This window comes from Cydia splendana, chromosome 6 (assembly GCF_910591565.1).
Source record: "Cydia splendana chromosome 6, ilCydSple1.2, whole genome shotgun sequence".
NCBI lineage: Eukaryota > Metazoa > Arthropoda > Insecta > Lepidoptera > Tortricidae > Cydia > Cydia splendana.
In genome coordinates this window covers 15,287,056-15,348,003 of record NC_085965.1, presented here as the reverse complement: position 1 = coordinate 15,348,003, position 60,948 = coordinate 15,287,056, and the positions used below count along the sequence as shown (strand labels likewise).

The 60,948-nt window shown below is 38.7% G+C and overlaps 3 protein-coding genes across 11 annotated transcripts in view; 2 read left to right on the top strand and 1 right to left on the bottom strand.

The window, feature by feature from the left end:
- Positions 1-710: 710 nt before the first annotated feature.
- Positions 711-34,249, top strand: LOC134791777 ((E3-independent) E2 ubiquitin-conjugating enzyme UBE2O). The gene is made up of 25 exons (XM_063762932.1): positions 711-1,073; positions 3,666-3,893; positions 6,303-6,545; positions 6,875-6,986; positions 7,354-7,485; positions 9,651-9,769; positions 10,148-10,320; positions 10,745-10,894; positions 12,660-12,861; positions 13,505-13,630; positions 13,953-14,053; positions 15,457-15,592; positions 16,151-16,237; positions 17,442-17,577; positions 18,105-18,283; positions 18,492-18,581; positions 18,985-19,155; positions 22,057-22,171; positions 22,976-23,081; positions 25,218-25,307; positions 27,729-27,835; positions 28,826-29,061; positions 31,173-31,370; positions 31,867-32,017; positions 32,505-34,249. Exons 1-25 carry the CDS (start codon positions 849-851, stop codon positions 32,819-32,821), a joined length of 3,930 nt encoding a protein of 1,309 aa, XP_063619002.1. The 5' UTR covers positions 711-848; the 3' UTR covers positions 32,822-34,249.
- Positions 34,250-36,608: 2,359 nt separating this feature from the next.
- Positions 36,609-45,230, bottom strand: LOC134791695 (transmembrane protein 104 homolog). Its single transcript, XM_063762799.1, has 5 exons — positions 45,002-45,230; positions 43,565-43,777; positions 41,517-41,761; positions 39,424-39,629; positions 36,609-38,944 (listed from the first exon to the last, which is right to left on the bottom strand). The coding sequence occupies exons 1-5, from the start codon at positions 45,077-45,079 to the stop codon at positions 38,184-38,186; spliced, it is 1,503 nt and encodes a 500-aa protein (XP_063618869.1). The 5' UTR covers positions 45,080-45,230; the 3' UTR covers positions 36,609-38,183.
- An 11,910-nt stretch (positions 45,231-57,140) lies between these two features.
- LOC134791478 (protein Gawky) overlaps positions 57,141-60,948 on the top strand; it is a 19,123-nt gene continuing 15,315 nt past the window's right edge. The window contains exons 1-3 of one of the 9 annotated variants that reach the window (XM_063762518.1): positions 57,141-57,447; positions 58,323-58,421; positions 58,690-59,708. In XM_063762518.1, the coding sequence (XP_063618588.1) occupies positions 58,922-59,708 (787 nt within the window). In that variant the 5' untranslated portion in view covers positions 57,141-57,447; positions 58,323-58,421; positions 58,690-58,921. Of the gene's footprint in view, positions 57,448-57,479; positions 57,635-57,925; positions 57,977-58,322; positions 58,422-58,689; positions 59,709-60,948 lie in introns of those variants that run through there. The other 8 variants (XM_063762517.1, XM_063762515.1, XM_063762519.1 and 5 more) reach the window with 8 other exon arrangements.

Genomic DNA, 60,948 nt, shown 5'->3' with positions numbered 1-60,948 from the left:
ATGACGCTTTTATATTCCTTTCCTAGTCAGACTTTACCTACTAAACTGCAAAATGTAATTCAAGACCAAAAAAAGTAAGAAAAATGTTTTCACTGCAATATTACGCTAAGGTAATTTATTTATTAGTAATTTTACTCCTACGATTTAAAAAAGTATTTTTACATAAATACAAGACGCGCTAGTAAAATATGGCAACATTGTCTTACTTTTTTTGGTCTTGAATTACGTTTTGCAGTTTAGAGTTAAAGCCGTAACACACTACCGCACCCATAAGTGAGAGCGAGGAAGATATATTATGGCAAATGTGATTCACAAACTGTGACAAAAAACTGAGCAAATTTTAAAATGTTTTTGGAACGTGTAGGTAATGTTCTCTGCTGATCTCATAAACGAAACCACATTTTCGGAATAATCTCATGCTACATAAAATTTGAAAAAGTAACTAAAGGTGGTATTCCACCTGTCCAATTTCTTTGTCTCACATTTTACTTAATGAGAGAGTGAGACACAATGACATTGGACAAAGATATTGGACAGATGGAATACCACCCTTACAGAGGGCCTACCGCGAACCACATTCGACGTGTTGCCTCTCTGTCGCACTTGTAAAGTCGTACGTAAGTGTGACAGGAAGGCAACACGTCGAACGTGGTTCGCGGTAGGCCCTCAGAATACAGAGAAGTAGAAACAAAATTAATCGATAGAGCTCTGTATTGTATCGACTCTTCACTCTTACGCGCATCACTAAATTGACGCATGCGCCACAATTCAATTGCAATCAGCTGTCAGAAAGAACATAATCACGTAAAAAACAAAATTATTTGTGTCTTTAGATAATTCCCGTCAATATGGCGGGGCAAAATCCGGGTTCGCCGACTGACTTTCAGTACTTTTACGAGGATGAAGTGTATAAAATCAACAATCACGGCCAAGTGGTCTTCGGTCTCGTACTCGAGAACTATGAAGCCAACTCCAGCGACCAAGAAAGCGATATGGAGACACCCATTCAAAAAGGCGAAATTCGTGTTGTGTGGCACCCGTCAGGCACCGAGCGTGTCATATCAGAGAAATCGGTGAGTTCTAGAAATCGCATTTGTATCTTCCAGGTCCCTACATGTGGTCTTTCATTCTTATTAAAAACATCGAATTGGGTCGAGAAAAGTGCATCAACCCCTAAGTGAGCGAGTAGGGGCTGAATTATGCATGCAATAATCTCATTATGCATGAATGTTAGTTGTGGGGGTAAGGACAACAATTATGAGGACTCTGTAGTATGTTGATCTACCCACAGTTTGAAGGAAATGAGCAATGGCAATCATGGTTAACTTTGAAAAAGTTGGCAACTTTTAAGTATTTAATAATATTGAAATTAATAAGGTTCCATTCAGACAATATTCTGACTTACAATTTAGTATTATTTCTGACAATTTGACACCTGTGCACAATATTAACTAATGTTAAAGATAATGTGACATTATAAGGCCCAGTTGCACCAACCTCATTTAACAGGCCGATTAACTTCAAACAACAGAAAGGTATAAAATCTCCCATGCAATAAAATTTTGCAAACGCTTTAACGGTGACAGACGGTTTGTTGCAACTGGCCCTAACTAATTATGGCTGAACAACTGTAACCTATAATTGTCACTTCTACCATACAGAATTTTATTGCAGTTTATTGCAAGATAAGTTGCGAGTGTGAGGCGGCCAGTAATGCCAGAATGAGGTTTATTAAGGCAATCAATTTAAAATTCAATTATAAACTTGGATTTCAAGTTAAACACTAGACTGTATATGTATAAATGTATTATTGTTGTGCTTACCAAAGCTGATGTGATGTGCTAGATTTTTGATTGATACTTTGATTCAATTTGTGTGCTGATTGACCTAGCTAATAAATAAGGAAAAAATCTCACTTTATTAAAACTGTGCATATGGATGTTTTCAGGAAAAAGTGTATCATTTACTTTATCAATTTTATTTGGGGTTTTCTACTCAGAATCACAAGCACTTCTTTTTAAATCAAAAAAAGAAAAAGGGTCTGAGTAAATTTCACTTTTGTCACACAGTTTCACATACATTTTGTATAGAGACATTAGAGACAAAAGTGACATTTAAATTTTGTATAAAGACTGGCGACATTTTTTTTCTTCATTTTAATCAATAGTCCTCATGATCCTGAAACAAAATAACCTTAAAGTTCTTAGTTTTTCGAAAATAAGAATATAATAAGCTGTGGTAGCCGAGTGGATCTGACATACAACTTTCAATCTGGATGCAAATCCGGCTTGTACAAATAAGTTTTTTGGAACTTATGTATGAAATATCATTTGGTATTTACCACTAGCTTTTTGGTGAAGGAAAATATTGCAAGGAAACCTACATGTACATCTCAACCCTCTTGCGCAAGATAGGAGGCCTGCCAAGCAGTGGGACATGTATAGGCTGAATTATAAGTACAAAAAAAAAATGATGACTCAGCACTCACCTCCTAAGGGAAATTTTTGTAAGAACCTGCGGTTCAAAATTTTTGTTTTGACCTCTAGTATGCGTGTGCGGTTTTTTTTGTGTACCTACACCTACCAGTCCTACATTTTTGGCCAACTTCCGTAACATGCAAGGGATGATACAAAAATCGTGCCTAGTGGAATTAAATGTGGCTTTTTTCAGGATATATATTATAATATATTAGTTACATATATTATAACTTATGTTATCATCTATAGCCTGTACTGTATGTACTCTAATTCACTGTTCATACCAAGGACTGGCTTGCCTATTTGTTTGGTTTATAGATCTTTAAGCCTTATTTAGCAGTTATTATAGCAAAATGGGCAATACATAAACCTAATAGGTATTTCACGTAAGGTTCCTTTTGGTAGCTAATAAACCTTATTTCAAATAAGCTTATAACATGGCTTCACAAATTCCTAAAAACAAGGTTACAAGACATAGGTATATGGGGTTGGCGTGTCAGACTGATTATGAATTCAAAATGACGTTGAAGAGAGATTAATGTTTTCATTTGTAGTTGACATGAGAATAACGGTATTTAGCTGGGGGCGAGGTCGCCAGTTTCGCCCTGTAGCAGGGTATTAACCTTTATGAATGATTCGGCGCCTAAATGTCTAGCTATTCTAGCGCCCTATGAGATATTTATACTTTTTTTATGAACTGCAAGGTCTGTCATTGATTCAGCCTCTTGCGAACGCGTTTACGGCAAGACATTCGATACCTACCTACGAATAAAATCATAGGCACTTTTATTATTTTATTACAGCGTTCTAATGTCTTAATTTATTTCATTTAGTTCCGTTAAAACAACGGAAATCTGAAACGCGATGCATTCAACGCATGATTGCGTATTCTCTGCGTTACCTTTGGTGATGATGACGTGAAGATCAACCATTTATAGCTCGAATATTTTGGACAGTGGATAGAATTGAAAAAAAAAAAGGTTTGGAAGTTTTGTAACCCTTCCTTCGGCTTTAGTTGAAGTTTGCATTGTGGAGACAATACATTTTAATACTGCGAATGCTCCGTTTGTGAAAGGCCCGTTAAAAACTGCTAAATAGCTTGCAATTTGAATGGCCCGCAAGTGGTGTGCATTCGCCAGATCTCACGGCAAAAGTATAATTTTTGACAGTCACATTAATATTCGTCAGGTTGGTCTGGCCGATCGTTCCCTGATGCCGGGCGACGTGGTCCGCCGCCTCATCGCCGGCAAGGACACGCAGCGCGGCTACTGTCGCGACATCGTGATGACCGCGGCGCTGCAAGTCGTAGGAACCAAACACGTCATCCCCAGTGTGGCTAGTGAGCGTCTACAGCCGCTCGAGGAGTTCACCCCCGACCTGGCTGTGTGTCTCGAATCGTGGGTCGGCACATCTAAGGTGAGTGACATACTAAACACCAAACACGTTATCCCGAGTGTGGGAGGTGAGTCTCCAATTCAAGAAAAGGCGTAAGGTAAGACTATTTTCTCACCATCTTATCTACTTAGTGATCTTAGATCAAGGCGGAACTCTCTAATTTAGAACATAAACTGTAAAGTTGGCTTTTGGGGAACTGTGACTGTATAAGCGTACTTATGGAAACTGAAGAGTGTATCTGCAAGTTAAATAAAACTACTATTTATAACACGTTAATTTTTCACTGATGACTTGATGAGCTTACCATTCCTGTTGTCCTATAATAACTAGAGTTTATATCGTGTTAAATTTTGGCGAGAGAGTTTATTAGAGCAGAAAACGTTTGACATGGCTGCGTATCTTAAACTTACTATTCTCGCGTGTCTCCTAATCCGATATATTAATGTTTAGTGTAGTAAATGAAGCAAGTTGTTGTATGGAGACCCATGCATTAATTTCTCAGTCGATGAAATTTAGCTTGGTTATTGTATAGTATGAGCCGAGACTAACATTATAAATATCCAAAAAAAAAACACTCCTAAGTTAGGTAAAAACACAAATCTGATTATTGTATATTGAACCGAGTAATTCCTCAGTCCAAAATTATTTTACAAAATAAGTTATTTGTATCAGTATGTGATACTAGAAAAAAATCTAAAAGTTTTGTCAAACATGAGAATATTTTTTTATGATACTTCCTTTTTTTGACGCTCAATTTCATCGGAAAATTGCTCTGTAATTTTTTTCTTCTTATATGATCTTGATCTTAGAATATAATTTGGCGCAGTGGGTAAAAAAATCCAAAAAAATGCGTATCGAAATGTATGTATTATAGAACTATTAAAAGCTGAGAGTGGAAAATTTTTAGATTTTAATTTTGTAGGTATAAAACGGCAATAAAATGGCATTCCAGTGAAAAAATTAGACTGAGCAATTTTCCGGTCCAAGACACGCTAAAAAAAATTATTTTATTAATACTGGTATTTCTGCTGGGATATTTTTTTGATATTTCATATATTGTTGCAATAAGTTACATGAATATGTCTGGTGAAGAAAGTTTGAACAGAGCATTTTTCCGTAAAAAGATATTAACGATTTAAGACTTTAGGTATTTACTTTAATTCTACTATTATTATTCTTTGGAAATTAATACCATGGACCTAGAATACTACGGACGTAGTTTTGCTAAGACAAAAACTGTGATTCCATCATCCACCAATTTCCTAGTATTTACGCGTGACACACACACATTGACAGTTATCTCAATGCCCTCATCCACCAATTTGCCGTCAGACGGATCGAAACGTCAGTGAAGTAAATTTGTCCAAGAAAAATGTAAAATATGCCGGCATGCGTAGTTAAATCCTTCAAGAATTGTACCGATCGAAAGAAAAAAAAATACGGAATATCTTTTCATAGGTAATTTTATCAATTATCACGGTATAGTACATAAAATCTCCATATTTCATTGTTTATAAATGCGAAACAGGAGTGTGACCAGTAAGTTGAATAGGGTAATTTCCCGAAAGTAGGGTAATTGTTGCCCTTCTTATTAAATCATTATGTATATAAGATGTAATTTAGGATATTTAGGTAAATAGCTAAATTATTGATTTTGCATTTCAAACTAGGGCGGTATGGTAATTTCCCGATAATAAGGAGATTAAAGACGTTTACATGAATAATGTTGGATAGTTAACGTTTATTTGTTATGTAAGGTAAACATACTCATGGTGCTCGACGCGGTCCCAGTCCAGTACATGTCATCTTGAAACTGAAGTCATTGTCAATAGAGGTGACAGCAAGGTGTCATCTATTGGGCATTAACATGTCGAGCACTAGTACATTTACCTTATATTTATTTTTTGTTTAAAACCAGATATGTTACAAGTTAAATATCATTAGGTATTGAAAATTATATTTGCACAAAGTAATTGTGCAACAATGCGCATTTATTTTCAAGACCTATAAAATCAGTCAGGTACACACTTTTTTATTGTCTAACGTAAAACTGTCCTATTTTAATATTTGAAAACAAGGACGATATTGAAAATAATTGTTTCACCATTAGGGGAGAATTTGTGTTACATGGTATCACTCGTCTACACGCACACTTTCAAACCGTCCGCCATTGCAGTGTCACAGTTTGTCTTAAGTGACATTCCCTCTGTCAAATATATAACTCTATGATTAATACAATACTTTTTATTTATTGATACTTTATCATACTGTAAAGTTTTTTCTGGCTGAGGAATTACTGCGGGGTCCACTACCTTTATTTACTACACTAGTTCCCGTACCTACAGTATTGTTTTTTTTTCAATTACTTTACCTATATAAAGGTAACATTATCCATAATCAGTACCAAATTAACGAAAACCCTTATTACAGTCAGTGAACAGCAAACTCCGTCTGGTATCAGCGGACGGGTCCCGGCTCGAATACCCAGACTTAGAGAACTGTCCCCTGGAAGACTACTCCTTGCGTCGTCGACGCTCCACGCCTTACTCGTCGTCTGAGTTCTACCCCGGGCAGGTGGTCTACGGGCCGCTGGGAGCGCTCGACAGCGCCAACTGGCTCCACATGACGAAGGAGATGAAGGCTGCGAGGAAACATAAGATGCATGATCACAAGGTGAGTGCTCCATACTTTTATCCATAGAGTTCTAGGGCAAGGATCGTTTAGAGCGCTCACCAGCGCAATTTGGCTCTAAATGATCGACAAGGCAAGATTCAGACCTAAAAACTCCTCTGCAAGATTGTACTTGGCTCCGTCGGCACTCTACCCTCTATCCACACTTCTCCAGATCTCTAATAATAAGTTGTGTATGGGTCGCTAACATCGCTCAGCACCTTTACCGTCATGCTTGTTTTTTGATATGTTTATGAAAGTCATTGCGCGTGACACGTCGATTATGTAAAAGTGGCATGAACTGATTGATTTATAATATATGTATTTGACAGTTCACTGTGGAAGCCGTGGTCACGGAGAGCGTCGGTGTCCATTGGCAATGCCGCGCGCTGTCCAAGGAAACCAAAGAGGCGGCGCCGCAACAACCAAAGTATCTTGTGGAAGGTAAGATTTATAACTTAATGGCTGACATTCACATGTATAATTTTATTTAAACTCAGATGCGGAATAAATCTATAAGTAGGGTGATACAGAGCGGATTACGGAACAGACTGAATAGGAGTTGTACTAATTTGTAGGGATCTGTTCAGCGAACATGCAAGCACAACTCTACAACAACTAACTTCTCACACAAATGTTCACATTTATAATTCTAGTGGGTACTTGGGTAGGATTTATAAAAGACTATGTTCCATGATCTTAAGAATATGATATTGATAACAGACCAGAAGCTTCTACAAATATAATAATTTGAGTCATTACAGCCACACTAGTTAAATTTCTTGAACCCAAAGTAAATATTCCTTCGCAGGCGATGACCTGAAGAACTTAAAACTGCTGAATGTGTTCGAGCCGTGCACGCTGCAGGTCGGCGACCGGAACTTCCTCACTATTGGTGCCGAAGACACTTTCGTCAGCAAGCAACAGTGGCGGAAACAGCAGAGTAAGTAAAACCACATGTCTGTGAAGTTGGCATATCAAAGTCTAGCAGATTAAGTTTTTATTGGAGTTCTATTCGCATGCACCATAGTTCTAGAGTTCGTGATACTTTTTAGCAATAGTTCTGGCGTTTTTATCTTAATAACGAATACTATGGAATTTCACTGGCAAGTTTTTTCAATGGGTCGATTGAACTCTGTACAAGATTACCTGGATTAGATTGATATGCTACCCAAAAAAAGTTTTAATTCTAAGACCAGGTTAAATTAATGACACTATCTGAATGCAAATGAACGATGGACTACTTATACAATCTGAACCGTAACTGTAACGTCACGCCAAAAACGTCACTCTAGCGGGATTTGCCTACATTACGAAATTAGTGTCATGCATGTTGAAATCAGTGTCACGAAAGTAGTTTCGATATATGCGAAAGTAATTTCGTGTCGTGAAATTCACAGTATCGCAGTGACCATGGCCCCATTAGCATCGAAGCTACACATCCGCACAGCGCAGACATTTTCGGTTAGTTCCCGATTCAACGGATTCTTGTTTTGTCGGATTCTCTTATATTACTCGGATTGTGAATTGTGACGCCCTAAAGAAAATCCGGCGAAAGAGTAATCCGGCGAATCGGGAACTAACCACATTTTCGTGACACTGAGTTTTCACGACGCATTTACACTACGAAATTAGTTGCATGACACTAACTTCACCAAAAAATCGCGCAGGGCACGAAATTGATTTGCTTTCATGAAATAGGCCTGATGACAAATTTTGAAATCCCTTTATTATTGTCGGTACACTTGTATTGGTTCCGAAAAACACAATATTTCAGCTATACTCATAATAAGATTTAACATAAATAATTGCATTTTATTATAGCTAGTTTAAAACTCGCGCGAAAACGCCTCGCACGACATTTGTGACGTCACCATTTAGTTGGTGGTAGGGTGGTAGACATTGTTTACATACTTACAGTTACGAATTTCCCTTGAACCCGAATGATATTGTTAATTCAGCACCATATATTACGATTAGGGATGATAAATACATTACAAAAATGTATCACAATAACTCATTTTACACAAAAACTCTCAAACGCCGGTTTTACTTTTTAATTTTTTCTAGTTACGACAGCCAACATGGCAATGATAGTTCCATTCAGCCAAATAATTAAAAAAGTTTGTTGGTGAAATATCGTATTATTTAGCATTTTATTTAGATAATAACAAATAGGTATATCCTTTATATCGTGTAATAATATTTTTTGGACGAAATTAATGTTAGTGGCGAAATAACATTTTTTTTGCACCTTCGAACTCTTTGGTGAGAACGTATGGATTTCGGTCAATGAGGTTGTCTATGTTGCTCTAAGAAATATGTTATGGATGTCATCAATCACTGTTTAGAACGCTTCTGATTGGCGTTTCAGTAATAATGGCCGATTGGAGAATTTTGCAGTTTTATTTTATTGAATATATTATTAATCCTGAGTTTATACTAAGATTGGGTCATTTTTAGGGTTCCGTACCCAAAGGGTAAAACGGGACCCTATTACTAAGACTTCGCTGTCCGTCCGTCCGTCCGTCTGCCACCAGGCTGTATCTCACGAACCGTGATAGCTAGACAGTTGAAATTTTCACAGATGATGTATTTCTGTTGCCGCTATAACAACAAATACTAAAAACAGAATAAAATAAAGATTTAAATGGGGCTCCCATACAACAAACGTGATTTTTGACCAAAGTTAAGCAACGTCGGGAGTGGTCAGTACTTGGATGGGTGACCGTTTTTTTTTTTGCTTTCTTTTTTGTTTTTTTTTTTTGTATTATGGTACGGAACCCTTCGTGCGCAAGTCCGACTCGCACTTGCCCGGTTTTTTATTTAGAATCATATTAACATATATGTTTCTTTGAAACCATTATTTCCGTGATTCTTTGTTACTTGCAACAGGCCTATTAATGCATGGATTACTAATGTCACGAAATTAATTTCACGCCACTAATTTCGTAATGCCGCTGAAATCCCGCTTCTCCAAGATTATGGGCGCAAGCGACACTTGAAATGTGACGTATACTACATTGACACTCTTACTTGAGTTGACACTTTATAAAACTAATACACGTTCTTGAGGTCCAAAGGATTTAATCAAGTGTTTTGCCTCAGGTAAATTCTACAGGAGCATCCGCAAGCAAACCCGGCCTAGCAAGAAGCAGAACTCGGAGCATGTTCCCTCGCGGCCAAAGAAGCGCGCCTCTGCACATCGCAAACTCAAGTCCGTCGATGTAAGTGCATTGCCAAGCCAATTTCTACTGATACGTCTTCAAGTCACTACTAGAAGATACTAAGTGCAATATGGCCGATACAGGCATATAAAATGACCGATAAAAGTGGTCAGGAACATCTTAGACGAAAACTTTAACCCTTTACCAGGCTAAGGGATATATATTTCCCACATACGGCATTTCAAACTTATGTTCTATTTTCTATGATATGAGTAAGACTGACAGTCGCTTGTCATTTTTGAATTGTCAGCCTGGTAAAATGTTAAAGGGTTCCATTTCCTTTTAAATCGTTTACTAGTTTTTCAATCGTCCCTGACCCGTATTTTTGCTCGTCCCTTCCTTTCATCGTATTAGTTATGTTATGTTATAAATCCTCAGAACGAAATGGAAGTGGACCCCTCAGAGAACACTCTAGAATCTCTAGACGAGGCGCTGAAGGTGGACTCCAACTGTCCCAGCATCAAGATCGAGCCGAGCGCGGACGTGTCTCTGCCCATCGTCAGCAGTCAAGAAGATACTGTTACTGAGGAGAAAAACGACTCTGGGATCAGGTGAGCTGTTCGAATGTTGACCTTATGTGTTGAGGATTAGGTTGAAACTGCACTGTTGCATTACGTGAATGCTATAGAATAGCATGCGGGGTTCCAGCGTCAATGTCCTTCTTCGGTTACCAATCGGCTAAGAAATTACTCAGATTCTATTCTTTTGTGTTTAAAGTGAAAATAGGAGCTTCTTCGGGGACTCAAAATTTGTCTTCTTATTCTTGTTGAATGTGGGTTTTGCACCCTTGCATTTAGGTATTCCCTTAGCTTTAACACTTCCAAAGTACTTAACTAGAAATACAAAATACACATCATGTTAATGTTAATACGATAACTCTGTTAAACTGTGATATGATGGCGCAATATATTTTGGTTGTCTATTACATTTTATTAGTTAAACAATAAGTGCTAAGCGAATGTATTTTGTCCGCAGCGGGCTAAGTAAATCGCACATCCATAGTCCGGAGCCGAACAAGGAAAACAGCGAGCTGCTCAACGGCGACAGCAAGTCGGAGCTCGGGCTCAACGACGACGACTCGGACAACTGGGAGAATACTAGCAGCGATGGCAGTGACACCGACAGGTATGGACATGTCAGTTACAGACACAGTATGGTCACAAGGAGGGCGAGCTGCTCAACAGCGACAGCAAGTCGGAGCTCGGGCTCAACGACGACGACTCTGACAACTGGGAGAATACTAGCAGCGATGGCAGTGACACCGACAGGTATGGACATGTCAGTTACAGACACAGTATGGTCACAAGGAGGGCGAGCTGCTCAACAGCGACAGCAAGTCGGAGCTCGGGCTCAACGACGACGACTCTGACAACTGGGAGAATACTAGCAGCGATGGCAGTGACACCGATAGGTAAGGTCATATGCCTATTGCCTATATCGTGTTTTGGAGACATGTCCGAGCGTCCAATGAATTTCATTGCCACGAGCTGGCCAAACTCTCAGTCAGTTGTTTGGATTTTCATTGAAGCAGTACAAGTCGGTTTGCGTGTGCGTGCGTGACGTACGGACCTCGCTTCCACTGGTCGGACACGCCATATTACGGAAGTCGTTTGAGTATATATCTGCGCACGTTATATTTGTATACGTTACGCGTCAACGTGTGCGTAAGCTCTTTAGGGCAGTCAGTTGAAAATGCGCAACTATAGAAATGTGGTAGAAGCAAAAGTTGTTATTTACTTGAAATTGACAAGCAATAGTGGACAAAAATACACAGGCATTTTGAACTTTCCGCCACCGCGTTGCTAACCGAAATGAGATCCTCTCAAAATTTCACGTCTGTCATACATACAGGATTTTCCTAGTTCAGGTAGAAGTCATTGAAAAAACGTACTTTATAAGTTATTCTTAACCTAATGTTAAATGTATGACTATGTTTTCTAAATAAAGATATATATACTTATTGCTGTCGAGAGGTGAGGTAGACGGGGTAGAACTTTGTCATTCCTTTCTGTATGAGAATACTACTACTTATTTTGTGACGCTACGCAGCAGTACTAAGCACTATACATACCTCAGCGTGAAAAAGGATCGCCGGACTCGTAACTCTTCTTCTTCCTCGTTCCCTCAATGCCGAGGATCGCGACCACATGCAACATGTCTCCACTGATTGCGGTCATAAGCCAAGTGGACTGCACGGTGCAGGCTGCCGCCACTCGCCTTCTTCATGGCGTCAGACCATCTCTTACGAGCCCCACCCTGAGCGCGTTTACCATTCATTCGCCCCAAGATGATACACTTCTCCATATCATGCATTGATGATCTCATAATGTGTCCGAAAAATCTAAGGGTTCGTTCATGGCATGCTTCGGAGAGCCGTGTGGTAATACTGAGTTCTTCCAAAATAGAGATGTTAGTTCTTCTAGCTGTCCAAGGTATACGCACCAATCTTCGCCAACACCACATTTCAAAAGCGTCAATCTTAGCCACATCACAGCTTTTCAGGCTCCAAGTTTCGGCACCGTACATAAATATCGAGAAGACAAGAGCTCGAACCAATCGCACCTTAGTCGTATGTCGAATACCTCTGTTCCTCCAGATCTTGTCCAGGTTAGCCATAGCACTCTTAGCCATACCAGCTCTACGGCGTATTTCGTCAGTGCTGCCACCGTCGCAGGTTATTAACGACCCAAGATACACAAACTCGCTGACTTTTTCGTACTGGCGGAGTACGTCGGTAACTGGAAGTATATTTGCCCTATCCACTACCATTATTTTAGTTTTAGAATGGTTTATCTTAAGGCCCAGCTTAGCGCTCGTAACTACTCGGTCGGCAATCTCTTATCTCCCAGCCTCTATAGTAATAGTGATGTAATATTGTGTGACGTTGCAGCGGCGCGACATGGTCGTCCCGCTGCTCGTCGGCGGCGTCGACGCGCGGCAAGCGGTCGCCGCAGCTGGCCGTGCGGCTGCTGCGCGGCAAGCGGCTCAAGCGCACCGTGCGCCGCGCGCCGCCCGCGCCGCCGCCGAGACACGGCGACCGCGTCGTCGTCGAGACGCTGCACACCACCAGCCGCGCCAACGTCGTGTGGCAGGTACTCTATCGTACACACAAGTTTATAAACATGTTAACGCTCTTTCAACTTAAGACGCATTCTTAAGGTGGCGACTGACTTGTAACATTTCAGTGTAATGTAACACGATATAACCCGAGCATTACAGCAGTTAAGGTTCCGTCACACAGGCGCGTTTTACGGGCGGGGCGCGAACGCGGCGTGAGCGTTTTATATGTAAAATCAGCGCGCCCCGCTCACGCGCCGCCCGCAATACGCACCCGTGTGACGGAGCCTTTAGTGCAGTGAACCGAGCCGCTCGGCGCCTGCGCCGCGCCGCGTACTCCACTGGGCTATCGGTTTTTTCGCGAATCCCTTTGAATGTCACATTACAATTCAGTACAGGTTCGCGAGCGCTCGGGTATTTTGTTTGCAAACCGAATGATCTGAAAATGGAGCACAAGTGAACAGAGCGTTCGAGACGAGCGTTCGCCGCATATCTGTAATGTAACACGTTCGCCGTGAACCTTAAATTATACCGATATGTTACAAGTCAGTCGCCACCCATACGTGCAACAAAACTGTAGCCAAGTAGATTAGACGATGAAAATCTCTAATACCAACGGGTACTATCAAGTTAAGCTTATACCTATTTGTAATTTTCATTCCTGTTACCTCTGAACAGGATGGCACCATAGAAATGGGGATCCCATCGACCCAGTTGTACCCGATCCACCATCTGGACGGGCAGGAGTGCTTCCCAGGAGACTTTGTAGTCAGCGGCGCGGCCAACACTGAAGAGAATCAGCATGTATGTATTTTAAGTTTTTTTTTTTGTTATTTTTATTTTATGATTGAGCAATTTTTTGCTTCATATTTTTTTAGAAAAATAACCTTACGACGTCTTCCCGACTAACCGTCATTTGTTTACTAGTTTATTAACTGATTTGACCCCCGAATACTCCCATAGAATTTGGTTACCATAAATTCCGTGATTTAAGTACCATTGCGTTTGATTTTGTTTATAAGCATTTCAGCTATATTAAACGACGGACTCATAAGGATAGTTTTGATTTATTTTAATTGCATGTCTTAAATAATAAAGTTAAAATATTTTTCATTTGACCGTACAGCTGAAACACAGAGAATATGGCGTAGTGCAGCGAGTCGACCACCACGGACGCACCGCCATCGTGCACTGGTACCGCACCTACACCAGCGCCGACGAGCCTGTGTGAGTATTACATGAAGCTCATAACTTTTCTACTAAGTTTTCGTTTCTCCTCTGCCTTGCACGTTCCTGGGCATCCACTTTAGTAGGTTGTTATTCATGAACGTCTAATAACATAACGCCTAAATGGTTGCACAGATGCGCATGGTACGGTTTTGTAGGATTTTCATACACGCACGCTTTCATTCTCGAACATGATTTAATTCTCCGATAGTGTGTATACTACGAGTGTCCAGTTCCCTGTCTCGCTCTTCTCCACCTTGCTAGATCCTAATCGTCTACTTTCGTAAGTCCATTTTCGCTCATCTTCATCATATCATCATAGCATCTTAATTTTTGCACATGGTACAGTTCTAGAGGAATTTCATTTATAAACACCTCCATGTAAGATTGAAAAGTGGCAATAGAGTTGAATTCTTATTTATTGTGACGTTGTCAATTTTTTTCAAAACTGCCTCCTGCTTCAAATGATAACTTGTCATTCGTGTCATTACTTATTTGATCAGCCAAATACATTTAACCGATACACAATCATATTCAAGTCGAAGTTATATGTCTTTAAAAACATTACGACGAGATCTCTTTAGTTGAAATCTATTTGGCCTAATCACAAGCATGGTTCTTATTTTACTGTATTCTTATCGTTAATAATGGTTTGAGAATCTCAAAGAACTCTTATCGCCCAAGCTAGTGGAGGCAGTGACACAAGTGACACGACCGTAGTTGAAGAAATCAAGACGCTCTCGACCACTATACTGGTCGGTGCAATCGTGGTGTTCATGTTGGTTGCGAGCTGTTTCGGCCTTGTGAGCTTGGACGAAATCTGTGTGTAAGTCGATTGTGGTGAAAAATTGCTGTTTCTAAAATGGTTTTCAGTAGTTGGCCGAACACTAAGGAGTGGAAGGATTTTTAAGTGGTTGATCGTTTTTAAGTGGCGCATGTGACCGCGGGAGTTGCAAAAGTGTCTTTTGAGACTTTATAGTTGATAGATTGTATGCTTGTTCTTGTTTTTCATTAAGTATCGTGACATAAAAGCATCGACCAGAATTCGTTCTTCACATCCACAATATAATATGGACTATTGCATAACTGTGCAGTCAGCGGGTGATCTAATCTAGACCATAAGCACTTTTCATAAGGTCGGTTATCCCTTAATTTTCTGTACTGTTAAGTTTATGTGTTGCGGCTAAACGCTCAATAAAGGGCTAGTGCGTACAGGCCTGTGCTTGAAAATGAGTGACTTCAGTGTTTCTTGGTTTGAAATTTGTCAGAGCGTGAGTTTTCTTTCATATTTCGCTGCCAATCGTGTAGACTACTTGTTTTAGACTCATCATTCTTTCTTTCCTGACAGTTTGCTTCGAACATCAATCCGTGTCCATAACAATATGTTTGTTTACTTGTTGCAGTCCTCAAATGCTGCACGAGAGCGAGATGAGCGTGTACGACCTGAAGGACCACCCCGACTTCCAGTACAGACCGGGGACGGTGGTCATCCGAGTGGCCAACTTTACCGGCGAGGACTCAACTTGCACCGCGGGACAGGTATGGGACACATATCTGCATTTTCAGGAAAAAGTGCACCAATATTTGCCGGCAGAAAAAAAAGTCTGTAAAGTCGGTTTACGGACAATAATTTTGCGTGATAACGTCATAACTAAGAAAACATTACAATTACATTACGTAACGTTACCATGGAGATCTATCCACAACGTTACCATGGAGATTTGTCCACAACGTGATACTTTTTCGTGCATGCTGCCGGTGTTCATCGATTTATAAGACGTTATCACGTCAAAAACGACCTTGAAGTGTCACGTATATAGTTCGATTTCGCCGACCCGATATAGTCTTTGGGATTCGTGAAATCAACATCAACATTATTAGCTACGAGGAGTTTTGATGATGACTGTATTTCAGTGGTAACATCCTAGATTACAACAAGCTACATCAAATAAGCACCTAACAAACGTCTCTTTTAGGCCCAGAGGTTCACTGGCAGAGAATGCCTTAAGGCATTAAGGCCACCATTTGTATTATTTTATGTGTATAAAGTTTTAAAATAAATATGAACTACTTTAATTTACCTGTTATTCCTACCAGGTGATCGATAACTTCCCGTCTGGGCGCGTGAAGGTGTGGTGGGTGGACGGGCACCTGAGCATGTGCTGGCCGCAGGACCTCTACAAGGTAATTACTAAGGTGTGCATGCTGCTTTCTTTTGCGGAAATCTCGATTTTCCTTTTGCTTTTACTTTCTATTCATTGCTTTGCTAAAACAGTGATCGGAATTTGACAGAGTCGATTTAATGTGCACGTGGCGTAACAAAGTTGTTAAATCTTTTAACACTGATCACTGATAACAGACAATGGTTCAAATCTTGAAATTCCGTCTTAATTTGCTTCGCTTTCAGCTTGAACGCTTTAATATAACTATGGCTATCCAATGACTTGTGTTCTGGTTGAGTACTAAGTATTTTTATTCAATTATGTTTATGTATATATTTATTTCTATGTATGTATTTATATTAATATGTATTATATATGTGTATTTAGAATGTAGGCTAAAGGTTTTAATTATTTACTTGGGTAGTAATTGAACCATAATTTACTTTTCTGTACATGTGTTCGTTAGTCTGTCATTTTCATTTGTCTACTCTCAATTGCTCAAAGGTTGACTGGAAGAGATCCCTTATAGGGATAAGTTCGCATTTGTACATTGTATACTTTTAATTGTATCTTAACCTGTCTTATGTGCAATAAAGTGTTTACATACATACATACATTAATATATAATTAACTAATAGCGACCTGCCCCGGCTTCGCACGGGTTACACAAAACCTTAACAAATTATATACCTAAACCTTCTTCAAAAATCACTCTATTAATAGGTGAAAACTGCATATAAATCGGTTCAGTAGTTTTCTAGCTTATCGCGAACATGCATACACACAGACAGACGCGGCGGGGAACTTTGTTTTATAAGGTGTAGCTGGGTAACACTCCCCGTGCGCAAAATATTGAAATACATCTTTATTGTGTTTCGTAAACCTTACAAATAAATTTACGATAAGTCGATGTTGTTGATTTGTAAGAATAAGAATAAGAATAATTTATTTCTAAAAACTGTTTGAAACAGTTTTTAGAAATAAATTATTCTTATTCTTATAAGGTGTAGCTGGGTAACACTCCCCGTGCGCAAAATATTGAAATACATCTTTATTGTGTTTCGTAAACCTTACAAATAAATTTACGATAAGTCGATGTTGTTGATTTGTCTGGACATATGTACTCACTTTTCCTTTTGTATGAAGGACAGGGTATTAATATTTACTGCTTGATCGTTATGATAGTTATAGTAGAACACAAAATGAGTAACGAAAAATATCTGTAGGTGGGCGAGTACGACTCTGAAGAGGGTGAGCTGTGGGGCTCCGACGGATCTGGCTCGGAGGACTCGTGGGAGACGCAGAGCTCCGCGCACGACGCCGAGCCGCGCACGCCGCTGGCGCCTGCCCCGGACATGACCAGTGAGTACTAACAGCAACTCTCTGACCATCAGTGTTCCCATGGACTAGGAATCCTCTATACTGCAAAACAATGTTGCCACTGCAATAATTTGTTTGTAAAATAGTAAACTCCTTTTGATAAATAATCACGCTAAGATAATTTATTTATTAGTAATTTTACTTCTACGATTTAAAAAAAGTACTTGTATTTACTTATTTTTAAATAAATACAAGACGCGCTAGTATAAAGTGGCAACATTGTCTTACTTTTTTTGGTCTTGAATTATGTTTTGCAGTTTAGACGGAGTTTAGAGCAATTATTTCATGAAACCGATACTGCCAAAAATACGGGGGTGCGGGGGACGAGGTGAGCGAGGTCCCGTGCCGTGATTGGTCCGACTACCATACTAAATCGGAGCTATTATTAAAGAGACCGCTTGACAATAGAGTATTTTTACCATTTCAATAATCATCAATGTAACGAAAATCGCATGCGCATTCTACTAGCACCGTCTAAATCACCCTTAAAACGAATATTGGCGTTTCAGTGCGCCGCGATATGTTCGAGAACGTGGCTGCTATCAAGCTCGGCGAGACGACCGTGACCACCCCAGCTGTTCCCCGTCTTCTGGAGCCTCGGGTAGCGGCGCACATCGAGCGTGGCAGGGTCGCCATGCGCCGCCTCGAGGAGATGTTCGCTAAACACCCTACTTTGCAAAGCCAAGAGGTAGGACCACACAAATCATACTTAAGTCTATTTTCTAGGAAAGCTGTTGCGATCTTATGCTACTACACGCTACAGATCCAAGTGGAGAGCTTGGCCATAGTGTCCACCATATTATTTATAGACTCTTGTCCTTATACTCTTTTGACGAACTACAAAACTTTAATGTCAAACTAAGTCAGTGTTAAGTGTAAGTTTCTTTATATTGCAGATCATGCGCAAGTTACTGAATCTGTACAAAGATTGCAGATTTTTGGATCGTTTGATGGGCACATCTTTCTTCCACGAAGATCATTTTCTGGTAAGCGAAAATAAACCCTTTCTAAGATTAGCTTTCCAGTCATCACCAAAAAAATATGGTGTAAAGTCTCCCCTTTAGACGTTCTACTTATTTGGTCACGGGCACGCAAGCCATCCTAATGTGTTGGTCTTGTCTAATAAATAAAAACATCGAAAAATTAGTTCGATGTTTTTAGGAGAAAGATAAGCATTTGACCACAATCTCACCTGATGGTAAGTGCCGGTGCGGTTCAGGATGGAGCACTAAGAAATGTATATTCACTCTTGATTTGGAAAGACCCTAGTTATAGCGGGCTTGGAATAGGTTTGCAGGAAATGAGTTCCACTCTTTAGCCGTTCGCATAACAAATCTGGAAGCATATCGTAGATATCGAAGATGCAATGGTAATTGATAACTGACGCAGGGTCTCCTGGAGCGCGTCCGCGAGCGCGGCGCGAGCACGCCGCGCTCGGGCGAGCGGCGCGTGCACGAGCAGCTGGCGCGGCTGTTCGCGCCCGCCGAGCCCGCCGACGACGAGCGCGGCGCCGACGACCGCGCCATCATCACCGCCAACGTCTGCGTCGAGCCCATGGAGGTCAGTGTCTACCCTGCCAGGTGGCCGTACCGTCACCTGTTATGGCCAGTTGCACCGACTGGTCGACGTCACTCGACAGTGAACTGTGGAACTTCTTCCCATACAATAAAATATAGCAAACGCTTTACGGGTGACAGGCAGCTTGGTGTAAGCGACCTTAAATCGCACGAAAGTGCGATAAAAGTTAATCATAATAATAATAAATCATTTATTCCAGACAACATCGATCCATAGTATACATTTAAGATAAAATTAAAAATATAAAAATTAGGTAGAGGTATAACATTAAAGATTCATGACTAGACATTACAATCAAATTAAACTTAGCATATGATAAGATAAATTACTAATAATAAAATTCATTGATTATTAAAAGATTAAAATTTAAAACTATAAAATAAAAATTAAAAATTAAGGTTAAACACTGTAAATATATGCGCAGTCCAATTCAATTAAAATGTCAAAACTTAAAACTAAAATCAATAAAAATTGGTATATAATATAGAGATCAATGACTAGACATTAAAAATAAATTAACTGAGCATTTGATAATTGATAAAAAATAAATAAAATTGATAAGCAATAATAAAATAATAAAATTTATATATGAGATTTAATTTAAAAAATTAAAGTCATGCGCAGTCAAGTTTAATTAAAATGTCAAGACACAAAAAAAAAAAAAACTATTCTTAAGTTAGGATAATGTGGGAACATGGAGACTATCCCAGTGCCTTGCTATAGGACAATCTAGCCTATTAGCCACCAGGCTTAGGATGCTGTTGGAGCTCTCACGTACGCGGCGCATAAGGGAGGCGGTTCGTTTTCGCATTATGGCATGAAAACCATCTACTCGCGTATCCGCAAACATGCCCGAAGCACTACAGAACTTAGGAAGACCCAACAGCATCCTAAATATGTTATTGTATTGAACGCGCAAGGCGCTGACTGCCCTCTGAGTATAGTTGACCCACAGGCTGCAAGTGTAAAAGGATTGGCAATATGCCTTAAACAGAGTTATCTTAACTTCCCTTGTACACCGAGCAAACCTGCGAGCCACCATGTTACCCCGGACAGCCAACGCCCTGCGCTCCCTCTCAACGTCTAGATCATCCGAGAGGTACTCCGTGACCCAATGACCCAGGTACTTAAAGGTTAAGTTGGATATCAAAAACCACAACTTGTTTCTTTTATTTTTTGCCATTTTTTATATTGTGACCTTTTTTGTCACTTTTGTGTTATTTCTAATCAGGATCGCGAGCCTTTTTCATCCTTATAGGAGAAAAAAAGTGTCCTAAAATTTCCATACATTTTTCAAACTTTGCTTTTTGTTACCGCCATACAAAGTATATGGGGAAATGGTAACACAAAGGGAAAAAAACTTTGGGACATTTTTTTAGCCCATTAGGATCGCAAAAGCTCGTGATTCTGAGTAGAAATAACACAAAAGTGGCAAAAAGGTCACAATATATAAAAATGGCAAAAAATAAAAGAAACGCTCAACTTCACCCTAAAGTAAAGGTTACGAGAGCTAATTGAATGAGCGTGTCAACGGACCTACATAATATATTTTTTCTACTCCCGTACTTTTATTTGTCATTTAAAGGGTCGTGCACACACCTTTAAAACCCTACCTTATAGTTGTCAAGACAAGTCTTTAGTCTATTCCCCAAAAAAGAATTTCTGCATACACGCAGTATCTTTTTGGCGATTTTACGATACTTCGTGTAATGACCACTTAAAAAATATTGAATGAAATACAGTGTTGCCAACCGTATTTTAAATGTCATCTCTGACAAATAAGTGAACCATAGACATTTTTTTTTTAAATTTCATTCGTTCATTCATTCTTTTCCCGCCCGTACCCTCCATTTTTGCTACTTCTTGAATTAAAAATATTTGTTAAATTTACAATTTTATTTCAAAGTAAGTGCTTGGTCGTAGAAAAAGTATAAGTATGATTCGCGTGTAAAACAGCGTTCCTATCACCCTTACGCACTACCTCCTTCCAGTCAAACTCTCGCAAAAGATTATACTTGTTTTTACTCAACCGGTACAATTTCCCTCCCCTAATACTATAGTTTGGGAAATTGGCCGGCAAAGTTTCACAACCTTTAAACGTCCTGTCATACCATTCGTCAGTCACGTCGTTAGGATTCACTTGGTCCACGGCGTCAACCTTCATGAGCCTGGACAGCGCATCAGGTACGACATTGTCGGAGCCCTTCCTGTGCTCAATATCAAAATCAAATTGAGACAGTCTGCAACCCCAACGTGCCAACCTTCCCGATGGATTTTCCAGGTTCATGAACCACTTTAGTGACGCGTGATCCGTAATCACCTTAAACCGACGCGAGCCTAAATACGCTTGGAACTTCTCAACCGAAAACAAAACCGCAAGAGCCTCTCTTTCCGTCGCGCTGTAATTACGTTCACACTTGTTCAGAGAACGACTAACGTACGCAATAGGATGCTCCTGGCCATCAATAGTCTGTGAGAGCATGCCACCTACGCCAAATGAAGATGCATCAGCGTGTACCGAGAAAACTTTGCTAAAGTCTGGAACCGCCAGAATCGGAGCTGTCACTAATGCATTCTTCAAGTTGTTGAAAGCGTTATCGGCCTCAACAGACCATTGAAAAGCCGGGGCGTTCTATAGCAACGTTGTTTAACTGAGTCAAAAAATACTCGTGGCGTCTTTATTAACAATTTTCGGCTTCGCCTCAAATTGTTACTCACGCCACTCGCCTTTTTTGACCTCTCTTAAACAACGGTTGCATAAAATACTAATTCGTTTCGATCCTTCATGAAGACCTTTATCTTACAGTGTCTAAGATTGTAATAATTTTCCTAAAGTGTCATTTAGCTATAATTGTTATGATAACCTTTTATTAACTTATTCAGGTGGAAAACCCAAGTTCAAAGAAGCAGCCAGATCTGTCCATAGAGACCATCTCCCTCCAGCCCTCGGGATCTGACGCTGGCACTGATGATGACATAACGGTCATTGCGGATACCCGTAAGTTGATCAACATTAAAATTGACTGTCACTAGTTTCATTTTAAAATACAACTCTTACGAGAGCTCTCTGTCCTTTAGATATTTTATGTGGTAGAAAGTTGATATTTTTTAACTAAAAATCAATACTTTTTAATCTCTTCATCAGCAGTTGCATTTCAACTAATGTTTGGTTTTCGAAAGCACGAATAAAATACTCAAATCACCATAGCTTTAGTATAGATTTCTCCGGGATTGCTTCATCAGATCCTGACTTAATGACAACGAGACCAACTGTGAAACTTTCAAACCAAAATATCATTTAGGTCCACCCAGCCGTCTTTGAGAAATTGGGGAACTTAGAAAAAAATACAAATATCCCAACTAATTGACAACCTACTTAACTTTGACGTGGATTAAGCCTCTTTATAAGGCAGAGGGAATATATTTCCCACCCGATTTTGAACTTTATTTCAAAGTGATAGGGTTCAGTTTTGCATAGTTCCTGCCACGCTTATGCCTTATAAAGCGTTAAAAAACCGGACAAGTGCGAGTCGGACTCGCCCACCGAGGGTTACGTACTTTTTGGTATTTGTTGTTATAGCGGCAACAGAAATACATCATCTGTGAAAATTTCGACTGCCTAGCTATCACGGTTCATGAGATGTATCTCATGGACCGTGAGCATCTGTTGCTGTAGCCACACAGACACGGACGTGTGACAGACGGACGGACGGACGGACGGACAGCGGAGTCTTAGTAATAGGGTCCCGTTTTTACCCTTTGGGTACGGAACCCTAAAAAGAGTTTATCATTATGTGTGTAGCGGCCGTGGAGCCCTCAGATGTGGACGGCACGACTCGCAACGTGTGCTACAAGCTCTGCTCCCTGATCCACTCGCAGCTCGTGAAGGCGCACAAGGAAGTCAGCCGGTATGTACGCACCCTTACAACCGCGGCTGGCGAGAGGCATTCTGTATACAACCATCTTCAAAAAACGTTGCAGATTAGCGTGGAAGTCGTTAACCAGCATTCACCTCTTCGCCCTTAGTCCTCTGTAACTTTATCCCCCTTTCCACCCCCTTAAAGGATGATTCAAGGGGTAAAAAGTATCCTATTTTCTGATGTTGGTCGTAAGCTATCTATATGCCAAATTTTTTCAGCCGTTATTGCGATACTGTTGAACAAATATGTAAAAATATAAACTTTCACATTTATAATATTAGTAGGGGTTCTGTACCATGTAGTTTCAGTTTAACGACTTCTATGCAGGCGAAATCTCGGGCTAGTTAGAGAATCTACTATGTTTTATGAACATGGTTTAATATAAATCACATCAAGAGTGCTGCTTACTTTTGTGTTTCTATGTGTGACATTTATTCTACACCTTGAAGCAAGTAAATATGTGACGTCCCACGGTCAAAGGTACCTTATGGCGGGTATGGAGTTATGCATACCCCAGTAATCTACAATAAATAAGCTATCGATAACACAAAAGATCAACCTTCTAGGTTGCGTAGTTACAGAGATATGATTTTTTGAAAATAATGTTGTGAAATTAGCTTTACGATAGAGAAGTTTTAAGTTTAGCCGCCTAAAAAACTATGTTCCTGAAGTAAGTTACATAGTTGACTACAAATAATAATACCTTATATATGTGAGATTAAAAAAATATTGCGACTTGTTCTGTAATGCAAATAGAAACTTTTGATATCGACTGATTTATGTGTATACTAGCCAATCTCTTGAAAATAAAGTTTTATTTCATTTTCACGATTGATTGCAATGAGCTCTCAAGATTTAAATTCTATCTATTAGAAAACGACACTGACAGACAGTTTAAGCAAAAAACAATACCGATTTAGAGGTGAAAATGTATTTTCTGACTTTTTCATATAAAATCACAAAATTGAATATTTTTACTTTTAATGTGACACACAATCAATTTTTCTGAGCACATATGAAAGAAATTCTGTCATTCAAATGAAATAAATCCTAAAACCCCAACTAAATACTATATTTAACCCCTTATGCCACTTTAAACTTACATAACAATAACAGTATTTGCTCCATACATTTACGAAAAGGTACCTTATGGAAATAAATCTAATAATACATCACTAGTATCACTACAAAATATCAATCATATTACAGTTTATCTTTTATGAATAGAAAATATTAATTTACATTAAACTGCCCCAAATTTAATTAGTTCTTCGTCATAATAATCTTAAAAAAGACCAATAATTTGTATGTAATGAAAAGGTACCTTGTGATTAAGTTACATGATGAGGCATGATGATGATGGAACAGTTAGGATAAACTAATAATATTTTGGGGTTAAGATGGCATAAATCGTCTATTTCTTATCAATAATATATTTCGGTTGCTATTGAAGATAAGCGGCATTGAGGTTCAATGACCTCAGATATTCCATAAGGTAATGCGTCGGGTATTGGCATTTTTCAGCAAACCAATGGCTGATTTACTGCATGCGACCAAACCAAATGAAGATTATTCTAGTTAAGAAAGACTTGACGAGAGTAACTTTGGTATAATAGCAGGCTACTTGGATTTGTGATGTCGGTCTATGTACGGTTATAATATTTGCGAGGCGCCCCAACCAGAACTGAAATTATCAAATTAGTTTTGCAGAATGCTAATACAGTTCTCTACCAAACTTCTTTTCCCGTATTGACTAGTTTTTTTGGGAATTTTCAATCTTTTTTCCATAAGGTACCTTTTCTACTAAACTCTGAGACGACATTACTAGGCTTATAACTAACTTATAACAAAAATAAAAACAGGTAAACAAACGTTACGCATTAAGGTTTCAGATCACACAATAAAAAAAAATTGAGCATTTTTTCACCTCTTTACAAAACATTTCATATCTCCGAAACTAGAAACCCTCATAAGGTACCTTTTTCCGTGGAACGTCACATATGGTCTATTTTCACTTCTACAAGATCACCAAAAGGACTCCATTCAAATAGACAGGTTAAAAATGTTTATCATAAAATACGTTACAAAGTGCGGCTTAAATAAACACTTATTTATTTTCCGCAGGAGAAGGCCCCAAGAATTGGCCGAATTTCTAAACGGCTTAATGGAAAAGCAAAACGTGAATGAAGAGAAGTTACCCTACCACTTTACAGTGTGAGCTTACGTTTATTTTTTATTTGTCATTCCCTTGCTCTATGGTTTGTACTTGGGTATTTAAAAAAATCAACCAAATAGAGTCTGTTCGGAAAGAGAAGAGTCATGGATCGTATTGGGCCCCATACATTTCACGACTCTTCTCTTACAGCACAGACGTTAACGTTTATTGGTATGTCGACCATCTTCATAATACTACATGCACATGATTCCACTCAGGCAATCGATGTAATCTTATTATATCTCTAATAATAATCACAGTTGGTTGAAAAACTGAGCCACTTGGTTCTGTTTCATCTTTTTAAAGCCTAAAAGTACAGACATGGAACTCCGTACATACATAACATACGCATTTGAACGCACTCTTTGTTTGCTTTGCAATCATTTTGTACAGAATTCCATACCATTTATGTTGTTTCACGTGTTTTAGTTAACCCATTATTTTCGCATTCCGTTGGTGTTTATAAGAAAATTCCCTTGACACCACATAAATAAAAAAAATTGATGTAATGATTGTCCTCAATCAAGTAATTCTGTCGCGATAGTGACAGTTTCACTTTATCGCTAATAGGGCACGATATATTTTCTGGTCAAGTGACAAATTCTATTGTTTGTCACCAAATCAATGTATGGCGCAGTATTGGCGCTCTAATGAAACTATACCATCAATTTATCGCGGCCCGATTGTTTTTTGATTGAGCACATCTTTCACTTCAATGGACTGTGCTTACACGTCATTGACATATATCTCAGGACTGGCCTTACGGGCAATAAGATTGGGGCATGAGCATGAATGGGGCCAGTACAGCGATGTGACACCGCTACAACGCGATTGGTTGCGTAACTAGTTGCGTTAGACTGCACGATTGGCTCAAATTCGTGAGTGACACCGCTGAACTAGTACCATTTTTAGTGCCCGTAAGCCCCGTCCTGATATATACGTCAATGTTACACGTAAATTCAATATTGACATGACGCTTACTATTATATCAACAATGTTATAAATCGGCTTGAGATGTACAATGTTGGTGTTATAGTGACATATTTGAAAGGAATATCCGAATTTATATAATTTCTTTATACCCATATCGCAATACTTATATTAAATAATCCAATTACTGACCCAGATTCGTTACCCAGCAATTATTTACAAGTCATCTTTTTATTTTTATTTCGTTGTGTTTCTACCCGAACCGTACACTGCGGACACTTTTCTTTTTATTTAATATATTCTATTATGTATACCAATATATCTTTGATACTAGCGAGCACGTATTGTTGTGAAAAAAAAAGGCTTGGTAAATGCGTCATGTATAGCATACCAGTTATGACTTATAAAATTTATAAACAATCTACACAACTATGACCACAATATATAATAAACGAGTAATTTACATTGGAGATGGATTCTACACTACACACACCAACTGTCACATATTTTAGGTGAACACTGATCATTTAATTTCCGCTACTTTTAGCATCATGTGGCCAAAGGAAGAACTAAATGGGTACGTACTACACTCCCGTAGATTGAGTTGTCCCTGCAGTGTGCGGTTACTCCCCTTTACTTTCAGTTTTATGCATTGGCCTTTTTATCAAGTAGAAAAACTGTAAAAAGTGGTAACTTAATTTCTCTGTTTTCGAATTGTTGTTTTATGAAATTGTTAGTCCTATCGTTGAATAGTATTTAGAGTCCTCGCGTAGTTTTAAAGTATTTGAATTATTTAATGTGAGTCTTGCGTGATACCTATCTTTGGTTGTATTTGTGAGGTGGACTTGATTCTCAGCATGTTGTTTATAGTGTTTGTCGATATTTGTGTAATTTGGGAGGATAATTTATTGAATTGTTATTATATAAATACTATTTACTATAGCAAATTTGTAATATTGTAACTAGTTACCTACTATTATTTCATTTAATATTTTTATTTTATTAAACTTAGTAACTGTTATTAAAACATTAGTTGTCTGATTATGGGCACACATTTAATTATATTCATCTAATTTATATATAAAAATATACTTGTGACTAGATTAAAATAATTATATATGCCCATATACTCTTAGATATTACCTGTGAAATTCTGTGTTATATATTTATAATATAGTATAGTGGTTGCGGTTATACATATACAGTTTCAAAATTAATGAGTGACTAAAACAAAACTGTTAATTAGTTATTAAATCTCTTACGTCTCAGGTTCCCATTTCATGACTTGATATATATTACTAACTAAAATCGATCATGTCATTAAATAATCCAAGCACCACAAAATATGACGTCGTTGTAACAAGTATTGAAGATGTTATTATGTTGGCAGTGTTCTTAGGAGCTACACGTTAATATGTATGGTTCGTCTATAGCTGTATGCTATTTCTATTGTCCATGTGTTCGTCATTAAAAATGGTGTGTGTGTGCAGCCAATACGGCGCGCTGGTGGTGAGCATGGCGGACCAGGAGGCGGCCGGCGAGAGCGAGACCGGACAGGCCAAGGAGCCCGAGCCGGCGCAGACCACGGAAGGCGTCCGTGAGTACTCCCTCGTCATCAATAACTTTGCCATTTCAAATAGGCTGGTCGTAAATTGGAAATGTCTTCAAGTAATACGTAAACGTAAGATATTGATCGTCGGATAGAGTGCGAGTGGCCTAATCATCAAACCACAAAAAAAATTGTTAGTGCTAAGTTTGACGAAAGATTTCTGATCTTCCAAAAGTAGAAATTAGGCCTTCATCTACAGCACTAGCGAGCCGAGATATAACTAAAATTGAGACCGAATGAAAGTAATTACCATTTCTGTGAAGAGCCACAATTATTTGAATGCTATGTCAAGTGAATGAGAATAAAACCGGCCAAGTGCGAGTCGGACTCGCGTTCCAAGGGTTCCGTATATTACACAATTTTTAACAATAAGTGCCGGATTAAGATATGTTGATGCCCTAAGGATTTCTAGGTGCCCCCTCTCCCTCGGGTCATCAAGATTACATTGATTTTTTGGTAAATTGAGAGAAGTTCATTGCTGCGTTACAGCTGAGAATGGAAATAACTTCTAAACTGTTGATTCATTAATTATAAAAAAAAATTATTTGAAATCATTACAATAAGCTCTTTCATTTGATATGTAACATGATATAGTTCGAAAAAATTTTTTTTTTCATTTTTTCATTTACCCCCCAAAAGTGGCCCCCATGTTTAAAATTCACTTGTTTACGTTACATGTCCGTATTCGGGTCACAAACTTACATATGTGTACCAAATTTCAACTTGATTGGTCCAGTAGTTCCGGAGAAAATCGGCTGTGACAGACGGACAGACAGACAGACAGACAGACGCACGAGTGATCCTATAAGGGTTCCGTTTTTTTCCTTTTGAGGTACGGAACCCTAAAAAACTTCAAAAAGTCGTGCAAGTTAAAAATCTACCCGAAAACCAGCTCAAGTCGGCCCTGCTTTAAGACTTCCATATATGTCTGTCTAATCAGCAATCAAATTCACTTTGTCAAAAATATATAATCAGCAGCGACAACGGAGACGGCCCCTCTAGCGACCGCCGAGCCCCTGGACGTGGAGCCGCTGCCCGCGCCGTCCCCGGGCGGCGAGGAGGCCGCGGGCGGCGGCGAGGGCTTCAGCGTGCTCGACGCCGCGCCCGCGCACCACCGCTTCCGCCTCTCCATGCTGCAGCCCTCCGAGCCCCGCACCTTCTACTCCGCCGTCAAGCGCGAGATCAAGCTGCTCAAGAGCGACCTGCCGCCCGGGGTGAGTTACACACAACTATAGTCCGGCGAGGGCTTCAGCGTGCTGGACGCCGCGCCCGCGCACCACCGCTTCCGCCTCTCCATGCTGCAGCCCTCCGAGCCCCGCACCTTCTACTCCGCCGTCAAGCGCGAGATCAAGCTGCTCAAGAGCGACCTGCCGCCCGGGGTGAGTTACACACAACACACAACTATCCAGCACGAGGAACCGATGCCATGTACACTCCGGTGCTACCTATACACGTGTCTAGAATAGAAAATTAACATTTTCTAATGCAAAATACCTTACAGACCGTTCAGACCAAAATTGTACCACTCTAAAACAAAAGGCATGAGTATAATTTAATATGGTATTTCTACTGACATAATTAGACCTGGCAACACTTTCATGTGAAATATATGTCAAAACGATAAAACATTGTTTCTTTCACATGCTGACACTCGCTATGTAGAAACTTCTGCTAGCTTGCAACCATCATGTAAATGCAATATAATACATAATGTTACCTGATACCCTCAGTGACGCCCTATACAATATACTCCCTCTTGATGGATTGTATTAGTACATTACTACAGAGGCTGGGAAGTAAGGGGTTGCCGGCCGAATGCATATAGACGGCCGAACGTAGTGAGGCCGGATAGTTATGAGGCCGACAACCCCTTTTCACGCCGAGGTATGTATAGTGCTTTTCTTAAACATGCAATGAAATAATAATAAAAATTGATGATTGTTTCATGTCCTAATGTGATAGGTTATTCAGTTTTTTAAATATTAATTAGGGGTTTCTTACAGAGGAACGAACATTTTATTATTTTTGCGCTACGACGCATGGTTTAGGAGATACAGCCCTATAATATTTTTTTTGCTTTTTTTTCTTTTCTTGTGTTTTTTTTAAATGTTATTAAGGGGTTTCCTAAAGGGGAACGAAAATTTGATTATTTTTGCGCTACGACGTACGGTTTAGGAGATACAGCATTATAAAGTTTTTTTTGTTATTTTTTTTTTCTTTTTTGCGCTTTTTTTTTTATATTAATTAAGGGTTTCTTACAGAGAAACGAACATTTTATTATTTTTGCGCTACGACGCATGGTTTAGGAGATATAGCCTTATAAATATTTTTTTTGCTTATTTTCTTTTTTTTCTTGTGTTTTTTTTAAATGTTATTAAGGGGTTTCCTAAAGGGGAACGAAAATTTGATTATTTTTGCGCTACGACGTACGGTTTAGGAGATACAGCATTATAAAGTTTTTTTTGTTATTTTTTTTTTCTTTTTTGCGCTTTTTTTTAAATATTAATTAAGGGTTTCTTGCAGAGGTACGAACGAACATATTATTATTTTTGCGCTACAACGCATGGTTTAGGAGATACAGCCCTATAATTATTATTTTTGCCTTTTTTTCTTTTCTTGTGTTTTTTTTAATGTCAGTATGGGGTTGCCCAAAGGGGAACGAAAATTTGATTAGTTTTGCGCTACGACGTACGGTTTAGGAGATAAGAGCATTATAAAGTTTTTTTTGAATTTTTTTTTATTTTTTGTGATTTTTTTAAAATATTAATTAAGGGTTTCTTGCACAGGAACGAACATTTTATTATTTTTGCGCTACGACGCATGGTTTAGGAGATACAGCCCTATTATTATTTTTTTGCGTTATTTTTTTTTCTTTTTTGTGTTTTTTTTTATATTAATTAAGGGTTTCTTACAGAGGAACGAACATTTTATTATTTTTGCGCTGCGACGCACGGTTTAGGAGATACAGCCCTATAAAGATTTAAAAAAAAAGAAATCGTACCATAAACCATAAAGCATAAACTGCCTATAGTTTTTTTTTAAAGCGGTGCGATAGTGTGTTATCACTTTAATGGCTGAATGCCACGATGGTGTGTCACACATATCTGTGAAATGGAAATTTAAAAAAAAATTACTTCCCGGCCTAGGCCTTAAATTTTGTATGAAATTCCTTTACAGTTCTCTGGAGTTGCTCCGCCCTAAACGTGATACTTCGAAGCCTGATATAACGCCCGGAGTGACGACATTTCATTGCATGTTTGAGAAAATTTTAATTACACTCTAGAAACCTGATGACAGGGAAATTTAAATGTTCCGTATATTTCAGGTGTGGGTGCGCGGCTTCGAGGACCGCATCGACCTGCTGTCCGTGATGATCGCCGGCCCCAGCAAGACGCCGTACGAGGGCGGGCTGTTCGTGTTCGACGTGCAGCTCGGCGGCGAGTACCCGCGCGCGCCGCCGCTGTGCCACTACCACTCCTACTGCACCGACCGCCTCAACCCCAACCTGTACGAGGACGGCAAGGTACGTACGAGCACTTTGGATTGCCTTTTTGGTAGCCTATTAAGTGTTCCAGTACTTAAGAAGGCTTCAATCTTCTGATTTAGAAGCAACTTCTGATAAGTCGTCGAGGATCGCGCGCAGGTCATCCCATCATCGTGGCCATCGAAGCTCGTCTTTTGGTTCCAACTTAGTAGCTAGTCAAGCCCATTACTGTGTATGGTTACGGTAGACGTGACCAGTCCAACCACATTTATGCCTTGCGGTTGTGACACCCACGTCGACAATGCATCGTTTGGAACAGCTTATACGTATTCAATTGTTCACGTTATACAATATTTGCACGCGCTTAACGCCCAAGAAACCGTCTTGATTCACGGTGCACAACGGTGAAGTTTAAACGGCGTATACAGAATAGCGGCATCAGTCCACTACAGTGGACTATAGTGCACGGTCAAGCTACTACTGGCTAGAATTCCGGTCTAAAGTCAATAATTGCTTAATTGATAAATTTTTCCAGGTGTGCGTCTCTCTGCTGGGCACATGGTCGGGGCGCGGTGTTGAAGTGTGGGGCAAGGACAGCTCGCTGCTGCAAGTGATCGTGTCACTACAGGGGCTCATCCTCAACGCAGAGCCCTACTTCAACGAGGCCGGCTACGAAAAGCAGAAGGGTAAGTGGCCAATTTTAATATGGTCCGTATGCACCAGCTACTATTGACCGACTGATTTATGCATAGACTAGGAATCCTCTAGACCGAGTTTTGAGCAATTATTTCATGCAACCGATGATGCCAAAAATGCGGGGGTGCGCGCGGTACGAGGTGAGCGAAGTCCCGTGCCGTGATTGGTCCGTTCAAAGACGGACGTCACACAAAGATACTTTCGACTCGAACATGGAGTAAAACTACCGTATGCGTGGCAGAGGGGGTAGCGCGACTATGCTCAGTCTGGAGGATGTTTTGTCTGTGGATTTATGTAACGTATTTCTTCTGGTAACCAACCAATTCCCAAACAAAACAGTTTATAGTGCAATAATTTAACGGATCGACTGGCGTACATTGAATTGATAGATTTCCATTTACACGCACAGCAGCATCACCAAACAGGATTAAGTTTCTAGGTTATAAACTGTCAAGTGCATACAACAATATGTTACAGGCACACAGCAGGGCACGGAGAACTCGCGCATGTACAACGAGATGGTCCTGCTGAAGCTGGTGCAGTCGATGACGAAGATGCTGATGAACCCGCCCGAGCCGTTCCGCGACGAGATCCTGCAGCACCTGCGCACGCACGCGGCCTCGCTCTGCCACCGCCTGGAGAGCTGGGTGGAGCTGTCCAACGGCGCGGCCGACATCCCTCCCCCCGACTTCCCCCTAGTGCCCGCCTCCCGCGGTTTCTGCCTCACCTTGAAATCCTCCCTAGAATCGTTCCGCGCCGCGCTCCGTCGCAACGACATCGCTTTAGAGTTATAGCCCGAGTAACGCACGCCTAGATAGCGATTAGTACTTAAAATGTTATTTATACGCGCTCGTACGTGTACGAAAGCAAAAAAATACGCCGGACGCGCTCGGGCCTCTCAAATTGATGTAGTTATAGTATTTATTGTGATGTACTTTTTCGACTATAGGAATATTTTAGTCCGAACCGGCGGTAGTTGTATTGTTTATCTCGTTTTATTTCACTTTTGAATTGATATAATGAACCTGTGCGAGGCGTGGTCGCGTTAGTATTATGCATGCCGGCGGCTCCGTCCTTCGTATTACTGGTCTAATATGACGCCACGGGGGCCGTCTTATTATTCAATCAAATTCTAAATGAATGTTCGATCTTATGCGAAATACCTAAATCATTGTTAGATTTAATAATTGATAAATTATTATAAATGATTTGTTAAAGTAATCTCTACTTTTCATGCGTCATCCTATAATGTTGCAATAGATTAATGTTTATTAAAATTTTCTTGCGAGACAACGCTTGAGCTGTTATATTTTTGCAGCATGTTATAAATTCGATAAAGACACGTATTTTTAGATTATTTAAAACAAACCTCTCGGAAAGCCGAGAGTCGTTGTCGAGTTTTGGCAACTGTTACAACCCGTTATAAGGATGGATGTATGAATTTTGTAACTTGTGTATCTCGGCAAATGTTATTTTGTGAACATGTGATGTTTCGTGGCGTGTTTAAACTCCTGTTTTTTTATGTTATTGTAATTTCTTATTTTTATTTTATATAGCGAGAATTATTATTTTAATCAAAAGGCGCATGTTTGTCTTATAATTCGGTACCTACGTATATTTTAGGGTGGCACTTGTTACACAGACATGTGTTTAGTTAATTAAATCGATCGGCCGCTTTCCTGTTACCAAATGTATTGAACGTTTCCACGTAGCGGGACCGTACCCGGCTCACAATAGTTAACTTATTTCTCTCGGGCGGCAAAGTCCTGTAGGCGTACACCGTCACGCCGTGTATAATGTGTAGTTCATACGTATGCAAATTAAATTATAATAGTGCTGTCAACAAGTGAGTCTAAGCTAATAGTATTGTTTCGAGATCTTACTATTTCCAATCGGTTCAATTCCAGTAGTTTTATTTCGTCCAATATTGTAATAGGGACCTTTCCTTCTCTTACAGCACCAGATGCCAAATTTCGAAGAAAGTTTCTGTAAAATTAAATTTGATTTGTAATACCAGACTGGGACTGGTAATTTGGTGTTCTACGAATGAAGTATAGATGATCTGGTTGAATCTGTGTTGATATGTGGTCTCGAAGCCGGTGCCGCACAAAACTGTTTCATGCCAAAGTCAATTGAGCTATGGACGGCTTCTGTCGCTTGTGTACGCAGTAAGTGACAACTATGTATAATGGTGATGATAAATAAAATAATTCTTCAACCTTCTTTGGAGTTTTTCATATTTGCCTTATGTTAGAATCTACTATAAGCAGAGCCCTATTAGCACAGTGTCACTGAGCCCAAGTCGGAGTTATACGCATTTACGAGTAGTAGTCATCTAGTCAAACTACAAAAAATAGTTCCCCCAATGGCTCATGGATCCCACCATCAGAAATGGGTTCGACAAAAATGGGACCATTTTAGTTTCAGAAAAAATGGTACGGAAAAATGTGGTATGGAAAAAATACTTTTTTTCGAAAAACCATCAACTTTTGGGTTATTTAGACTCAGAATCACGAGTACTATTGAATGAGACAAAGAAAAAAAGTGTCCCCATTTTTTCATACAAATGTTGGGTGCGTCAGTTTTGCAACGGTCCATACAAAATGTATGTGAAAATGGGTTACATAACTGTAATTTTTTTTTGGGACACTTTTTTCTTTTTAAATTGCTAGTCCTCGAGATTCTGAGTAGAAATAACCCAAAAGTTGATGGATTTTCGAAAAAAAGTAAATGGACAAAATATATGGAAAAATGCCCATATATTTTAAATTAGAGATGGGTCGAATATTCAGTAATTATTCGGTATTCGGCATATTTTTTAACAGTGGCGTAACTAGGGGGGGTTGGAGGGGGCACGTGCCCCGGGCGCCGTCCAAGGAGGGGCGCCAAAATGGGCAAAAGACTACCTCTCCGCCTTGCCAAAGGCAGCGAGAAACTTTTGTCAGTCGTATTTACCACCACTGTGAAGTGTGAAATGCGGATGGTAATCTGGCCCACAACGCAATAGAGAAAGCCGATCTTTTAGGTACTCTTTCTGCCTCGAACTTGACCTTGAAAAGACGAGGGTAGCGCCCTACCGCCCACCATCCCGCAGTGCGAATACTCTATGCCAGAAACTTCTATCAAGCAGAGGGATATTCGGAGGGAGTGCTATGCTTTCGTTCTATAAGGCGGGCCGTGTGCTTCAGAGTTGTGTCCCGTGTTAGCGCGTCTTTGCCGTCATGGGTCTCCTGTCGAAGTTATCATCTTATGGACTGTCCATCCAAGAGACTAGGCACCTCTGCAAATGAATCGCTAGCCCTTTGTCTGGCAGGCGCATATGAGCCGTAGTATACGGAACCTGCTCCAACAGCTGCTGCTGCATATTTGTGACATGTTGTCTATCGACGACATGCGGAAGACCGTACTGGGGATTCCTATACAGGGTGGCTGAAAAATAACTACATTCCCGTTGCCAGGGAGGTTTTGGGATTATACTGAGCAACTTTTACTATGGGACCAACCCCGAAATCGCAAAAAAAAATTTACCCTCCCATAGAAAATGGACCAGCCAAAATGTATAAAAACAGCCAAATTTTTTTTCGCGACTTATTTTGATCCCTTAGTAAAAGTTGCTCAGTATAATCCCAAACCTTGACGTCCAAAAAATTTTTTTAGAATCCTCGTCGTGGTTATCAGAATATACCCCATGTATGTTAGCCGATTTGTCGTAGTTTTCGAGTTATGAATTTATTAACTTTTAACTTTTGTTAAGAAATTCCGGGGTAAAGGTTTGCTTTGCTTTTATGCCTTCTAATAATTGTTCGTGGTATTTGCACTGATACCATGAAATAGCGATGTGGAATTTTAGCCCAACCGAATATTCGGTTCGGTATTAGCTGAACCGAATATTCGTATTCGGCAAGGTCCATATTCGGCCCATCTCTATTTTACATGTTTAGAAAATGACGGAGTTCTGAGGTAACAAACATACAAAAAAATACGGTCGATTTGATAACCTCCTGGTTTTTAAGTCTTAAAAAATAAAACTTATTTCACACAAAAAAAATAACTTTATTGATATAATATATCATAATTATAGTTTTATCTAAAATAAAATAAATCTCGCATCTTTTTTAACACAAATACAATGGTTGCTCTATCACAGGAACAAAATTATAATATTTATAATTATTATTATATCCTAATAAGTTAGGTAAATGTATTAAAAATCCTATTAATTATTATTATTGGGATGTTGTGGGCCTTTGAGTGCCACGTCGACCAAGGAGTGATCTATTGTGACGGTCCTTTAAAGTTCATTACTAATGCCCGTTGAATCTAGGAAATACCAGATTCTTTGGGCCGTAAAAGTAGTAACAGACTATCGCACCGGACCGCGACCTTGGTGCGGTGCGGCGCGTTTATCGATAGTGTGTAAGCTTCCATCGCACATAATTATTATTAATACCGGTGCGGTGGGCATGCACGTCGCACCAACTGATGGTAATAATAATACTGGTGCGCACCGCACCAATTTCCCTAGTGTGTGAGCTGCATCGCATCGATTGACAGCTGTCATTTTCAAAAGACAGATTTTTAAGATTTTCATGGAAAAGGGTGCATTATATTACCTCACGCCCTTCATCTACCTCTAAAAAAGCGGAACCACATTAATTTAAATTCAATCTTAAACGATTCCATTGCAAAAATACGTTGAAAAACACGGAAATATGGGACACTTGGCAACACTGGCGCACGTGTGCGGCAGTCTGTAAGCTAGGATCGCACCGTTTTGACGGTTCGGTGCGATAGTGTGGAAGCCCACGCCAGTACGAGCAATTCCTAGAACCGCTCCAAGGTCGCGGTGCGGTGCGATAGTCTGTTACGGCCTTAATGCTCTGTACCTCATAGGGTTGCAATACTATTAAATATCTTTATTGACCAGGTTAATTGATCGTTAGTTAACATTTCCTTAAACATTTTACAGAGTTAGAAATTATATAAAATTCATAGTTACATTACATTAGTCGCTTAACTTCAAACTCGGTTAAATCCATTCGACCCTCTTAGGAAATATCTACCCTATTAGCTTTACTTACTACCAAAATCGCAAAATCTGACAGTTGGATTCACCCGAGTTTGAAGTTAAGCGACTCGCATCAACTTTGGCAGTATTAAGTAAAATAATACAAAACTTTACCCTTGCTTTTTCCTTTAGTCGGGTAATACCCACATGAAGACATTCAATCGGAAGACTTCAAGCATTGAGCGCAGACATAGAAAACCATTAACTACACCAAATGTAGTGAAGCCTTAAATATCACACTTAGTTGATTACAAAACTATGATACAACTAAAGCTAAATAAATTATTATTGTACTTTTTAAGCGCCTTTTGCGCTATTTCAATAAAAAGCACTTTCAAGTTAAATTACCATTTTAATGGTCTTTTCTTTAGTATAATAATTATGTATATAAGTATCTAGGTTCTTATTGTCTATATAGGACACGCGCGTTCAGTATGCTGGTTAGAATGGAAGAGAGAGATGTGTCGTATGTGCGAAACTCTGGCGCTAGATCGCGCTTTCTGGTTGGCCGCCGCATTTCTATACATCATTGGTTGTGGCGAACATAGCGGTGTTGCCACAGCGCTAAGGGTGGTATTCCATCTGTCAAATGTCAGTGCGTCTCACTTTCTCATGAAGCAAAATGCGAGACAAAATACACATTGGACAAAGAAATTGGACAGGTGGAATACCACCCTAACCATACTTATTTTATTCTTTAGTTAATTACCAAGTCTTACGTTACACGATTATTATATTTATTATCTTTGCGCTTTGAAAATAACAACAATATGTAATAATACATCTTTTAATACTATTATTTCAACATGCCATAAACAAATGAATGTTAAAAGATGCAAAGAGTTGAGCAACATAGCGTAATGACACTAATGACTCGGCCACGAAACGCACGTTCGACGCTGATGCAAAACGCCATACATTGGTTAACATAAATGCATATCGGCCGGCGTCAGCGTCTAGCGTGCGTTACATATACATAGCCCTCGAGCCTCGGGTAAGAGTGCTTTTAAAAGCTGACGCCATATTACTCCACACTGTTATTCTATTACAATTCATTTGTCTGTAGTAATTATAATACAAGCCTACGGTCATGAATTCTTTTCGACAATGTTTACTGATACCAATATTACGCACACAATAGCCCACACCAACACAAATAATCCCCAAGCTTGGCTTGAAAACGGGCTTTTATACTGATTCGCGACCCCTAAACCTAATAGATTAGTGCAATGCCGACGCGCGGACAATACTAAAAACGTGGGAATCAAATACTGAATACCAGTGCCCGCATAAGACCCTGTAAACTCAATAAGTACACCTATATCTTCTAAGAAGTATGTAACTACCAGAGGCGGCGCGACTGCCACTATAGGAAATACTAATTTGCGTAGAACAAAATTATAGGACTCCAAACGAGTCATATCAAGAAACATACTTTGCAAGTTGTTCCTCAAAGTGATAGCTATTATCGGATAACTGGTGGACAATGTGAACACGGGGAATAAAGCTAAGAAATACTCTATTATTTTAACGAATAGATTGTCATCGCCTGTGGGTATGAAGTTTAAGGTGTATAGATCGTTTAAATGTGCGAACGCGAAGGCTCCAGTGAAGGCTAGGAGTAGATAGAAGGCGCTTATAAGAGCGTAGTCTAGAGCTATGTGTAAGCCGAGGCGTTGTTTGCCTCTGATGGGAGAGATGAGGCCGGGAAGGGAGTGGTGGCACATGAAGGAGTAGACGCAGGCGCCGAAGAGCGTCGGCATGCCGCTGAAGTCGAAGGCTGGCGGGTGGCCCTGCGCGCCCGAGTGCACCAGCAGGTGGATGGCGAACGATATCATTATGGTGAATGCTGTAATAAATAAAGGGGGCTTTTTAGAGAGATTTCCTTAGGCTGATCTGGACTTGAGGCACACGCTATTAAAAATACTTTGGTAGAAATTGTTGCTACTTTGGAAAAAAACGAATGTTGTAGTTATTGTACTGTCAACCAAAAGAAAAATATAAGTAGGTACCTAAGTAACTATGTGGTACCTAAGATATTCAATTTACTATGTGGTAGCAGAAGAAAATGTGTTTTTTATTGTCAAAGTAGTAAGAATTTAAAGATGTGTATGCTTGGCCACATTCTAAGTGCGCACAGTACATACATGCTTTATCCGAGAAAGTTGTATTTAGTTGTGATTTCGTCGTTTCGAATCCGGCCTCGGCCACTAACTATTTACCTAATTGAATCAATTTAGTTTTCTTGGTTACTATTTCTTTCTTTACTATGTTGTATGTATATGACAAAATTCTTATAAGCTTCTCAGAACAACTGAAAGCACTTACCTAACCACCTCATGCCAGTGGTGAACAGCTGCAGATACTTGGTCTTCTGCACGTTGAAGAAGACGAACGGCCCAATGGCGGCGGTGAAGGAGAGCAGAGCGGTCCGGTAGCAAGCCAGCCGAGTGTACGGTTCGGGGCTCGTGCTGTTGAAACACGGCAGCGCGTCCCAGTCGGACGTGTTCGTCAGGTTTGCGGGGACGGATGAACTGTGGACAAACGTGATACTGATATACCCCCGTATTCATAGAATTTAGCTAACTTTCGTTAAATTTTGTTACTTTCTAACAAACAAACGTAAACACTTATGGCGTTATTCATAAACGCGATACTGGCCTAAATTAAATTAGGTATGAATTGTTTGTGTTTATCTGTCATTTTGACTTATGTATTTGTAAGAAGGGGTAAAACATAATTTAACTAAATCAGGCCCGTAAAGTTTTATGAACAAGGGGGTTAGTCGCGTATTTAAGTTTTATGATTTACCTCCGACGTTTATAGGTAATAAATTAATAATGTGTAATAATCGTGAAAGTTTAAACCAGTGTTAACACTTAGGTAGGTATCGTCGTTACTTTGAAAAAGTTTTATCTTTCAAAGTAAAAAAAGGTAGAAGAAAAATTGTATTATTATTAGAAATGTCTTGCCTTAAGTTAAATATGCCATATAACACAATATCGGCACTTGTGTCAATATTTCGCTGCCCCAATATTACAGGGTTCTATGTTTCACTTTTATCGAACTGAAATTTCAACATTGTCATAGTGACATTAAGTCGAATTTCAACTATCTTGAAAATGTAACATAGAACCCTGTAATATTGGGGCAGCGATTTGTTATCTCCATGCGTCTACCAGACTGATTTATTATGGTGCATGCCTTCATGGTTTGTTACTTAATACTTACTTTACTCTTTGGTTAGTTAGTTATTTCCATTAATTGCTGGCTTGCATAATTATACCGTGTTATGTTTAGTATGTTTCATAGATATAAAACATACTCAACACACTACAATTCGATAGGTAATTGTAGTAATTGTTACAAATAAACTAAACTGCAACTGCAACATATTGTATGTATAAAAAATATAGGTCATATGTACTTTACGGAAATGATCCAGCACACTCATTCGGCATTTCATTACAGTATAATATTATAAAATCCTAAATATTTCAGCTCTCAAGCGTTAATGAACAGAATCAGGCGTTACTTTGCGGAAATGCATATTTAATTAAAACAAAAATAAACGGCGAAAAGATAACGTGCTCTTTTGGTGGTGATTTGTTATATTTATTTGCGTATTTATTTTTGCGGTGGGAGGGTGGGAACATTCATTGCATGTAAAAAATACGGAAGTAAGTATAACAGGTTATCACTGATTGACTAGCACGTTATCTTTTCGCGGATTAGCAAAGTAATATTTTGGTTTTTCTCAAACGTTGTCCAAAATGCGATGAAATCGTCGCCTTTGTCTGGTCTTCGCGGAAGCACGACTGTGCATTATATTCCAAATTCCGAATAACCAGGAATTTCGTCGCTTTGCTACCAGGTAGCTAAAAGTACATCCGTTCGGCCCCAATTTTGGGGTTTGCCATAAGCCGCACGTGGCGCTGTCGCCACCTAGCGGCCATATCAGTCTGTGCTGATCGTAATAGACGCGTTTTGTTAGAGAGTGAGTCTTCTGTACCTAGTACTATTATTTATTCTGTGGAATAACAAACAAACATTACTGCAAATAGCAAACATTACTGGTACTATGGGACTAGGTCAATTTGTGTAAGATATTGATATATTTTATTTAACCATCTAATCGACTATATTGTAAATGAAGGTTTCAAGGCTCTACATAATTTATACCCATGTGACAAAATTTTGATGTTGATTACCATCTATGGAAATGAAAATAAATACGATTATAATTAAGTACCTAGTTAAAACCAGAACAATCTAAATACGTCTCATTTAATTTAATCTCGTTTTGTAATTAGTGAATTAATTGAGTAAAAAAATTAATTGTAATTCTAAGTGTGTTTTTGTTATCCTTTTCTCTCAGTGTACTACTACTCTTCATTTGTTTTTTTAATTTAAACACTTACCAAACAACATCCATGACCGATTTCGCCACAGCCGCCGAGTATATAGACAGGTCGCCGAACAGATACACGCAGAGGGTGCAGTAGAACAGGGTTCTGCCGGTACGGTTCAGGAACAAGTTGGCCATCTCGCCGAGCTCGACGCGCCTGTCTAAGCTGTAGTATCGAGAAGGCACGGAAGCACAGACGAGCGGCTCCTCCATATCGTTAGTCGGCTCGTCTGAATCATGGCCTTCATGCTCTTGCACCTGCAATTAAATGCATATATAGAGATTAAAAAGTGGCAACACTGTAGTGTCGCCCCTTTGGCCTTTCAAATCAATTTATATAAGAGAACGGGACGACACTACAGTGTTGCCATTTTTTAATTTCTACTCTTTTTTGCCAGGCTGTACTAAGGTTGATATGTCAGTGATGAGCGTCCATAGAAGTCGATTCCCAATGGCTTACCAAACTTTGACAGCTGTGGACACTTTTACTATTTCTAGAGCTGGGTCGTTTCGAGTTTTCCGTGAAACGAAACGTAACAGTTTTTTTAAATCACGTAACTGTTTTCAAAAACAGTTTCTAAAATAACTGGATTGCCTGTGTGTGTCGAACGACACGAAACGAAATCGCATTGAAGTAATAAAACGTACAATACGCAATACACATTTCAAAAAAACCTAATTTGCATCGTCTCACAAATGTCTATTATAACTTGACCCCTAACTTCAGTACTTTATAAAGATAAATCGATAGGTCACACATAAAATGGCCCCTCAATTCGTAATGCTAGCGAGTGTTCGTTAAGCGTCGTGAATCATTTTTAATGTTGTTCAACTGACGCTACTTTCGCTACTTGCTTTAATTTTACGCATTAAAAGATTCCTTAATTTAAACCCTAATGTTTAGAAAAAAGAGCACTTATTTGTCTAACGAACATTGAAGTTTTTGAATATAATGGCCTGGTAAAAAGCGCGCCTAGCGTCTACCTGAACAAAAATCCGTTTCGTTTCGTTTTTATCTCTATCTCGCTCTTTCTTTAGCCGATGATCTATATCTGTCCCTGCTCATCGAAAAACAGTTTTTAGAGCTGCGTTTTGCTTTGCGATAGTTGCGTCCGTTATGCGCGACTATGTTATCGTACGTTGCCACCTCTTTGTCATCGTTTTTATAAAAACAGTTTGTCGTTCCTATCACAAACTGTTATTTCGTTACAGCACAACAAACTGTTTTTAAAAACACTTACGGAAAAAAAACGCTCGGCTCTAACTATTTCCCATGAAGAAAAGGAAAGCAAAATCCGCTTGCCATACACACACACATTCACTGAGTCTATTCCAATAAGACCTTTAAAAAATATAGACAAACAAAACCACGTGTTGATTTAATTCGCGCCAGCTTTCGGAATTGAATCTACCGGAATAACAACTTGATTTCTTTGTTCGTTGAAATATACTATAGAAATAAAAAATAAAAATGCAAAGCAAATTTTTCACAATAATAAAAACCGAAGTCGGACTCGCCCGCCGAAGGTTCCGTACAAATTAAACTTTTTTTTTTTACTTGTAGTGGCTTAAGACGGTATGACTTGCCAAATTTCATAGTTCTAGGTGTTGACCTACCCTAGGAAGTATAAATTTTGATTAATGAACATAAAGGGCCGTATCTATTTTTTACAGAAGTTTGATTTTCTTCACAGCATCAAGGGATCTGGGTTTATGGTTTTAATTTCAACTCGATACCTCCACGCGTTCCCGTGATTAAGGGGCTTGACAGCCAGACGCACAGGCAACAAAGTGATCCTATAAATAAGGGTTCCAATTTTCCTTTTGAGATAGGGAAAAAACACCGACGACTAAAAACAACAACGATTTATTTCTAAGAGTTAACTTACACAGTGGCGGATTTGCAGTCTTTGCCGCCCTAGGCCCTGGCCCTGTTCCGCCCCATATTCAGCACCCGTCAAATAGTAAAAATTTTGAGTTATTAATTTTTTCTCATAATTTTCCGCCCATAAAATATCTTGCCGCCCTAGGCCCGGGCCTTCTAGGCCTTAGGGAACTTACACTATCCCTCTTAATAGACTGCAGCAACTTCCACTTGTACACAGCGTTGGCGCACGCCATGGTCTCGATGACGTAGGTGGCGTTCATGAAGCTCATGAATGCCAGGAACACGAGCGAGATGGTGCTGAGGCCCCAGCCAGCCCGCGCGAACGCCGCCGGCAGCGTCAGCGCGCCCGTGCCCACGATCAGGTTGAACACGTATATTAGGCCAACCTGGAAAGTTGTTTAACACTATTGTACAAACAGCAACACTCCTAACTGTACATCGGTGGACCTTATTATAAAAGGCATAAGGTCCACCAATGTACAGTTAACAGTGTGGCCGATAGTATGGCAGACTCAGGGCCAGTTGCACCAACCACATTTAACGGACTGATTAATGTTAATCAGCAGTGTAGTATGAAACTTCCCATACAATAAAACTTAGCAAACGTTTTAACGGTGACAGACGGTTTGGTGCAACCGACCCTAAGTGTGCGGCAGCAGCTTGACACACGTGGCACACTTCAGATTTATGCAATTTCAGGATTTATTCAAATTCCTGTGACAAAACAAAACATATCTAAACATTCAAGGAGTTAAGTCACCCAACTATGCAACTATAGTATAAATGATATGGCAGGTTAGTAACTGGACTTTATGTTTAGGTAATTCTTGTGACCAACATGTGATTATTTTAATTCTTCAAGGACAGTCAGTATTTCAAGTATTATTTCATCATATTCCTCGTGTTATACCAGCATTTTGCCACCGCTCTAAAATATCAAAAGATATTACATACTACATACATAAGTTCTTAAAAACTCATTAATACGAGCTGCGGGTTGAATCCAAAAGTCACACACTCTTACCGCTAGGCCACCAACACTCTTGCTAGGCACCAGTACTCCTGCTAGGCCATCAGTACTCTTGCTAGGCCACCAGCGCTCTCAATGTAATCACAATAAACTACCTGTTTAAAGTATGTAGAAATACTACTAGGCTTTCCTTTTAAATAAATATTATTCTTATTCTTATATGTTCATGTTTAAGCTACTTGTTTAGTGTAGATTATGATTTGATATGTTGTTGTATTAGACTACAGAAGTTTAGTTTAAGGCATTCTTAGCATTGAATAAGTCATAAAAGTATAATTATGTGTAAAATTGGAATTCCACATATCACATACATTTATTTTCTTAATTTAATGGTCAGGATTTAATAACATAACTCTATAACTACTATGTATTTCAAAACAGGGTATTAAGAGCAAAATAGAGTAGGTGAAAGGTTGTATTTATAAACATCGAAATGAAGGTCAATTCAACATAAAACAAAGAATTATAAGTATCACTGAACTTCCACGATATTAAATTTGTATTATGCCATACGTGGAACATATGGTGCAAACTATTGTTTTCGTCGATAATGTTTGATTTACAATAACAAAGAGCTTACCCATATTGAATATTGATCCCCCGCCTCCGCCAACGGCATCCTTAGCAACCGCCTTATGCCCCAGAAACGACGCGGCATAGCAATAAGTTAGCCAAAGACATTTCTGACCGATACCTCGAGCAGCAATGATTCAAATACGGCATTTATCAGGATCAATATACAATTTTAGATAACGTAAAAGCCAATTACAAATGAAACGCGAATCAAATCAACCGCTATTTGACGTATGACGTATACATAATGACCGACCAACGGTTTACCCACTTTACATTCGCGTGCGAGCCACGAGCCGAGCCGCGAGATCATAGATATAAGATATACTTAGATGACGCCTCAGCGAACTGTCACTGTTGCCACTTTTGTTTAGTGTACGATTAACAATTTAATACCACCTTGCTGTAGCCATGTCGATAATGTCACAATTTTATCGTCACGCCCCAGCAGGGAACGAGGGAAAAGTTCAGATAATTAATTAAAATACATAAATACCTACTAAAATATGTGATCCGCAATAATTGAATTATTTTATTATATTCTAATATATTTATTATTCATTAGCATTTAAATTATGTTTATGTTTAACGAAGATATTGAAGCTTCAATTAATAACTATTTCGTTCCCCTGTGTAGCGTTTATCGATATATAACATGATTAAAATCGACTTTTCACATCCCTAAAAGAGCACACATACACGTTTTTACGCACACATACACAGCCTGGATGCACCAAAAAAGGCAACACTTTGATTTGAAGTACATCTTGTCAACAGTATAGTTGTCCTTTTTTGACAAACGGCATTTTTAAAAGAGCGAGGAGAGAGAAATGATACTAGTTGCTGCGCCGTCAAAGAGAACAGAAAACGTTGGGGCCTTGCGCGAGATAAGCTACGAGCCCAAAGAGAATATAATCACTACGTTTTAAGAGACGGGACTTCCATACTAGCGACTTGATTGGTCTGTGTATATGTTTGGTTATCCAATCATTACCAACATGTACGACAAAGAACTATCAAAGAACAATAGTACCAACATAACATACTTAAAAAGTGTAGTATGCTACACGCTTGCGAATTTTATCGATATCGATAAATTGGGGAGGGTTCAAAACATGGGCCCCTGTCAACAAATTTCGTACTCGAAATCAGGTTAGAATAGAGTCCACATTTAAGTCGTATGTTATATATAGTGTTCTTTGAGTGGACTAATACATGGTTGGACTTAAATGTGAACACGACTTTTATTTGTTAAAATAAAAATATGTAAAATGATTTTTTTAAATAATTTAATATAATTAATTTAAAATACATCCCGACGGTTCGACGGTTCACAGGTAACAGAGGAAAATGTGTGTTCACCTGATTAAATGTTTTTTTTTTATATATTATATTCTTGAATAATAAAATTAAGTCTTTCCTTTGAGCCGACCACTGACTAACAGGCCGCCGGACGATATTGGCCTGTCAGTTAGAACAAAAATGTGACAGCTCCGAACAACTGACAGGCCGATATCGTCCGGCGGACTGGTAATCAGTGGGCCCCTTTACAACTTATTTGACCCACTGCCTGTATCTGAAAACATCTAATAATTAAAACAGACACACATACATTTTCTTATATTTTAGGTTAAAATCTTAAATAATAGGGAATATTACGCAAAACTCTGCGTAGGTAGCGCCACTACCACTAGGTATCTGTCACAATTTGGGGGTCTACCGCGAAACAAGAAAATTTAAATTTCGTTATCTAACCTCTCTATCACTCTTGCATATTCGAGCGATAAAGAGGCAGATAACTAAATTTCGATTTTCGCGTTTACCAGTAGGCCCTTGTTAACAAATCGCCTTGATGCATCAATGTCATAATATATAGTCTGTGAAAATTTGTCAAAAAACAATTTATGCCTTAAACTGTTTTTTGACAAATTTTCACAGACTATAAATTCATATAAGTTAACACAGAGTATGTATAATTTAGTCTATGAATTTTCTAGAGTCGGTAGTGCTACACTCTGGCGGCAGAACATTGCAGTAATATCCCCTATTACTAGATTCCAAAAATATTGTCCATTCGATTAATACACAGATGATAGATAATTTTCCACTAAAAATATTCGGAGAAATAATTATAGTCATGTTGTATGCAAGTTACCAGGAAATTCACTCATTTTATTTTATTTACTATTTACATTGATAAAAAATTAGGTTGCAGTCGATATCGATACTTCGTATCGATACTTGTACTACATCCCTAGTTCACAATGAAAGTGGATATGAAATATCTGTGGATGGTATGTAGGGGAAACTATGTCATGTACAAGAGAAGACGCGGAGAGTATTTACAATATTATTTACATCAATATATAAATTCCACAATTCAACGAATTAAAATAACGGTAAGATTTTATCGTCTTAGACAGAAGGAATTGTCTGTAGGTATATCTGTTGCATAGCGACGGCGGTGGCGCATCGCGCAGGCGCGCGGACATAGGCGCGTAAGGAGAGTGGCGAGCCGGTGGTCGCCACATATCTAATTTTCGATGTGTTTATAGCCTGCTACACCAAAATAAGGCTAAAAGTATCTAAAGCAATACTTACCGGTCTTCATCTAATGGAAATTTCGCCATAAACTTCCTTTTTTGCGATTTTCGCGAGTGTATCAATTTCCACATATTTCGCACTGAAACAACTTAGTTTTCGGTGGCATTTAAACAAAATCTATAGACTCACTGTATGTTCGAAATGAAATAAAATTTATTATTAATAACACATCGTTATAAGTTAGTAGGTATACAATAGTATTTAAGTATAAGTAGTACATAGGTATCATTATTGCATATTATTATATTATATTCTATAGTTACATATTATTAAATCATTAAAGGTAATTCGAAAAATCCATTGTAGTCATAAAATAGCTCTTGCAAGAGCCACTTTTTTAACCTAACCTTGAACGCCGCGGTAGTAGCTGCATCTCATGGTCTAATAAAACATGGTCTTCTATTCCTAGAGTGACACGGGCCTACGTCACAATAACATTGCCACTTTATTTCAACATAACGTGTTACATGGGTACATTATACCTATGGTTAATAAGTTAAAATATTTCTTTATAATTTTATAATTTTCATTTATATGTATTTTATCTTAAATTTTACAATAACACGTCATTTTTAATTATTCGTTAGCAATATCTTCCGATTCACAAAATAAATTTCAGACGTTCGGGTAATTCTGTTTACATTACTGGCAACACAGGATAGCGCTGTCACATTTGACAATTCGGATCTAGATAACTTCATGCACTGACCGTCATCCTTGTCGAACGCGTGTTAATTGTTATTTCCTTCTCGCTCAGTGTCAGCAGTCGCAGTGTTTTCCAAACTTTTCACGTCGTAAGCTTGGTAATTAATGTGTAACTGTGAATTAGTTTTTCAAACGTTTGTCTTGTATAGATAAATAAAGTTTAATTTAATACATTAGATTTGTTTTATTTTACTATGTTTCTACATGAATAACTTAAAATTAATGCCGTTAAAATAATTTTCACCGTTGGTTAAAATTCTCCCACATTTTAAAGTTTGAGAACCTGTAAACAGCATGATGACGTAGGCCCGTGTCGGTTAGGTCATACGCGAATCTCGGAATAGAGTACCAGGCGGAGTATATTATTATACCATGCTGCATCTCTGATATTGTCAGGCAAGCGGTTGTAAACAGCGGGTCCTAAATAATAAATATGTTTTTCTGTCTTCGCGAGTCTATGTTTTTCGGCGACTAGTCTGTTGTGGTGTTTGTTGCTGCGGAGATTATAGTTAGTATTGGTACCCTTTCGCTCAAATCATGGTATAATAATATACTCCGCCTGGTACTCCATTCCCGTCTTTTCTAGGTCACCTAACTGACACGGGCCTGCGTCATCATGCGACAGCGCTATATGATAATATGCGATAGCGCTATATATAGCGGCCATGTTGTTGTGACGTAGGCCCGTGTCACTCTGGGAATGGAAGACCATGTTTTATTAGACTATGGCTCAAATGATTCGAGGCTGACAGTTGACATGACAGATGAATAGCACTGACCAGGATGACGCAACTAGGAACAAAAAAAGGTTTTGTATGGACTATAGTGACCTAGCCATAGCCAAAAAAACAAAATAAAACGTCAGTGCTATTTATCTGTCATGTCAACTGTCAGCTTCATTGCTTTGTTGCTTGTCATGGGGGTTCGTAGATTTTACTTACGTATTTCTTGCAATTTATTTTTTAAAAGCCTTCGTTATTTTCCAAAACAGTCAAATGTGATAAGAACATACAGTGAGTCTATAGATTTTGTTTAAATGCCACCGAAAACTAAGTTGTTTCAGTGCGATACTTTTAGCCTTATTTTGGTGTAGCAGGCTATAAACACATCGAAAATTAGATATTTCATATCCACTTTCATTGTGAACTAGGGATGTACTACAAGTATCGATACGAAGTATCGATATCGACTGCAGCCTAATTTTTTATCAATGTAAATAGTAAATAAAATAAAATGAGTGAATTTCCTGGTAACTTGCATACAACATGACTATAATTATTTCTCCGAATATTTTTAGTGGAAAATTATCTATCATCTGTGTATTAATGGAATGGACAATATTTTTGGAATCTAGTAATAGGGGATATTACTGCAATGTTCTGCCGCCAGAGTGTAGCACTACCGACTCTAGAAAATTCATAGACTAACTTATACATACTCTGTGTTAATTTATATGAATTTATAGTCTGTGAAAATTTGTCAAAAAACAGTTTAAGGCATAAACTGTTTTTTTACAACAACTTATTTGACCCACTGCCTGCGTCTGAAAACATTTAATAATTAAAACAGACACACATACATTTTCTTATATTTTAGGTTAAAATCTTAAATAATAGGGAATATTATGCAAAACTCTGCGTAGGTAGCGCCACTACCACTATCTGTCACAATTTGGGGGTCTACCGCGAAACAAGAAAATTGAAATTTCGTTATCTAACCTCTCTATCACTCTTGCATATTCGAGCGATAAAGAGGCAGATAACTAAATTTCGATTTTCGCGTTTACCAGTAGGCCCTTGTTAACAAACCGCCTTGATGCATCAATGTCATAATTTATAGTCTGTGAAAATTTGTCAAAAAACAGTTTATGCCTTAAACTCAATGTCATAATTTATAGTCTGTGAAAATTTGTCAAAAAACAGTTTATGCCGCAGTTTATATATACAGTTAACGCGAAAATCGAAATTTAGTTATCTGCCTCTTTATCGCTCGAATATGCAAGAGTGATAGAGAGGTTAGATAACGAAATTTCAATTTTCTTGTTTCGCGGTAGACCCCCAAATTGTGACAGATAGTGGTAGTGGCGCTACCTACGCAGAGTTTTGCATAATATTCCCTATTATTTAAGATTTTAACCTAAAATATAAGAAAATGTATGTGTGTCTGTTTTAATTATTAAATGTTTTCAGACGCAGGCAGTGGGTCAAATAAGTAGTAAAGGAAGACTTAATTTTCTTATTCAAGAATATAATATATATATAAAAAAAAATCAGGTGAACACACATTTTCCTCTGTTACCTGTGAACCGTCGAACCGTCGGGATGTATTTTAAATTAATTATATTAAATTATTTAAAAAAATCATTTTACATATTTTTATTTTAACAAATAAAAGTCGTGTTCACATTTAAGTCCAACCATGTATTAGTCCACTTAAAGAACACTATATATAACATACGACTTAAATGTGGACTCTATTCTAACCTGATTTCGAGTACGAAATTTGTTGACAGGGGCCCATGTTTCAACCAGGGATGTAACGGATGCGGTTTTATCGGAACCGAAAACGGAAACAGATGTTTTCAATTTAGTTTAACGGAACCGAAAACGGAAACGGAACCGAAAACGGAAACGGAACCGAAAACGGAAACGGAACCGAAAACGGAACCGGAACCAGAATTTTTAACGATGCAGGAATTACTCACAATTGCTTTACGCATAGATTGTGAGGCGAGTGCAATTTGCTCGTGATCTTCCTGCAGGCGCACAAGTGAATGTGTATTTTCATCGCCTGGCACTACTTTTCCCCCAAATAAAACGCCTGGCATTGTTATATTTGAATTAAATACATAATTTGCTATTATATCACACCAAACACAGAGCTCTATAAATTGCACACCTTCAATTGATTTTACAACCACTTTGTTGCCCATCCACTCCCACACCCACCGCTAGACAGCTGCCAGGCGCCCAGATTAATTAATAATGATACTATGGCATACTAACTAGAGGGATTTCGTTACTCTATAAATTGCATACCTATTTCCGTGGCTAGCTCTCCCTCTAGAACCTGTTTGTTTTTGATGTGCGCCGCCGCCGCGCTAAGCATTGACATCCGTTATAACTTCCGTTTCAAACATAACGGAACCGGAACAGAAACGGATGTGTAATACCAAATGGAAGTTCCGCCTTAACGGAAACGGAACCGGAGCTCCGTAACATCCCTGGTTTCAACCCTCCCCAATTTATCGATATCGATAAAATTCGCAAGCGTGTAGCATACTACACTATTTAAGTATGTTATGTTGGTACTATTGTTCTTTGACAGTTCTTTGTCGTACATGTTGGTAATGATTGGATAACCAAACTTATACACAGACCAATCAAGTCGCTAGTATGGAAGTCCCGTCTCTTAAAACGTAGTGATTATATTCTTTGGCACTGACGTTTTATTTTGTTTTTTTGGCTATGGCTAGGTCACTATAGTTCATACAAAACCTTTTTTTGTTCCTAGTTGCGTCAACCTGCGTATGACATACGCGCACAGTATATAAACACATTGTGTTTATATGTCGGTGCGCGCACATGCGACAAGAAAATATGTATTACAGCGCGATTTTAAAATCGTGTCACAAAAATTTAAATCGCAGTGCGCGCAGGCTCTAACCCCCTCCAGACTATGCGCGTAAATCGCGGGCGAAGCCGCGAACGCGAGTGTGTAGTCGATTTTGCTGTCTACGAAAATCGACGTAACACTCGCGTTCGCGGCTTCGCGCCGCGATTCGCGCACGAGTGTGTAGGGGGCTTATTATCATTATAAAGGCCGTCACACACTATCGCACCGTAACACACTATCTTGTGTCATGGTATAATAATATACTCCGCCTGGTACTCTATTCCGAGATTCGCGTATGACCTAACTGACACGGGTCGACGTCATCATGCTGTTTACAGGTTCTCAAACTTTAAAATGTGGGAGAATTTTAACCAACGGTGAAAATTATTTTAACGGCATTAATTTTAAGTTATTCATGTAGAAACATAGTAAAATAAAACAAATCTAATGTATTGAATTAAACTTTATTTATCTATACAAGACAAACGTTTGAAAAACTAATTCACAGTTACACATTAATTACCAAGCTTACGACGTGAAAAGTTTGGAAAACACTGCGACTGCTGATACTGAGCGAGAAGGAAATAACAATTAACACGCGTTCAACAAGGATGACGGTCAGGGCATGAAGTTATCTAGATCCGAATTGTCAAATGTGACAGCGCTATCCTGTGTTGCCAGTAATGTAAACAGAATTACCCGAACGTCTGAAATTTCTTTCGTGAATCGGAAGATATTGCTAACGAATAATTAAAAATGACGTGTTATTGTAAAATTTAAGATAAAATACATTATAAATGAAAATTATAAAATGATAAAGAAATATTTTAACTTATTAACCATAGCTATAATGTACCCATGTAACATGTTATGTTGAAATAAAGTGGCAATGTTATTGTGACGTATGCCCGTGTCACTCTGGGAATAGAAGACCATGTTTTATTAGACCATGTCTTGTGTTACTACTATTAAGGCCGTAACACACTATCGCACCGCACCAAGGTCATTGTGCGACGTACCCATAAGTAAGAGCGAGAAAGCGATATCTCTTTCTCGCTCTTACTTATCGGTGCGTCGCACAATGACCTTGGTGCGGTGCGATAGTGTGTTATCACTATTATACGTTTTTACGCACACATACACAACTTGGCAGCACCTAAAACCATGGTATAATAATATACTCCGCCTGGTACTCTATTCCGAGATTCGCGTATGACCTTACTGACACGGGCCGACGTCATCATGCTGTTTACAGGTTCTCAAACTTTAAAATGTGGGAGAATTTTAACCAACGGTGAAAATTATTTTAACGGCATTAATTTTAAGTTATTCATGTAGAAACATAGTAAAATAAAACAAATCTAATGTATTGAATTAAACTTTATTTATCTATACAAGACAAACGTTTGAAAAACTAATTCACAGTTACACATTAATTACCAAGCTTACGACGTGAAAAGTTTGGAAAACACTGCGACTGCTGACCTCAGTGAGTATTATATTCTTTGCTGCTGACACTGAGCGAGAAGGAAATAACAATTAACACGCGTTCGACAAGGATGACGGTCAGGGCATGAAGTTATCTAGATCCGAATTGTCAAATGTGACAGCGCTATCCTGTGTTGCCAGTAATGTAAACAGAATTACCCGAACGTCTGAAATTTATTTCGTGAATCGGAAGATAATGCTAACGAATAATTAAAAATGACGTGTTATTGTAAAATCTAAGATAAAATACATATAAATGAAAATTATAAAATTATAAAGAAATATTTTAACTTATTAACCATAGGTATAATGTACCCATGTAACATGTTATGTTGAAATAAAGTGGCAACGTTATTGTGACGTAGGCCCGTGTCACTCTGGGAATAGAAGACCATGTTTTATTAGACCATGCCTAAAACGGCAACACCTTGATTTGAAGTCCATCTTGTCAACAGTATGGTTGTCCTTTTTTGACAAACGGCATTTTTAAAAGAGAGAGCAGAGAGAAATGATACTAGTTCCTGCGCCGTCAAAGAGAACAGACAACGTTGGAGCCATGCCAAAAACGGTAACACTTTGATTTAAAGTTCATCCTGTCAACAGTATGGTTGTCCTTTTTTGACTAATTACATATTTAAAGGAGCGAGGAGAGAGAACTGATACTAGTTGCTGCGCCGTCAAAGAGAACAGACAACGTTGGGGCCTTGATTTGGATCAAGTAGTCATCGACGTCATCATCAACAAGTGCGAGTCGGACTCGCCCACCGAGGGTTCCGTACTTTTTAGTATTTGTTGTTATAGCGGCAACAGAAATACATAATCTGTGAAAATGTCAACTGTCTAGCTATCACGGTTCGTGAGATACAGCCTGACGTTTATCTGACATGACGTACCTATACATTTGATGTGCCCCTCCCCCGCAAAAAACGGCAGACTATTTTGTACCGACGATTTGAGACATGGCGTCTCCGTTGGTTATATCCTCTAAGCTGGTGACAGACGGACGGACGGACAGCGGAGTCTGTAATAGGGTCCCGTTTTACCCTTTGGGTACGGAACCCTAAAAATGAGATTAAACTTCACAATTTCCCCGGTTTAAAAAATCTAAAATGAAATACTTTTAGTTATTTGTAATATACTTAACCACCGTTATAGTGAACGGAACATTGAACTCCTTCGCCTTTCACCGGGACCTCCACGATAATGCATTGAGCTAAGCTTCAAGAAAGACCTAGGTACCTAAGCCTAAGACCTAAGCTATGATAATACTATTCTATTACTTATTCTGTGCCTAAGTTTAACACATTCACTGCCAAGAACACGTATGTGTGTTCATTTTGTACTGAAACGGGGCGCCCGACACCGAAAGTGTTAAACGCTAAGCTTTTGAAAAAGTTACTTAGTATAATTTACATTATATAGATATTCTTTAAAAAAATAACTGAATCAATGACTATTTTTCCTGATTTAGTAGGTAAGTACCTAACTAAAAACATATTATTTTTAGCCTATTGTAAGTACATATATATAGGTCCTAGGTATTATGTTGTGAGCCTTATACCAAAGTTACATATGTCTTTGCTTATACCTATAATGTAGATATACAGGGTGGTCCAAATCTTCACGTCCAAAAATTTTTTAGATTCTTCACGTCGTGGGCTATCAGAATATACCCCATGTATGTTATGTTAGCCAAATTTTCGTAGTTTTCGAGTTATGATTTTTTTAACTGTTAACTTTTGTTATGAAATTCCGGGGTTCCCATACAGGGTGGCTAAAAAATAAGTGCATTCCCGTTGCCAGGGAGGTTTTGGGATTATACAGAGCAACTTTTGCTATGGGACCAACGCCGAAATCGCGAAAAAAATTTACCCTTCCATAGAAAATGGACCAGCCAAAATGTATGAAACAGCCATTTTTTTTTGTATAATAGATACAGTTTAAAATTGCTCCATTATTTCAGTACACTACTTAGGTATACCCAAAGAGTAGTATAATATAATATAAAACCTAACTTTTTTTAAAACCTATGTAGGTATTCTATTGATTATGTATGTAGGAAGTATGTATGTATGAAGTATGTACTTATAGTAAATAAGGTAAGGTACATAAAATTGTATTTCTTAAATATACTTGGTCAAGCAAATCTTGTCAGTAGAAAAAGGCGGCAAATTTGAAAAATGTAGGCGCGAAGGGAACTTTCTCATAGAAAATTTGAATTTCGCGCCTTTTTCTACTGATAAGATTTGCTTGACCATCTATAATCTGTTATAATACACGATGGGCCAATGCCGGCCACTCCAAGGGACGCAGCCATGCGGTAGAATGAGATAGCGATATCACTTGCTCCCTCTAACGGAACGCATAAATGCGTCCCTTGGATTGGCCGGCGTTGGCCCATCGTGTAGAGGAGCCATAAATACCTACACATTACTTACTATAACTCTCCTAGTTATTGACCGAAGCGAAGCAAAGGTCTACGTTTTGACTCGGGCGTTTTGCTTTTGTATGTATGTAGTTTATGTAGTTTTGTATGTAGAGGAGAACATCCGGACGGATGTTCTCCTCTAGGTCGCAATTCTTAACCGATTCTCGTGAAATTTTGTAACCGAATTCTATGAACCGATAAAAAAATTTTGTCAAGCCGGTTATTGAAATTTTTTCAAAATGGAAAAGTTGTGATAGCTCGCGCTCATACAAATAGTCGTATCGGTATCATAAGAGTGTATTCTTTTTGAGACATATTTACAGATTAAATGTCAAAAAATTCAGAAAATTTATTTCGCTGGTTTTGGAGATATTAAGATATTTAGTTTTGTATGTCCGGATGTTCTCCTCTACAGGTCGCAATTCTTAACCGATTCTCGTGAAATTATGTAACCGATTTCTATGAACCGATAGTTTTTTTTTTCGAGCCGGTTTTTGAAAATTTTTCAAAATGGAAAAGTTGTGATAGCTCGCGCTCATACAAATAGTCGTATCGGTATCATAAGAGTGTATTCTTTTTGAGACATGTTTACAGATTAAATGTCAAAAAATTCAGAAAATGTATTTCGCTGGTTTTTGAGCATAGACCATTTTGGAGTTATTAAGATTTTTAGTTTAAATTTGAGAATGAGTAGCTAAATTTTGTCACCTAGTAAGAACCATCATGGCGTATTTTGTAAACGTTCGCTTTTTTGTTTGCACAGAAGGTCTGGGTTCGATCCCCAGTAATTATATGCTGGGATATAACTTTTTGTATTTTTTTTACACTTTTCGTATTGTTTTTTTTTTTAATTTACTTTATTTTCATCGTGCCCAATAAGATATGCTCGCGAGGTCTACAGCTCACAGAGCCACTAGTATAGTTGGTTTTATTTTTCACTACTTATTAAACCTATAATCATTTTCTAAAGATAGGTACCTATTACCTAACTACAAAAATCATTGATGTTGTGAGGGCTATTATTTCTTTATTCCGGACCAATAATATTTAACAATTATCCATGCAGCAAATATTCACTATGTAGGTAGGTCTACTAAGTATGTCTATTCAATCATTATCTAATAAGATGAAATGAATGATGAACAAGATCTGAAGTTACACCCGTGGAATAGGTACCTATAGCAGATTGGTGTTCTGTTTGTCGTATACACACAATATAAAGTAGTTATACGTTCGTTTATAGGTATTGCTTGCTTGTATTCGCACGATAATGCGCCTATAGCTATAGAAGAGCAAGACACTGTACTATGTAAGTACCTTTTAGTATAGATAGGTATGTAGAGAATAGGTACAACTGTATCATGTACCTATATGCTTAGGAATCTATAGCTATATAGCAAATTGCTATTACCCGACCATGATAAAACGTCCTAACGTTCTATGTATTACAATGCCTTCAACAGACTTCTTAAATTTATCGCGTGTCCCGCTCATCGTGCGAACCCCAATCGACGACGAAATCATTCCATCCAGCCGTCGAAGCTGTTTTCTCGGGGGGTTTGAAACAGTGTTTTTGTGTAAATCTCTAGTGCCAACAAGTACACAAAACGAAGGTATGCCTTGAAAAACCTAAATCTTTCAGAAATTGTGAATATTATAGTCGTCAATTGCTTTTGGCATTTATGGCATCGCTTTCTCAAGCGTATCTTTTGTCCCGCTTCAGTGAACGGAAAGCTAGCATAATGTTTAATTTTCCGTCTCATTCTAGTAATATAACACCGTTGTGCTCGGTCGTGTCACGTAAGAATTTTTTTGTATTTTTGCTAGCAGTAAAAATTCTAAGTGATAGTTTATTGTGATCAGTTCAATAGTATGTTTGTTTTCACGTAATGATGTTTTGTTTGAAATAGACTACTCCCATCGTTTCATATAGGTCGTGCTAACTTTCACTCTAGATATAGATAGATATACACTGTGGATGTTATAGATACATAGATACAGTACAGGTATAACATCGAGTCGCAGTCTCAAGGCCGAAATACACAAATATCTATGTTATAATACATGGGAAAAGAACATAATAGTGTTGTAGAGGATCTTACGAAGATGTAAATCATAAAATTCTGATAAGTTTTTTATCTGGTGAGCAATCTTGATTTTTATGGTCACAAGTACACAGGCTTCCATTTGTCGAATGGCGTATTAGCTAGGTAGGTACCTAGGTACCGTTTGATGTCCAACCCAGTGCTTGATTTTAGTTTAGTAAAGTGTAGAATAGCTTCTTATCGCGCTCAAACGCTCGTGGCGACGTAAATAAAGTTCATATTGGTTGGCATAAGAACATAATCCGTAATATTGTTATATTAGTCCTTGAGATAACCTCAAATTTTGTCGTACAAGAAGAAAACCCCGTACTTTAGGTGATTTTTATTTTAGGAGTGTATTCGAAGTTTCTCAGTAATGAGATTGGTTTTTGTGCTTTCTGCAGATAATCTGAACGTCGAGCTGACTGCGAAGCTGCTCTAAAGGATCTGCCGAGCCCGCATTATCTGTGATATACAGCTCAGCCTCTCGTCCGTCCTATAAGGTGCGTAAATCGAAAAATCAAAATTTGTACTTTCTTGGTCGGCTACAGAAAACGATGTTTGTCTGAAAACGCCTATTTGATTAAATTTGAATTCAATGCCTGAAAGTGTAAAATCATATTGATACTTAACAGTTTAGATTAAATTCAATTATTTCATTTAACAACAGGTTTTCTGAAGCTGATACTGGTAGAAATAGTTGTTTTTGTACGTCATTGGGCTCATGTTGAGCCGAGAGATGGCGCTGTGCTGACTTGATGTGTTTTATAGGGCTGGGCCACTCGGGGCTAGAGGCGAGTCCGCAGCAGCTTCAAGCGGTGATCTCACCTGCCCTCTGCCACAGAGGCACTAAACACTGCTACCTGCTTTATTGACTGCATCACTACGAACCATTGTTACTTAGTCTATAATTGAAACAATATGCAATCTGTGAAAATAAGTATAATTCTAGGTGGATATTGTAGAAAATTATTCTATTAAGGGTATTTATGATAATTGTCTGATGTCTAATGTTTCTGTAATATTATGTGTTCCACATCTAATTAAGGATAATTGTTACTCCAATATTTATACTGTTACCGAACCAATGCAATGTAAAATCTCCACCTCAATGCTGGTGGTGAACACAAATAAATTTGGTGCTTTGAAGCGAGTCGAAGAGAAGAATGAGAGTCAGCGAGTTAGTGTAAAAATGGTAGATAATAATATTTATAATGTAGAGTTTGTTGATAGTATCCAACAAAACCAAATGATTGGCGATACGCCTAACTACTGCATTCCTTTAACGATTAACGCCATAACAGTCCAGGGTATCTCATACAGTGACCCGTATTTCAGTAGCTTTAACTTAAAATATAAGATGGCGTTTGGAGCGCCCAAGTATATGAACAAGTCTGATTACGCTTTTAAATCTTCAGTTTGTATTATACGAGATGAGCCTTGCATGGATAACACGCAACTACTAAACGAAAAGTCTGCTCATATGATATGCAAAACGAAAACTCGAATGATAAATAATGACGAGAAGTCGATAAGGATAAACCATGACAATAATGTATCGGAGGTCGATGTAACATCAAACTCTCAGTCCGCCTTGAAGACTTTTGCTAACGGTGATCTCACATTGGACGCGATGTTGGAGTTGATGAGGAACGAGGATGTTACCAAAGCCAAGATGGGCGAGACGGACAGCTGGGGCGTGCCACGGAGGATGCGCCTCTGCGGCGGCGGCGAGAGCTCGCTCAACGCCGCCTCCGGCTGGGGCAGCCCGCCCGCTTCCAATAATAACGGTAAGTCTCTTTGAATAACTGGAGGGCGTGTTTAGACTAGGTTGACTGTATTATTCAGCAGTTGACAGCTTGGGCCGATTGTTGAACGCGAAGGTAGAGTTGTACAGGGCTGGTTGCACCAATCCGTCAGTAAATCTTTAATAAATTATTTTCCATGGGAAATCTCGTAGTTATTCACTGAGGTATGTTAATGTTTGTTAATCAGTCCGTCAATTGTGGTTGGTGCTACCATACCTAAGATATTTTTTAACCTTTTGAACGCCAAATGGCGCATCCATTTGCCGTGCCACTGGCGCCACGGGGGTAAAATTTAGTTTTGTGAATAAATAATGCCAACCTAAAAGTGGGGTGTTTTTCAGTACATTTTCATCAAAAAACGATCTACGTCAAATGCCGTCTTTGCCGTCGTTGTCACGATTTTGCGTTGACGTCAATTGCCGTCTGTGGCTTTCAAAAGGTTAAATTCCCACCAGAGTTATGTTAAAGTTGAGCTAAGCTAATACAGTAAAACTTATTAAATAACTAGTAAATATTATAAACGTCCTTAGCTATGCAGCTTAGCACCTCTGGTGGAAAATGAGCTTAATTATTTTAACATAATTTATTTTTCATTATCATTAAACTCCATTTCTCAGCCAACTGGCACACTCCAACTTAATAAACATAAACTTCATTACGACAGACATGTTGTTTTGGCCTCAAAATGAGGCTCGGCGTTCGCATAATAATGAGGGATAAAGTCTGAAATATTTGATCCTAAAATAAACAATCTCGAGTTACTATATAAATATAATTTTCCTGCAACAGTGTTATTGATTGTATTGCTATTGTTGCATTGTGTTGACGCGGCGGAATGTGCGGAAACGGAGTCGGCACCGTTTGAGGTATACAAAATACAAACCGCGAAACCAAATGGGTCGCAGCGATATCGTATTGTATAAATATTATCCGATAGTGCCCTGTGAGAGACAAACTTATTTTCTTATAAAAAAATTGTAGTTCGAACACGAGGTCCTAGGACGCAAAATGTCACTCCGCTCACGCCAAATATCGAACATCACCGAACCCAAACCCATGGTACAGTCAACTGTAAAAATATGGGTGCACAAATCATCTCAAAAATATGTCCCATAGCTCTTATGTCAGCGAATTAAGAACTCTCCTCCTTGCATCGGTTTCCTCATCACTGAGGGTCGAATTAAGAACTATGGGTCATATTTTTGAATAAGTTGGCTACACC

What these genes read in the sequence shown, in the direction of transcription:
- LOC134791777 (XM_063762932.1), top strand. Translation starts at nt 849, where the DNA reads ATGGCGGGGCAAAATCCGGGTTCGCCGACTGACTTTCAGTACTTTTAC. An exon ending in CGTGGGTCGGCACATCTAAG is followed by an intron (nt 3,894 to 6,302) that starts GTGAGTGACATA and finishes CCCTTATTACAG; the next exon opens with TCAGTGAACAGCAAACTCCG. An exon ending in ACAGTGGCGGAAACAGCAGA is followed by an intron (nt 7,486 to 9,650) that starts GTAAGTAAAACC and finishes GTTTTGCCTCAG; the next exon opens with GTAAATTCTACAGGAGCATC.
- LOC134791695 (XM_063762799.1), bottom strand. Translation starts at nt 45,079, where the DNA reads ATGCCGCGTCGTTTCTGGGGCATAAGGCGGTTGCTAAGGATGCCGTTG. An exon ending in GGGATCAATATTCAATATGG is followed by an intron (nt 43,778 to 45,001) that starts GTAAGCTCTTTG and finishes ACAACTTTCCAG; the next exon opens with GTTGGCCTAATATACGTGTT. An exon ending in AGTCTATTAAGAGGGATAGT is followed by an intron (nt 41,762 to 43,564) that starts GTAAGTTCCCTA and finishes ATTTAATTGCAG; the next exon opens with GTGCAAGAGCATGAAGGCCA.